Raw genomic sequence first — 72,089 nt, forward strand, 5'->3', positions numbered from 1 at the left:
TGCACTACTCGGTGCTCGGCCACAGCATACAAGAAGCCTTGTCTGTTTTTCTGCCAAAAGTGTTGTGCAAAGTGCTTGTGTGTGCCTCCTGGAACATATGGAAACAAGCAAGTTTGCCCTTGCTACAACAACTGGAAGACCAAGAGAGGAGGACCAAAATGCCCCTAATTAAAATGATACCTACTCCAATTTCTGCATTATATTGATAATAGTTATAGCCAAGTTTTCTTAATATGTAATCACCTTCGAAACCAATGATCAAAAGGTCAAGGTTTGGGGGTTCAACTTATGTAGCTATGCTATAATTTTAGTATCTTATATTTGGATAATGCAATCAAGGAATAACAATAAATGCAGACGTGGATTAGATCATTTGGTCAGTGCAATGAGCGTTCCTCTCGAGTTTAAGCCCCATTACCTATAGATTATGTTAATTTAAAATAATTCAGAGTATTACTTTCAATTAGAAAAAGGGATTATGAATAGATAAGCTAACCTATTGTAGACGCATCCAGACTGAAAGCAATTATTTCAATCTATTGTACACACACAGGGACACAACAACCAACCACGTTACACTAAACTTTCTCTATCTTGAGGTGGCCATGATAATATAAAACTTTTCTCGGCTGCCCTCTCAATATTCTTCTCTTTTTTTTTACACAAACGATATATTGTTTCCATATGTTCGAGGGACACTGTTTCCCTCCTTACTTAGAAAGAGGCATTCCTACTTCTTACAAATCAAAGTTTGACACATATACAAAAATATTTTATCAAAAACACAAAAAGAAGAATCTTAACTAACATGTCAAACTATGATTAGCAAGAAAGTAGGAGTCCCTAGTTTCAGAAAAGGAGGCAAGTATTTTCCATGTTGGAGAGGCACACACAAGCACTTGGCACAACACTACTATTAGCAGAAAAACAAACAAGATGACAAGTGTGAGGTCAGACTTCTTCCCCAGTGAACAAAATGACAAGTTGTTTGTGATGGCTTCATGCCAAGATGAGCTCGAGGGGAAGTTACCAAAATCCAGAAAGCTCTAGGCACGAGTGGGAGGTTAGGGGTGGGTTTTTGTTTTTGTCTAGCAAGTGACATTTTGATAGAAAATTGGATGAAATTTTAAAACATTGATGGTAAGGTTGAAATTCATTATTTATAAAGAGTCTGAGTGCTAAATTAATTATATTTAAAAAAAGGAATATGTTAGGCGTATTATATTTATATATAGCTTTGTGTATCATCTCTTTAATAGAGGTGCACCCTATTGTATTCGTGGGCTCTGCCTCTATATAAAATGTAATACACAATGTGGTATATAAATGTAGTAAGTCTAATATTACCCAAAAAATAATTGAGGGTGATTTATGCTTTTCTTAAATAAATAAATAAATCTTAAATAAATAAATAAAAAGCCTGGTGACAGAATTATTTATTTATTTGTTTAGTTTTTGGTACAAGGTTGGGCCTAAAAATGAAAGCCTGTCCCTCCAAATATAATGCTGTACCAAACCAAACGGCCCACACCACAAAGGTGGGAAGGTGGGAAGGTGGGAAGGTGGGTTTCCGAGAAGAAGACGTAGGTCCCACTTATTCAACTTTAATCTTATATTGACCAAACACTAGACGATATCTTTATGTCCTATGGCGATTCAACCTTTCTTTTTCTCTCTTTCGTTCTCACTTTCGTCTTTTTTTTTTGTCAATTTATTTCTTAAGTTGCATACCTTTTTTCAATTCAAGTCACATCCTCCATTGCATTATTGATATTAATTGGCATATGCTTTCCACGACAGATTGATATGGACAGACACGTAGGTTTACATTTCATATATCCGACATGTATATTGAACCTTTTGTACTCCGACTGCATGTAGGGTTTGTTTGTATGAAATGCCGTAAAAGAAAGAACTTAGATTTGATAATACATAAAACAGTAGATAGATTGTATGCACTTAAAATACATAGCACTGTATGTTATATTTTTCTAAATTAAGTGTGTGATCTTTCACACAACTTGAAATATATAAAAGATATATACCTGGTGCCATCCTACTTGAGTACGCGATTTCTGAATTCATTCAATCATAGCAGCAGCAACTCTGACAAAAGACACGAATGGCTCAAGACTTCTGCTCTCTCATAAATTGTTTCGGCTCTCTCTTTATGATAAGATTAGGGTTAGAGAACATGCCTGACGAGAGCAGGGTCTTAAGCTTATATAGAGTTAGGTTAAATCGTCTCTACTCATCACTGAGGGCTGACTTGACTAACACTCTAAGCTCATCAAGCAACAGTTCGCGTAAAAGAAAATAAACAAGATCCCTTTAATTGGCTTCAAAACTTTCCTTATTCCACAAACTTTTGAGCCCCAAGGTATAACCTAATTTAAACTCCATTCAAACCTGATATAACTTAATTAGCATCTACTGCACCAATCTAAATAGGAATTAAGCAATTTAATTATATAATATTCTTTTGTTACAAAGAACGCCATACGAAAAAGGAGATTGGAACTATATCCTTAACTGTAAAGCTACGTATCCTCACTCTCGCTGGAGCTATAAATTCCCTCAAGGATACACGGTTTAGGACATCGTGACTTCGGCCATTTTTTCTTTCCCATGTGCATGCATCAGTCATGAGTTGTCACTAAACTCAATTTCTCTTTATTTGAGGACACAATGAATGAAAGTACACAAGACAAGAGTCTGCTGCCTTTTGAATTAATGTAAATTTGGTATTTTCTCCAAATCCAATTCCGTGAATGTGATTTTGGGCAATTGCATTTGTCTTCTTGTTTATATATTCAACCATGTTGCTTTTGACCCGCTTTTCCATTGTGTGTGTCTACTAGGCATATATTTTTTTTTATAACAAAAGATAAGATAGTTACAGAAAGTATAGTTCACAAGCATTGATTTGTACTGCATTAGGTGAATGTTTTTGTTGCTTTGCTTGTATGATTGCCCCAAAATAAAAGGCAGAAGGATCAAGTTGCAGTATGTACTAGTCTTGTCAACTTTTGCCTCAGAATTTAAGTCCTATAAATATAAGCACTCACTCCATTACACTCTCAGCATCTCAGAGTTCACTACAATGGAGCACTTTCGTTTCATTTTCCTTTCTTCTTTCCTCTATGTAAGTTTTCAATAAGGTCCACAAACAAAATCTTAATTAGTAATTAGTCTCGTGTGTGTTTCTGTGTGTACTTAACCTAAGTTAACGGTTGATGCAGGTCATATTGCTGGTTGGAGTCTTTGCTTCTGAAGATGTATCCTGGGAGACTTACTGGCAGTCAGCTTTGCCAAAAACTCCAATACCCCAAGCTGTGCAGGAACTTTTACACCCAGGTTAGCTTCAAATACACCCGAAAAAAAAAAAAAAAAAAAAAACCATTCTTTTTTGTAGCTATATATTTTCATCACAGTTGGTAAGGATGTAATTTATGGCACAAGTTTGAGCTTTGTAGTTTCATTATTCCAGGCTAGGCTCATTGGTAAACTTTAGCATAGCAAACAAGCAATAAACCAGATCCCCTGTCCTGTGTGTGGACGCTTTCTTTTTGTTTTTGGGTTTTTAACATATGCTCCTGTATTAAGGAAATCAACCAGAAGTTCTACTGGCTACAAAATTTATGTACTTCCAGTAGCTTTGAGCAAGCTTTTCTACTAATTGTACCATGAAGTTTACAAGCAAGACTTAAAGCAATCAAACAACAGACAGAAGAATCAACTTAAAATTATGTGTACAACTTTTGTAGCTGCATATTTAAACTTTTTTAAATGTTTCTTGTTGCTTATACAGAGAACTGGCCTGGGACAGAAGGCAAACGCACATACACTGGGATCAGCAAGGATGCTTTGAACATCAATACCATTCAATCCGGGTCTGCATTTCCCACTGCAGGTCCAGAAAGCTATGCCAAAGCCGCCACAGGAAAAATCCCCGTTGAGCAAGATGTTACTACTTTCTTCTTCGAAAAAGATCTGCATCTGGGGAAGAAAATGACCTTACACTTCCCCAAAACCACAAACAATGCTAAATTTTTGCCACGTCTAGTTGCAAGGGCCCAACCCTTTTCAAGCAGCAAGTTACCCGAGATTCTAAACCGCTTTTCGCTGAAACCTGAATCAGCAGAAGCAGAGATAGTGAAGCAAACAATCGAAGAATGCGAGGAACCAAGCATCGAAGGGGAAGACAAGTACTGCGCGACGTCCTTAGAATCTTTAGTCGATTTCAGTGTTTCGAAGCTCGGGAAATATGCTGAGGTGTTCTCAACAAAAGTGGACGGAGAAAACAAGCAGGAATATAGGATTGCGAGGAGAGTGGAGAAAATTGGAGAGAGGTCGGTGGTCTGCCATAAGCAGAAGTATGTGTATGCTGTGTTTTACTGCCATGAAATCCGTTCAACAAGGGCTTACAAGGTTTCTTTGGTGGGAGCTGATGGAACAAAAGCAGAAGCGGTTGCTGTTTGCCACAGCGATACAAGAAAATGGAACATTAAGCTTTTGGCTTTCCAGCTTCTCAAAGTTAAGCCAGGAACTGTCCCTATCTGCCATTTCTTGCCTAGTGGGAACCTTCTTTGGGTTCCAAACTAGAAAAGATTAGAACCTCATCTTGTGAAAACAATCATGTTTGTGGCAGAAACAAATGTGAGGGAATTATATATATATATATATGTATGAATGTGTGTGTATTTGTGTGTACTTAACCTAAGTTAACGGTTGATGTAGCTAATTATGCTTGGACAATGTGTCATGTTGTTGGGCCATTAGAAATTTCAGAAATTTCGTTGGCTCACAAACATGTGAATAAATGGTCCATGTCTGCCTGCCTACAATAGTGTTAGCTATGTATAAGCAGAAGAAAATATGGCGTCAATCACATTTCATATCTCTCTCTCTCTCTCTCTCTCTGTTAGTTTTTTTTTGTTAGCAAATCTCCGACTGGACGAAATTTTTTACTAAAATCACAACACTTGAGATAAAAATTTCCATGCCAAGATAGACTCTTTCAACTCAAATATTCTAGACATACACTCACCTATTTTTCAACTTCGTCTAAACAAAACCCAAAATTTGAATAGGATGTCATGTAGGATAAAAGTTGTCCTAATATTATCAAATATTTACATTCTTTGCCATCACACCTCAAATGTCAACGTTTTTTCCCTTCCAAATTTTACGGGTTTTAGTCTTTAATCGTGTTGCATTCTCATACAAAGGTCATTTATAATTGGTTGGGGAAGAAAACGAAGGGTGGAGTATGTGTTTTCTTGTTAGATTAGAGAAGTCTCCAGTCGGGGAATGCATGAGATATTTACCTAAGATGTACGTCTCTATCTAGAAAAGTAAATGTCGGTTTTAATTTATTAACGTTGTTTGGGTTCGGCTCTATTAATCGGGTTTACTTGGTTGGGGTTGAACTGGATCAAGTTGGATATCATAAACAAGTTACATAAGCCCAAATAGGTATAGCTATTATCCCAAAAATTAAGTGAGCTTGCGTTTACCTCAAAAGAATAGTAAATTTATGCTTTTTATGTAGGAGCAACTTAGTACTTTAAAGTTTAATTACAAAAATACATTAGGATGAATATAGTGAGAATGGGTTAGGGCTCGTCAATGGGCCGGGCCAGATTAGTCTAGCTCAAATTTAATGGGTTTGGGTCGAGTCGGGCTGGGTTTTAAAGAGGAGAGAGAAAATATCGGGTCGGGCCGAGCCTCTTTTTTTAGAAAATTCAAAGCCCAAGCCCCACTCATGGGCCGAGCTAGAGAAAACCTATCGGGCCGGACCTAAACGGGACTACTTCATTAAAAAAAATCATAAACTTAATATAAGGGCATTTTAGTCCAAATTGGAGATTAAACTCACTTAATTCCAATATTTTCACATCAAACCAAATTCATAAAACACCAAATAAAATCACACAACTTAATAAGATTTTCCATAAAAATAATAAAACCAAGTATTATTTTTGAGGTTATTACATACACTACTACATTTTACACTTTGCGCGACGAAGAAAAAAACGTCGCGCAAAGTCTCATTTAGTCGCCCCAATTACAGCGCGACAACAAAGTCGTCGCGCACATTCCGTCGCGCGAAGATCGTGAAGAAAGCCTTTGCGCGACGAGGTATAACCCTTCGTCGCGCAAAAGTGTGTGACGGGTAAACCATCGTTGCACCAACGGTGTGGAGACGAAACAACTTTTCGTCGCAAAAGTATTTGCGCGACGATCAAGTATGCGGCGCCGGTATATTTGCGCGACGACGGGAATTGCGCGACGAAATATTATTCGTCGCGCAAAATATGTTCGGGAGACGTATATGTTCGTCGCAGAACAATTCGCGCGATGAGAAAGTTTTCGTCGCACATATAATTGCGCGACGAACAATTAGGTCGTCGCGCAAAACTTTTGCGCGACGAAATGTTTCGTCGCGCAAAACGTGTTTGCGAGACGTATGTGTTCGTCGCGCATGAATTAAAACTGATAAAAAAATTTGATTTTTTAATTTTTTTACCTGTTGGTTTGCGCGACGAAATATTTTCCGTCGCGCAAAAATATTATTACAATTTTTTTTTAAATATTTTTTATTTTAAATAAAATTAGTTTCTTTTTATTGATTAAACAATGAAAATAAAATAAATTAGAATAAAATAAAATTGCAATAAAAATAAATTAGAATAAAATTTTGTTCTAAAATAAAATAAATGTATTACAAATAAAATAAATACACTAATCAAATAATGAATCAAAATCAACCGAGTCGTCCAGTATGCGGCTCGGAGGGCGGGGCGTTCACCGGGGCAGTGGTCTGGTGGGGATGCCCGGGATGGACGGGCTCAGAAGTAGGCGCATCAAAACGCGGGACTGGAATGCCGGACTGTGCGAGGGACTGCAGAATGACCGACATCTGGCTCTGAAGAGTGGCCACCTGTGCTGTCAAAGCAGTGACCTGACTGCTTGACTGCGCCGATGAACGAGGTCGAGGTTCCCTCCGCCGGGCATTCCCCATCCCTCGACAATATGTCCCCGGCCTCCTCCCGAGAGTCTGATCCAACGTCTCCGTCAAGATCTGAAATCCAGCATCCTGTGGAGGAGCCACAGACTCGATCGGAGTCTCGGGAGGAAGCTGGGAGGCGGACTCCTGAAGAACAAGCTGGCTCCTCTCCACCATCGTCGTCTGTTGAACATAACATAAAATATAAATTAAAACATGCATATAAATTGAATGCGTAACATAAGAATTAAAATTAAATAATACTTACATGAAGGGACTCGGCCAACTCATTCCCGGGTCGAACATAAACGTCACCAAAGACGTCGATCTCTGGGAACTTGGACCCCTCCTAAATTGAACAAGAAAAGAAAAATATTAGTATGGAAAAAATAACTTAATAAAAATGACATTAAAAATGAAATAAAAATTTTGTGATTATTACCCGACGCCGTGCATCCATCCTATACGAAAAGGGTCTGGAGCCGGAATGGTGGAGAAGGGTCTTCTTCTTCCTATTACCCTTATTCACTTGGGCTTTATTCTGTTATACAAAAAATGAAACGTATTAGTTAAAATATAAAAAATTAAATAATAATGAAATAAAAAAATAAAATAAACATTAATAAGTAATAAGTAATAATTAAACAAATATAATTAAAAATATACCGCAAATTCGGACGCTTGAAAATGAGCGCAGAGCCACTCCCAACTATCCTCCCGCCCCTCAAGCTCCTTCGGGCAACCCTCCTGAAGAGCGACTTGCGGATCATCATAGGCCTGAAAATGGTGGTGCAAGTCGCTCTTCCACTGCTTGTACCTCTCAGCGAAGAGTCTGTTGACGTACGTCAACGACTCTTCGTCGAGATCCTCCAAGTTATAGTTCGTCTGCAATCAATTAATTAGATACGTTAAGTAATAGAAATATACACAATTTTAAAGAAAAATAATGAAAATGTAAGGTACATACCGACAACTGGCCGCGAACCTCCGCCTGGATCTCGTCAGGCATGACCCTCCAAGACTTCCATTGCATCGGGCAATGGGTCCGCACGACGTGGCCAATGTCGTGGGCCAAGGAGCTATGCAACTCCGCCGTCGGTGCAGCTCGATGGCGCTCGTCGTATCCGATGCTGATACGACTGTTGGTCACCCGGGTGACCTTCGCCGTCTTCAGCTGACGACACGGTCCTCGGGTGTTCCTCTTCGCTGCAAAGAAAAAAGGTATTAATGTTAAATAAAAAAACATTGTCAAATTTCAATATAAAATTAACAATACAAAAGTGTAGTTATACCTGGCTGTGATCCCGAGGCACCAGTACCGTCGGTCGATGTCGTGTCGAAGGTGTCGGTGGGCCGGTGCCGCCGCCTAGCACTAGCTGGCTGCGCCACGGATGACGCAGATGACACAGGCGCCTGGGGCGACCCGGGCGCCCCGGGACCAACCACCACGTGGTCCAGCAAAGCAGGAGCAGTGGCAGCAGATGCCGACTGAGCCGGGGGATCCGAACTCGGTGCAGTCGTCATCGACCTACCACGTCTAATCAAGTCTGACATCTGCACATATAATTTCATTCAGAATTTAAACTAATTAAATAAAAGCATAGCCTGACCTAGGGTTTGGAATTTCGGAGTATCCGGGACTCCGATCAACGATCGGTCGAATCCTAAACGATCCTAGAAACACAAAGGTACAACTACGTGAGTTTCAGTTCGATCCAACGGTCCGAACATATCAAACGTCGAAATCGCACAATAGGCGAAATCCGATCAAGACTCAAACGGTAACCAAATTCAAATCCGAGCAAACCTACGCGCTCGGGACAAACAGGGGATTGCTCTGGAACACAATGCCCCACTGCCACAGCAGCCCACGCGCCACCACACGCGCCGGCAGCGCGTGGGTGTCCTAAGCGATAAAAGTCGCCGGAAAAATCTAAAAACTAACGGCCAAGGTTCCTACCCTAGGTTGAAAACATTAATTGGAGCCACTTTTGTTCTCGGACCTACCCCGAAAAATGGCCGGAAGTGGCCGGATTTGAAATTCCCAAACCGGCCAAAACCTAGGGTTTTAATTCCTATTTCCTATAGCGAAAATTCAAGAAATCCTAACCAACCATCAGCTAGAGCACAAAAAATAGTCGAGAAATCATACCTCAGGCGTCGGAAATGGTGGCCGGAGGAGAGAGAAAACGGCCGGCGACGAATCGGGAAAAATCGCCTATGTGCGACGGCAGGCTCGACGGCGACGGCAGGGGCGGCTACGGAACGAGCGGAGGTGGCTGAGGTGACGGCGGAGACAGAGGGCTGAGGTGACGGCGGAGAGAGAGGGAGGAACGGAGAAAAACCAGAAAATGGGGAAGAAGGAGGCATCGGGCCGTTTCTGCAAATTTGTACGACTTTGCGCGACGAAGAACATCTTCCGTCGCGCAAAATGCAATTAATGAATCTTGCGCGACGAAATATCCGTGGCGCAAGTTCTCCCAGCACGACAAATTTTGCATTGGGATTAGGTCTGTCACTTTTGCGCGACGAAAACGACATAGTTCGTCGCGCAAAAGGCTGTCGTGCCGCCAAAATTTTTGGGATTTAGGGTTTAGCGGGAGGCTGGAACTCAAGAGTTTGAGGCTTTTGCGCGACGAACAAAGATAACGTCGCGCAATATGTGCATTGCGCGACGAAAACGACATAATTCGTCGCGCAAAAGGCTGTCGTTCCGCCAAATTTTTGGGATTTAGGGTTTAGCGGGAACTCAAGAGTTTGAGGCTTTTGCGCGACGAACAAAGCTAACGTCGCGCAATATGTACATTGCGCGACGAAAACACATAGTGCGTCGCGCAAAAGGCTGTCGTTCCGCCAAATTTTTGGGATTTAGGGTTTAGCGGGAGGCTAGAACTCAAGCGTTTGAGGCTTTTGCGCGACGAATTGAAATAAACGTCGCGCAATGGGAAACATGGTTCACTTTGCGCGACGCATTACTCTCTTCGTCGCGCAAGTTCAAGATTGTGATTGAAATTTTTACTAAGTGTTCAAAGGGGATGGATGTGTGAAGACGGTCGCCCTGATTGCGCGACGAACATACTATGTGTGCGTCGCGCAATCTATTTCACTCTTTGCGCGACGGTTATATATGTGCGTCGCGCAAAACCTACACCCTAAACCCTTGTAAACCCTAACCCCTAAACCCTAAACCCTAAAATAGTTTCAATGATCCAACCGGCAAACTTATTTTTTGATACTTGGAGATCATATACGCCAAAAATCAAAAAGACCAAACATTCAGATATCAGGGAACGGGACTAAATATTTCGACGGTTATAAATGAAAAGTCATGATTTAACGGTTATTTTAACTCCGATTTTGATCATTTTTTACAGCAACATTTGTTGACCCTATATGAATACAATGACTGAATTTGATCTTCAATTTCATATTTTTACACTAGGGGATACCACATAAACGTTTAAGTTACATTTTGCAAATGTATGAACAAATTTTTCGGTTTTTGGTGAATATATGATTTTGATAGCACACGCATTCTACGAAACAAGTTTTAGTCATCCAGCCGTCAAATTTGTTTTTTTAGACTTCGAGATCATAGACAGCAAAAATCGGACAAAAAAAATATTCAGAGATTAAGTAACGGGGCAAAACTTTTTGACGGTTGTAAATAAAAAGTGATGATTGAACGGTTATTTTAACTCCGATGTTGATGATTTTTTGCAACTACAGTCCTACAGACCATATGAATACAATGAACTACTTCGATCGCCAATTTTAAATATATATGTGTGTATATATAATATTATAACGTTACCTAATTTCATTTTGCGCGACGAATGGCTTCTGGTCGTCGCGCAAAAATGTCATACGCGACGCATATATATGCGTCGCGGAAACTATGGGCGACGACGTGTATTCGTCGCGCAAACGTTACGCGACGCATATGTATGCGTCGCATATGGTATTTTTGCGCGACGATGAGGAGCCCTTCGTCGCGCAAGTATTTGGCGCCATAGATCCTCATTTAATTCAAATTGTGTATGCTTTGTATTTTTTGGAAAGGTTTTGTATTCATCATTTTTGATGCTTTGTATTTTTTGGAAAGGCTTTGTATTTCTTCATCAAAACCAAACTAAATTGATAATTAAGGTTTGACTAGATTGATGCCACTAATCATGAACCAAAGTGAAGAAAAATAAGTTGCACACAGATACTATTGGAGAAATAACTTATATTTTTTGTTTAAACATTAAGAAATAACTATATCTCAAAATAACAAAATAATAATTGAAGAGTTAAAGACATGAATAAATAAATAAATAAAAACCAATCCACAAGCACGGGGTCGTAATAAGTACTGACTAAAGTATTGACATTCCAATGAAGTTTGTGATTAAATATGGAGAATGAATACACAACTACATATGGACAACTACATATATTCAAAGATTTGTATTACACGAAATGAATACACTAACATAATAAATTTACAAATAAATTCATTATTCATCATCTGAACTATAATAACTTTCGTTATCGTCGCTATCATCACTCTCGGTCTCCCAATCTTCTTCCTCCTCCTCATCTATAACTGCATCATCGGCGTTGCTAGGGCCCACTGCAACATCGTATCGGGGAAGATCACCGAGGTCAATTGTAATTGACTGAATCGGTATTTCGACTGAAGCCACTCCTTCTATTTGAAACGGTTCTTGTATAACATTTGTATCTCGAAGTGTTTCCGCATCATTTTCCATTGAAGATTCTAAACGTTGGTCAGCCACATTGTCGACGTCGTTGTCACTTGGGTCTAGTTCTGGTATATCATACACGTTCCTATGATCCATCTTCTGCACAACTTTCCACCCGTTCCCGGCTTTAGGGTCATCTAGATACACAATTTGGGACGCCATATTTGCCAAAATGTACGGGTCGTCATCATACCAAGTTCTGTTAATGTTCACAGACAGTACTCCATGGTCGATTTTAACACTTCCCGCCCTATTTGGGTTGGTATCGAACCATCGACACTTAAACATGATGACTTGGTATCGATCTTTGTAAAGCAATTGCACGACAGTTGTCAGTTTGCCATAGAAATTAATGTTCGTACTTTCGCCTCCACCTGGGACATGGACACCGCTGTTTTGCGTACACAACTTGTCATCTCGTGCGGCCCCCAAAAATTTGACGCCGTTAACATTACAACCCGAGAACAATTCAGCGCGAATTGGGCCGAACGCCAAGTTATATAACTCATCACTGTAAGTGGGGGAATTCGATGATTTCAATTTATTCACCTAATAGTATACAAAACCAATTACATGTTAGTCTGACAAAATTAAATACTACAGTTTATATTTGTCAATGAGAAAACACTTATAACTTACAGAATCCAAAAACCATTGTGGAAATAATTCACGGTGTTTTCGGGCAACCAAATGTGATGGATGTTCTCGCTTCATCATCTGTTCATGCTCATCTAAGTAGGCCATTATCTCATCACAATTGTTCAGTACGAACCAATGCGCTACCTCCATGTCATTTCTAGAAAACGACTCTCCTCGTCCAGGATCTCCAAATGGTCGTGCGCTTTGGGCAAAAACAGAAAGTTTTTCATTTCTCATACCTCCGTCATTATTGCGTTGAGGACGATTGAAAACCGTCTCCACATCTTTTAAATACATTCCACAGAAAGTAAGCGACTCATATTGAACCCAAGCCTCTATAATTGATCCTTCGGGCTTTGCCCTGTTGCGTACACTTTTTTTCAGCTCTCCGAGAAGCCTGCCAAAATAAAACGATATGATACAAATTAGCAAACTGTCGATAATGATGCATACACAAATGATAAAGATTATATACCTTTCTATTGGATACATCCATCGATAGTTGACAGGACCAGCAAGCAATGCCTCTTCTGGCAAGTGAACCATCACGTGCATCATACTTGTAAAGAAAGCTGGAGGAAATATCATCTCAAACTTGCATAGGACTTGGACAATGTCATGGCGCAACTGAAACATGTCTGTCCTTCGCAATGTTTTTGCCGTCAGTTGGGAAAAAAATCTGGATAACAACATGATTGGCTTCACCACATCTTCCGGCAGTAGGTGTCGAATACCCACAGGAAGTAGGCGTTGCATGAACACATGGCAGTCATGGCTCTTAAGTCCAGTAAATTTACCCCCATCGACATTCACGCAACGTGCGATATTAGAAGCATACCCATCGGGAAATTTGACAGACGATACAAACTTTAGAAACTCCTTTTTGTCATTCGGTTTCATAGAAAAGAATGCAAGATCCCTTCTAGCTTTATCACTGTCCCTATTCATCCATGAACCCCTTCGTATGCCCATTCTTTCCAAATCAAGACGAGCTTTGATCGTGTCCTTCGTCTTCCCCTCGATATCTAGAATCGTGCCCACCAATGTGTCGAATACATTTTTCTCAACATGCATCACATCTAGATTGTGCCTCAATTTCAGTTTCGACCAATATGGGAGCTCAAAAAACATAGGCTTATGCGTCCAGTTCAAATGTGTAGAAGGTCTGGTCCGACTAACTGTTTTCCCGAACGGAGCAAAATCCAAACGGTTCAGCTGTTCCAAGATCTCATCACCGGACCATTCTCTAGGTCTGAGGCGACGCTCTGTGTTCCCGTCGAACTCTTTATCTTTTTCTCGCCACTCGTGGTCCCATGGCAACCATCTCCGATGACCAAGGTAACAAACTTTTCCCGCGTGCCAACCAGAAGTTACATCTTCCTTGCATACAGGACATGCCATATAACCCTTTGTGCTCCACCCAGAAACCATTGCATATGCTGGAAAATCATTCACAGTCCACATAACTGCTGCTCGCAAAGTGAACATCCTCCCAGTTGATTTATCGTACGTGCGAACACCGTTTGTCCATAAATCCTTCAGCTCATCAACCAGAGGCCTTAAGTACACATCAATTGACCTGCCAGGATCCTCAGTTATCAAAACAGTCATCATCATGTATTCTTTTTTCATGCATTTCCAAGGCGGCAAATTATATGGGAATGCGAAAATCGGCCAAGTGCTGTGGTGTTGGTTTAGAACCCCATACGGATTGAATCCGTCAGTGGCAAGTCCCAATCTTACATTTCGGGGATCAGCAGCAAACTCGGGGAACGTTCGATCGAACTCTTTCCATGCCTCCCCATCTGCAGGATGCCGCATCACATCATCGTCTACCCGTTTTTCCTTATGCCATCTCATGTCTGTAGCAGTATGCGTCGACATATACAATCGCTGCAACCTAGGTTTAAGGGGCAGATAACGCATGACTTTTTGTGGTATCTTAGTCGTTCTATTCTGGGATGTCATTTTGAACCTCGACTCATTGCATATAGGGCATGTATCCAACGTTTCATGCTCTTTGTAGAATAACATGCAATTGTTTTTGCAAGCGTGGATTTTTTCATAACCCAATCCAAGACCGTGCAACACCTTCTGTGCATGTTTATGGTCTTTCGGCAAACAATTGTCCGTCGGAAGCATTCTCTTGAAAACCCCCAAAAAGTAATCGAAACACAAGTTCGACATACGATACTTTATTTTTCCGTGCATTAGCTCCACAATGGCAGTGAGAACGGAAAAGCTCTCGCACCCCGGGTATAACTCTTGGTTGGCATTTTTTAACAGTTTTTCATACTGTTCAAACTCCGCACTGTCTATTGGTGTAGGCACGTCATCTTCCCCTTCCTGATTGATGTTGGTCGATGCGAATGGAAAAGCATCCTGTATAATACCCATGACTTGATCATTAGGATCCACATTAGGTTCAACATTGTCCCCTCTTGGGGCATTTGAAGACGAAGCATGCTCTACTTGTTCGCCGTGAAGGTTCCAAATGCAATATGTTTCAATCATTCCATTCCTTACTAAATGAAATCCAACATTTTCAATTGTCTCCCACAACGTGTTGTTACACCTCCTACAAGGACAACGGATTCTAGTTGCACCCGGGTTGTGTCTACGTGCAAACTCAATAAAATCCTCGATTCCATCCAAGTATTCGTCTGCGCATCTATTCGGGTTCTGTATCCACCTTCTGTCCATAATTCCTGAAACCACAATCACGACACAACAATCACAACAATCACAACAACTTCATACGAAGTTATAATGTCACCTTATGCCTCCGGTAAGGGCCCTATCCCATTCGGGAATGCATAGTCCTGTCACGTAACCTACGGCTACATGAGATTAGATTTCGACGTGGATTAATTTTGGCAGCATCTCGACACAGTTCTTGAAGTGGGCATAGGTATAAATACCTACGTACCACCCGAAGAACGTACCGAGATGACACCGAAATCTCCACAATCGAAACCTAATCCTGTAGCCGAAGATTATGTGACAACACTATGCATTACCAAACTGTCCAAATAATGGGACAATTCAAGAATTAATTGGACCGCAGTCATGCATTACGCATCCATGCACGAAATCCAACTAATCTCGAACGGGAAACTACGTGTTACTAAACATAAAAATAAAAGTACGAAGTTAATTTCAATTAACTTCGTACATCACAACACATTGTGCTATGTCACGCACAATTTCACAACATTATACACATATGACTTCACAAAAAAATTACAAACATAACAAACAAACTTTTACAATAACATACCTTCTCAATCGTTCTCCACCAATCACCAATCACAAATATCCCTAACGATAACAAAATTAATAGCGTTACTACGAATTTACATCAATACATTTAAACTAACGACAAAAAATACATACCCAATGAACGTACTGAATTCACAGCAGAGCAACGGCAGAGAGAATGAGAGAGAGGCAAAATGCAGTGGGAGAGTGAGAGAGAGGCAGAATGCAGAAACTGCATTCTGCCTCTGCAATGGCAGATATTAAAATGAAGAAGAAGGACTTTGCGCGACGAACAATCCAATTCGTCGCGCAAAATGCCGTCGCAAAAAATCACTTTTCCGTCGCACAAAACAACATTTCCGTCGCGCAATTACCTGCCGACATCTGGTTTTTTGCGCGACGAACTAAATTATCCGTCGCACAAACATTCGTCGCGCAAATAAGATTATTCGTCGCGCAAATTATTCATTTCGTCGCGCAAGAAAGCACCGGCATCACACTTTACGCGACGAAGGTGGTTCCGTCGCGCAAAAAAGTTTTATCCACCCTGCATTTTGCCGCCAAAAATAAGTAAACCCTCGTTTTTTTTACGCGACGCTACATATTTCCGTCGCGCTAAGTTGTCTTTTGCGACGGAAACGTTCGTCGCGCAAAGTTTTTTACAGCAAAAAAAATTAGCCAATTTTCTGTCCATCTTTACGCGACGAAATATATGTATTGTCGCGCAATATTGTCATGCGCGACGTTTGTCGTCGTCGCGCAAGATTCTGGCGCCAAAAAAAAAAACCGGGGTTTTTTCCCAGACCTTTGCTCGACGAAACTAGTTTTGGTCGCGCATAGATTGTTTGCGCGACGAAGAGTTTTCGTCGCGCTAGTGTTCTGCTGTTTGCGCTACTGTATTTTTTTTTCGTCGCAATAGTGATTTTTGCGCGACGAAAATATGTTCGTCGCGCAAATGTCCGTCGCGCAAACAGTAAATCGTAGTAGTGATAATTAGATCGTAATACGTTTTAAAAAATAATAAGTATCAAAAAAATATTTTTTTTAAAAGGATAGTATGAATAAATATGCAAATATTTGGTGATGTGTTCAAGAAAAGCATGATTATATTTGGTAGTACAATTATGTTTCGTGATATGATTATATTTGGTGATGTGATATGTTGTTCATCTTTTATATATATATATATATATATAATTGTTGAATTAATAATTGACACAAATTAATATGCTAATCATCCAATTATAAACTAGGAATGAGTAAAGAAAAGTAAATGAAATGAAACAAATTATATATGTAATTTAAGTGATATAATCCTAAACCTAAACTCTTATTTATACATAATTATATATGTATGCGGGCTTAAGAGGCCGGGCTTTTGTGGGCGGACCGGGCCAAGCTTTCTTGGGCTTAATCGGGCCTGGCTGTACTTCAGACACTCAAGCCCAAGCCTAGCCCAGCCCAAGACAGGCCGGACCATCTCAAAGCCTATAACGGGCAGGGTCGGACTTTTTTCGATGGGCCGGGCGGGCCCCCATTAGCCCATGAGCTCGCGGGCCAAATGATGAGGCCTAGAATGGGTCGAATAGGTCAAATTGTGCAAACCAAATAAGTAAAATCAAGGAATGAGTGATTTCGACGTGAATTGAATCTAAACTCGATCTTGCCCACTCATAAAATCTAGGCATATTTATGTATATACCCTATGTGCTCTCAAACTTGTCTCAGATTGCCACATGTGTTTGCAAACATCTCAAAATACCCCCCAACCTTTTAAAAACAGTCTCACGTTACCCGTTTTGTCAGTTTTATAAACATTCCGTTACGTGCGTTGGGCCCCACTTCATTTTAATCTTTAACCTCTTCGAATATGGGTTTTTCAGTTCCAAGAAAGGGGGAAATTGGAGAAGAGGGCTTAGGATTTGTGAAAATTTGAGGTTGGCTTCGATTTTGGGAGAATCTGGAGAAGAAATCTTGGCATTCTTGGCATTCTATTCTAATTGAGAGAAAGTAAGAGGGTTAAATGAGGTTAGAACGGAGATGAAGGAGGAGCTGGGATAAGCATAGAAGGTCTGAGTCAAAAAGGAGATTATAGAATTTTGAGATAGAGTTGAGTGCCTTGAAAATATCTTCTTCTTTTTTTTTTCTTTTTTTTAGGTGGCCTTTGGTTTTTCTCTATGATTGAGAGAAAGTAAGGGGGTTAAATGGGGTTAGAACGGAGATGAAGGAGGAGCTGGGATAAGCACAGAAGGTCTAAGTCAAAAAGGAGATTATAGAATTTTGAGATAGAGTTGAGTGCCTTGAAAATATCTCCTTTTTTTTTCTTTTTTCTTTTTTCTTTTTAGGTTTGGTGTGAAAAATGAATAGGCAACAATACCAATTGTTACTTATTTTAATTAGATTCCTTGGTTTTATTAAAACACAAGGAAACCAATTCCTTGCCTTATATATGTGACACGTTGTTGCGCTTTCTCTCTAAGTCCTCTCCTTATAATTTAAACAACGAAAAACAATTGTTGCCCATAGCTATATGCAAGCACACATGTAGTCGTTGCCTATTACATTTTCATTCTGGCGGTAAATTTTCCCCTCCATGAAATTGGCAACAAAATGAAATTAATAAGCGAGGATCTAGGTTTCCCTCTTTCACAAATGTCAGACTGCGCAAGGACTTTCAAAAGTTGTTGCCTATTGTTGTTATAGGAAGGAGATTTTAGTCGTTGCCTAATGTTTCGTTGCCGAATCCATGTTTTCTTGTAGTATTTTTTGTTGTTTTGCCAGAGTTGGAAAGGGGGAGGGGAGAACTTACACACACGGGTACCACGGGAGTTTGAACTCAGGACCACTTGGGAAGACACAGAAGGTCTGGGCCAGTCCAACTAACATCCCATTAGTTGATGTTGGGTTGGTTTAGTGTCAATGAATCTTGTCATGAGAAGAAGTCACTTAATTATAGATTGCCTCTCACAAAACCACAAAAACTCCAAAAATTTATTTCAATCAAGCTATCAAAATATAAACTGCAAAATTCATCATTATTTACCTCAATTTGTCTTTGCCTAAAATGAGAATGAATGGTCTAGGGATTTTCTTCACGAGCCGCCATTGGCTCTTAGTCATATTGAATGGTTTAGAGTGTTACCTTGGCCATACCTTAATTCTAGTAATGAATTTATTCTTATGTGAATTTAATTTAGCATTGGGATTTTATTTAATTTACCAATTTATAGCAGCATTGTTTGCAATGTGCTCAACCTTTCCTTGATGGGTGAAGGCTTTTTTCTCCCTTACCTAGGAAACTTGCTTTTGCGTGTTCAAATTTCAAAAATTTATCGGGTGCAACCAACCCATGCATCTTGTAAACTTTATGTTCAATTTTAGGAAACTTCCTTGATGGCTCACAGAGATCTTTTTGTTTTGTTTTGAAAATGGCAGTGATAGATAAAGAAGATGATATCATTGGCTAGGCATCTGAAAGTGAAAGATAAACCGTGTGGGCCATCTGGGAAGAGCTTTTCCACCACACTGCATTTTCCAAGAAGCTCTTCTTTTCTCTTTATTCCATTATTGCCTTTACTAAAACCTCTTCTCCACTAATAACACTATAGCATCTTCTTCTCATTATTTTCAGTTTGGGCGGGATGGAAATCAGATAATTAAAGAAAGAAAGCAAAGGATCCGTCTTGGAAAGTTCCTTTCTTTTTCTATGTAAACTCCTTTGTTTTCTCAATAACCAAACATAGGTATTTATGTCTCAAAGAAAAGCACTTGTTTATTAGCTCTGAAAATTGAGAGAGCAACAACTGGTTTATTGGTTTGCAAATACTCATGGAGATCAATCTTCTTCTTAGTCATGGAGATCAATCTTCTTCTTAGCCATCTTTAACACCTTAGTGACGGATCGAGGAATCTTACCTTATATAGTGTAAAAGGTAGTGAATGTGGCGACAGGATTTTGGCGATGACCGAGAGATGGGGGTTAAGGGTTTTGGGGGGAGATTGAGGGGTTTAAGGTTGAGGAGAAATAGAAATGGGGTTTGGAGTAGATGGATTTCGTGATTTTATCTGATAATCCAATTATGTTCCGAATTTGTTAGTGGAACAAATCTGAATGTGGCTACATCCGATCTGATAATAATCCGATCTGTTTTGATATAATATAGTATTTATTTAATTTTTGTAATCAAATATATTGATAGATTAATTTGCTTACTTTTTTATATTTTAAATCCAATGTTTTAATAGCCCAATTGATATTCAAATCCCTAAACCCAACTTTACCCCTAAGTCTAAAGCCCAACTTCGCAGCCCGAATAAAAACCCTACCTCTCTTCCCCTAAATCCTATCATTCTCCTCTCACTTCGGCCGCCTCCATCTAAACTTCTCTCTCTCTCAACGTTCCTCTTCTTCATGGCTAGCTCTTTCTTCTCTGTCTATCTTTTTCTTGACAGAGTTTGAAATGAAAAGTAAGAGTGAAGGAACACAAGAAGCGTGCTCTTCTTCTTCTTCTTCCTCAGGTGCGCAGCGCTTCTTGAGTTTCAGGGATGAGGTCGTACAACTATAATGTCTATGACGAGCCCATAAAGGTAGTGGTCACTCAAAACTTGATCATAACCATATCCATAGCTAGCCAGCCAAGCTAGCCTATCAGTTTTTTTTTTTTTTTGGGTTGCATATATTTCTTGATTGGTATCTTTAATTTTTAATTGAATTTTTAATTAGCTAGTCTCTTTTCTTAGGCTACTTCAGAATCAGCAGAGTGGATATTTTTAGCCACTAATCTTGGCCTAGAGATGTTGTCAGCTGCTTGTGATCAGGTTCCTCCCCAAGAAAACCCCATTATGCACTATCTGGTATGCTGTTGGCTATTGCAGCTGTGCTCATTTCCATCTGGGAGCTTACAGCATACCAAATAGTGCATAGTGGGGTTTTTTTTGGAACTCTTCCTGACATTTATGGACTAGTTGCTGGCATCTCACATTGCATTTGCTGTATAGTTCAGTATGTTTACTGCCTTCGGCATGGTAATAATCCTTTCAAAGCATCCCTTTTGCCTGCCATATTTCTTCTCTGTTTAGGTGGTTCAAAACTAAGTAATAACCGAAGGAACGCCAATACCACTGATAACATCTTGAGAAAGCCTTTGGATGGTAATTCCTCTACCTCTATCTCTACAATTACTAGCACTTCACGTTCAAGCCCGCTATTTCAGGCTCAACGGGGTCTTCTTCGATCCAGGTGGAAAGCCCCTCGGATGCGCTGGACTACCACTCTACACACTCGCTTTGTTCATGCTGTTAACCTTTTGGGTGGCCATGAAAGTGAGAACTAGTCCTTGCTTTCTTCTTTAATTATCCTTTGTTTATACGTTGTCTTCAACAACTTACAGGTAAAAACAAAAAGAAAATGGAAAAGAAGAGGACTTGTTATGATTTTTTCTCCTGTTAAATCCTTTTCTTTTTCTGTTAAATTAATAATGTTGTGGGTTTATACATTAGGGGCTACACCAGAGTCAGTTCTTGAGCTTATGGATGTCAAAATCTCACCTTGGCCATGTCAGATCTCATTTACAGGTGAGCTAATCATTTAACACTAGCTAGTTTTCTTAACCATCATCATTTCTTTAATTAAATGTGTGTTCTTCTTGTACCTTTGACTATATGCATTATAGCTAGCACGCATGTTTGGCTTTTCTTCTGGCTCCCATCTTTCCTTTTCATCTTAATGTGGCTGTTGAAGTTGAGACACTAATATTACGTACCAAAGAAGCTTAAGTAAAGATGCAGTGTACGAAATTTGCAATTTCAGGGGTCTTAGTGAAATTCTCCCTAGAATATTGCACATCATTCATATAAAATGTTTGAGCTATTTAGTTATATGCCAATTCTTAGCACGAGTGATATAGATAAATCCTATATCATTTAATTTTTATTAACAAACCCAAAAAAACCCATAAAATGGCAAATGGCCCTATTGAAGTGGTTTGTGAATGAGGCTTTCCTCCTTTGAAGGTCAAGGTTTGAGTCTCTTCATGCACACTGAATTTCGTAACTTTTTTACTGAATTTCGTAACTTTTTTAGGTTGAGGGCAACATGGTTACCGGTGAGGGGGTGGTGGTGGGAGGCTGGGAGGTGCTGGCTGACGATGGGCACGTCGGTGGTGGCTGGGATGAGGTGATGGCTGAGCAGCAGCAGCTGAGTGTAGCAACTGCTGATGCATTGGGCAGTGGCGGCTGGCTTGAAGGCGGATTGACGGAGGTGGACATGTGGCTTGACTTCGAAGTAGTGGCATTGTGTGTAATTTTGATATTTTTTAATTACATTATTGTAAAATTAAGTACCACTTTTTGGTTATTGGCTTTATGCTAATTAGGTAAAATTGAAGAAATCAGAAGAAAAACAAGATTCGGAGCTTTGATTTTCTCTGTTAGGATTTGCTTGACTTTCACTTCCCACACACCACGTCATTTAAATTTCAATCCAAAAGATTTAAAGTTGATGCATCAAATAAATAAAATAGATTTCCTAATTAAAACATCAAATTTGTGTAAATATTGTCAGAGATTAGAACTACATTTGTCACAGTGGCATATAACAAATAAATTGACATGGAACGTAACGAATTTAATATTTTCGAAGGAGTTCAAAATAGAAACATTTAAAAGATTGAGACTAAGCTAAAATAGGATTCATAGTAACTCCGTTAGGAGTAAGAACACTTAGAAAGGAATGAAACCTAACAGCACAGAAACAAAGCACATAATTTACCTACCCCAAGATGTGAAACTTCTAAATATGCCCATCATGAAAATTCTAAAATTAAAAGGAAAAAAAAAGTGAACGAAGTATATACCCAATAGTTGAAGGTGAATGACTGTTTCTTTAATATGCTGAGAGACTGAACGTATACAATAAGTTTTTTGAGGTCGGTTCTTTTAATAGCGGCCTTGGAAATTTGACAATCCGAAAACCAGTTTCTCACTCTCAAATGGAAGACAAACATAGGTTAGAGATTTACATAACCGCACAACCAACAAATTGCAAAATTTGATCCTCTCCATGACTTCTCTTCTATTAATTTAGCAAACATTTTCGAGTACAAGCTTTTCAATGGAGTATTTTATGAGAGCTATGTCTCCAAACATACACTTACAAGATGCAATGCGAATTGAAGATTGAAAAAAACTGAAAATTCCATATCAAAGCAGCCAACCAGCCAAGTTCTAAAAACCACTTATTGAAAACATTACAAAGTTCAAAAATAGGAAGAAGGGCTACATCTATTGGCAGATAACCTTTAGCCGACTACCACCTCTACTACCTCCTGATTAGCTGCGTTGACAACAGCCTCAGTCTGCTCAACTGGCACCATTTACTTTGCAGCCCCAACTGCCTGCTCCTCCGCATCTGCCTTGACCTCATTAGCTGCGCCATCCTTGGCATCATCTTCCTCTACTGCAACTTCATCAACCATATGCTCCTCAACTACTTCTACATCTACAACATTGATCTGCTCACTTTGAGCAAATGGCAAGTCAAGATAGAGCTGCTCAGCATCTTTATCTTCGATGGGGCGACAAGGAGAAGCACCATTCCTGCAGTCTAAGTATCCCAGCTTGTACGCGTTAGCAGTAATCTCATACTTGGACGCTTTCGTGGCTTCATCATGGGTGTCAAACTTAACAAGTAGCTTTTCCCGATTTTGGGCCAAGGCATTTTCTTGCTTATCTAAGGAAAGGCTCGACAACGTGCCAAGGTTGCCAACGTGAAATACGTGGTCAACTAGCTTGACAGAAAGTTCGTTGCGAGCAACTGAAAGACTCTTTGCTCGAGCAGATGACTCTTTAGCTCTCTTGGCCATAACTTGCAACATTAAGTCAGCTTCGCACTTGACTGTTCGTGGCTTCACAGACGAGTTGTGATTGATGGACAAAGGTACAGTCCTCTCAGTTTGATCCTTGGATTGGCGCAGACGCCCCAAACCCTATTTCTTAGCAGCCTCCTTATAGGCAGATGAAGAAGGAGCAACTCCCATAGGGCAAAGACTTGAGCAGAATATCCCAGACCTCCTGTATGCCATTGACCTTCTTGCTGTTCTCACTGATGAGGTGCTTGATCCCAGCAGATGAAGAAGGAGCAACTCCTACAGGGACCTTCTCAGCAAACAAGACCCCCTTTGAGGAAGACTTGCTCGTGATAGAAGGAGGTCTTCGCTTCTTTTGCCATAGAGGCGCATCCCTTAGCAAGAAGTTCATGAACCTGTCGCTTCAACTCTACATGCTTTGTGGGATTCATTCAATAGTGAGGTAAATTGGGCATTGTTGACCTAGGAAAAAGATCAATAGCATGTTGGATGTCTTAGAGAGGAGGAAGTTCATTTGGGAAATCATCAGGGAATACGTCTTGATACTTTTCTAAGATTGGTCTCACCGCGGAAAGCACTTCCATATTAGCGAAACACCCTGATTCCCTTACGGCTAGAACATATATGGGGCATCTTCTACTTCTTTCATAAATTATTTTACAGTTATGATGTGCAAAGCTTTCGATTTGCTTGCTTGGCCCTTCTCCTTCTTATTTGGTGTAGATTTATTCACAAGCTTGGGTTGAAGTGGCTTCAATGTGACTTTCTTTCCTTTATGGATGAATGAACATATGTTTTCTTGACCTAAGATGGTCATGTTCTGATCGTATATCCATGGCCTTTCCAAGAGAATGTGACCCACGTCCATAGCCACCACATCACATCAAATATGATCCTTGTAAGATGAAAATTGAGTAGGAACTTGACACTATTGGGTAACATGGATGAAAGAAGTATTGTTGATCCATGCTACTCTGTATGGTTCAGGATGTTTTTCGGTCAATAAGCCAAGTTGTTAAATAGTTAGCATTGATACAACATTGATACAACTACCATTATCTATGATCACAGGACTTGATGTAAGTGTGGAAAATGGAAGTTTTATGCCAATCCTCAGTTTCCTTCCTAGGTTGAGCCAAAATACACCTTGCTACTACTAATGTTGGATTGACGGACTTCAAGGTCGTTTCCACTATCTTTATCAGGTTACTAGGGCTCATAAACATCTTCCTCAAAATTGCCTTGATCGTCAGTTTGTTCGTCAATGATTAGACTTCTTGTTATTTCCGTCATTAGGCATTGGGCAACAAAGTGTCCAAAACCTTGCATTTATAACATCTTTGTGTTCCACCACTACGTGTATCCACTAGTGCTCTTTTTCCTTTGTCAACTTTAACTAAATTTGTTGTTGTAAAACCCTTAGAAGTTGTATTAGGCTTTGTCCCATATGTACCAGCACGAAAATTAGATTTATAAGGATAAATTCACTTGACTACGTTGGAGGACTTTAAATACTTTTCTAATTCTTGTACCATCTGAAAAACCCGCTCTAAAGTATTCACAGTATGAGGAATTAATTCCTTTTGAAGCTCTGGACGAAGTCCTGATCTTAACCAAGAAAGACTCATCCTTCGATCTTCCCTTATGTCACATCGGAACATTAATTCCTCAAATTTTGCAATATATTCAACAACTGGCACGTTGTCTTGACAAAGAGTTTGCCATTCATCCAACAAACTTTGTTGATAGGATAATGGTAGATATTCAACCTTTCTTTCATCTCACCCAATGGATAATTGGTTTTTCACTAGCTCTCTCTAGCTATTCTTAAACATTGGTCCAAAACAATCCAGCTTGACCACCAATTTTATCTTAGCAAATCTCACCTTTCAAGCTTCAGACATGTCATGCCACTCAAAATAGCAATCCATGGAAGCTAACCAGTCGATGAGTTCTTTAGGATTTAGCTCACCATCAAAATAAGGAGCATCAACTTTCACTAATTTCATCACCCTTTCATCAGGGTCTTGCTCATCGCCACGATGAAAATTGTGTCTTTCCGCGTCTCGATCATTCCTGCTATCATGATGTCTCTCACCGTCTCGATCATTCCTTCTATCACGATGTTGTCAATCATGATTCCTCTCTTCTCTATTCACACTTGCTTTGTCATGTTGATTAGCTGCTTCTAAGTCTGCAAGGCGATGTTCCATGAGTCTGAGTCTGACAAGACTCGCCCCGAATTCCTCAGAGTTCGTGACGAACCCTGTGACTTTTCCGACATCAAACCGATGCTGGGCCTACTTACTAACAACATCCTCTTTTTCGAAAACAATGGAAAAGAGGGTCGAGACTTTGTACTGAAATTTCGGCAAAGTCTTCCATGAAAAACGAACTTTTTCCAAAATTTCAACCTGTCAAAACACAGTAATAATTAAATTCTCAACCAGCAGCACGCACAATACAAAGGCACACAATTTACAGAATAGGCCTTTGGCCTTACATCCAACCCTACGTGTGGATAACAGAGCAATTTTAAGGAATTGCAATTTACAACAGAAAACAAACGTTAAACTGAAATAAAAACAATTAGAAATTGCCTTACAAAAGTTTAGGGCGTGAAAATACGAATCTTGGCTCGGTTGCTCGGCTCAAATCAAAGCTACTACCTGGGAGGCGCAAAATAGAAAATTGTGAGTGGCCAAAAACAAAGTTTTATCATAATTGAAAACAACATACTAACCTTACCTTTTGAAAAACGATGCTAAAAACATGCAATTGAAACCATTCATATGTAATCAATTGAAAACTGAGGTACTCCCAAAATCCCTATATAGTATAATACTACCCAAGTTCAATTCTTTTGACTCTAACCAAACCCCTTCCCTAGATATAGGCTTACAAGACGTAATATGTATGGAAAGCTTTTAAAATAATTAAGCGTATACATATATATAAATATATACAAAATACCGTAAAAACTCTCATGAATGTATAGGTATGCACCGCAAAGTTCATAAGTACAAATATAATATCTATATATGACAACCTCACACCATCACAAGTACCGAGGAAAAACAATCCAACACGGGGATCGTTTGACTAGCCGAAGGGGTTTCAACTTTCTACCCCGCGTCTAAGGATGAGCTATCCAACCGGGGGACTACTACTCTACAGCACACATGTAGGAAAATCCAACGCCACGTATAGCCAAGCCAAACCATGTCCTACGCGTGCAGGCTGCTTGTCAAGGCTTACAGCACACCATACCAAAGGTGTTCGGATCTTTACTACATGCCAGAAAATTCAACGCCACATGTGATAAAGTACTGACAACAAAATGAGCCCACATGCTGGAAAATCCAATGCCCTGTGTGGGTAAAGTAACTAGGGGATGGTACATATCATGGTGGGAATACGAAACTCACATAACAAACAACAAGGTACTGAACTCTCATAAACCACTTCTCAAAAGCATATAAACCATACTCAAAATAATCTTAAACTTCAAATATAAAAAATAACCGCTAATTCCATAATTAAAACAATATATAAACTCCATAGTCAAAATAATCCAATTTATATGCATGGTAATCTAATCTTTGAAAATAATGCCCATTCAAAACAAAGTCCACTCACAGATACTCCCAAGCTGCTCTACCCTAAGAGGGTCCTGCCTATTAAGCTCATGGGGCTTGAGTACCTATTTTGAAGAACACGAGGACCAAGTTAATAAAACACCTCAAACGAGAACTTTAAAACAAACTTCTAACTTTCCCAGGACTCAAAGTATGTGTACGATAGACGGGGAGTTTCTAAGGTCCAACTACATTTTCGAAAGGTGGAATAGGCTCGGAAGACTCCAGGTCAACCGAGTGATCAAACTTCCCAAATTTGGTCAGCCTAGCCCTCGGGGCCCAACACCTTCGATTTCCAATCCGAAAGTTCTTACGAGTTCAACAAAGTCTGCTAAACACATTCTGCAAGTTTGGTCTCGATCAAGCTGTCGAATCGCTCTAAATCACATGATCGGACAGTCACCGGTTGACCTAACCTCAAAATCATTGATTTTGAGTATTTGGGACTCTGATTCTCGATCCGTGAGTTCCTACACGATTCTAGAGCTATAGTGAACAACATGCTTGGAATTGAAACCGATCCAACGGTCCGAACATATCGAACCAGGATAACACCTAATAGGCGTAAATCCGTTCGACTGTTATACGGTAACCAAATTCAAATCCCAGCATACCGTCACGCTCAGGAGGACATGGGGATCAAAACAGAACACAATGGGCTGCCACCCCATGGCCTACGCGCAACCACAAGCTCCGGCAGCGCATGGGTGGCTTGAGAAATTTTCAACGAAAATTTCTCAAATCACCCAACAGTACCTACACCAACACATTCAGACTAACAGGGGGAGCATCCACGAGCGAAAAGTGGTCAGAGCTAGCCAGAACGAAGCCAAAACCATACGAGTTTGACCGGAACTTCCCGGCCTCGAAACGGCAGTGGCAGCCATCAACGGTGTCGCGCAAGCTAGAGGAAAACATGAGGGAGGAGAGAGCTATCAGATCCAAGCATTGGCATGACCTGAGGTGGCCGAAAAATTCACCGGTGTCGACAACAGTTTTTGCCGTTTCTTCCAGTCAACACCGTTGCCAAATGCAAGGTTTTTTTTGGAGAAAAGGGTGGGCTGGGTAGAAGAGAGAGAGGAAGATTTTGGAAGTTGTTTCGTTGGAAACATTGGCCGGTCGGGGGAGGAGAGAGAAGGGAGAGAGTGAAATGCGTGGGGTAGAGAAAACAGATCAAGTTTTTAAAAATCCAACTTTAAAAAAATTACGATTATGCCACTGTGCTTCTGTTGACTACAACTTCTTGATTTAAACTCTGATTTGGGCCCACTACTTGTCTACGAACTTGTACCGATGAGCTCTTCACAACAATGCCACTCAGATCCCAAAAATCATACGGATCGAAAAGTGACTAACGTGACCCTACCCCAAGGGCAAAATTGTAATTTCAGAATTAAATAAATTGAATGAACAATTAATTTGGGTCGGGGGCATTAGGGAATTAGTTTTCGGATCTAGTATTCGAATCTACCACTTGCTTTGATAGGTTTTCAATCATTTGAACAAGACGTTCAAAGTCCGTCTTTGGCTCGTTTGTCTTTCCAGGTTTAGTCGGAGCCATCACTTGACACACAGCGTGAAGAACAACTCAAAAATTTGAACCCAAGGAAAACAAAAACTAGGTTTTGATGCCAAATTTGATGGAGGATATGGGTGAATTGAGTATTTGGGTAATTTTGTGAAAGTGAAAACAATGAAAAAACAGAAAATAGATGGTAAAAGACGCCTTGGCTTCACACCAAGGAACCAATCTAAATAAACTAGGAAACTTAAATCAAATTCTGCTAAAATTTGAAAACTAAAAAACTTAGTGAAATCTGGTAAATCTAGAAATCCTAATGAAATATGAAATCTAGAAAAACTAATTTTCCTAATAAAATCTGAAGACTAAGATTTCACCCAAACCATATCAATAATATTGGATTGACTAATCGTTTCTTCCTTCTTTGATAAACCTTAAGGGCCCGTTTGGTTCATGGGAAAGGAATCTTGGGGATGGGAAAGCAATTTCTTTCCCATGTTTGGTAAGTCAGGCATGGAAAATCGTTGTCTGGGACATGGGAAAGTAGGAGGGAAAGTGATGCCATCATTCCTTCTTGGGTTTTACTTTCCCTTCCCATGGGAAAGTAAGGCCATCATTAACTACATTTTTTTTCTAACTAATTTGTCTTTACTAATAATTTATAACTACAGTTTATCCAACAGCAGAAATGTTCTATTTCCCCTTAGGTATTCTTTTTTGTCTTTTTTAGTTCATATTTCTTAAAACCCTCCCAGCAGCAATGTTCTATTTCCCTAGATATTTCTCATAACTCTGTCTAACAAGGAAGGCAAAACTTCAACCTCACCCAGGTTTTCACATTCTCATCCTCAGAGCAACTTCAAATAAGGTGGGTATTATACTTCTATTCATCACCCAATATTTTTCATGTTTATTTTTCTTCTTCCTTTTTTTCCCCACTTGAGCACCCAAAATTTCATTATATGAATTGACTTGAGCTTTGGGTTTAATAGTTGGATAATTTGATGTCTTTCTACTTTTTCTTTTTCTTTTTCTGGGTTTAACATGTATTTTGCTCTAATACACCGTTTGAAATTGATAGAGGAATATATTTTTTTTTACTTTGGTGTCTGTGGGATGGTGGATTATGATGCCAATTACCCAAATCACACTAATAAACTTTGCTTAATTTTGGATTGAGGTTTTTACGTTAGTTTTGGTATTTAGGTTTCTTATTGATTGTTTTCTTGCTATAATTGATTATGGTATTAATTGGTTATGTTATTAATTATATATTATGCAGTTATGGTGCGTATAAAATTGTCAAAGAGGAAAAGGACTCTTCTAATGTTGGACTCTATTAGGTGTTTGTCTAATATCATGATCATATTCTACATTATAATGCATATCATTACGAAAAGGCATTATAGAAAGTACCTCTTGAGATCAAGACCTAGAAATAATGATTTTTAGAGAATTGGAAATATGAATCGCATGATATATGAGACTGATAGAAGATGTGTAGACGAACTCCGCATGGATTTACATACATTCTCCAAGTTATGCTCTATGCTAAGAGCCACAGGTAGACTCCATGATACAAGGAATGTTTCTGTAGATGAAATGGTAGCTGTCTTTTTGAATGTATTGGCGCATCACAAGAAGAATAGAGTCATACAAAATGATTTTTACCGTTCTGGGGAAACCATTAGTAGATATTTTAATGCAGTTTTAGGGGCAGTTTTATGTCTACAAAATGAGTTGTTAAAACACCAAAACCGATGCATGAGAACTCTACAAATGAGAGGTGGAAATGGTTTAAGGTAAATCATGAATATGCCAAAAGTCTTTATTCTTATATGAAAAATAAGAAATAAATTTTGCTTATAAATTGTTTAATCTGTTTAATCTTCTAGAATTGTCTTGGAGAAAACTAGATGGGACATATATTAGATTACATGTCCCAGAAGCTGACAAGCCTAGGTACCGAACTAGGAAGAATGAGATTGCTACAAATGTCTTGGGAGTATGCTCCCAAGATATGCAATTCATATATGTATTACCTGGTTGGGAGGGTTTTGCTGCAGATTCTCGAATACTTCGTGATGCAATTAGTAGAAGACATGGGTTAAGGGTCTCTCGTGGTAAGAGATGATTGAGTGAATTAATTAAATTATTAAAGTTCTTGGTATTTAATATTTTTCTATATTTTTATCCACAATAATAGTTACAATTATAATTTTATTTAATAGGAAATTATTACCTTGTTGATGCTGGATATCCAAATGGAGAAGGATTTCTTGCCCCGTACATAGGGCCGTGGTATCATTTAAATGATTGGAGAGATGGATATCAACCTACCACTCCTAAAGAATTTTTTAACATGAAGCATTCTTCGGCTAGGAATGTAAAAGATAGGTGTTTTGGATTACTTAAGTCACATTGGCAATACTGAGGAGTCCTTCATTTTTCCCAGTGAAGACACAATGCCGGATTTTTATAGCTTGTTGTCTTCTTCACAACCTTATAAGAAGAAAAATGACTATTGATCCCGAAGAAAATGAGTTATACAAAAATATCTACAACCAAGAAGAAGATGATGTTATCACTAGCATTGACTCATCGGAAGAATGGGCTGTTTGGAGGGCAAACTTAGCCGATCATATGTTCAATGAATGGAGAGAAAATAGGAACCCAAGATGAGCAATTGAAATGGAGAAGAACCTTTTTCTAGGTTGATTTTGGAATGGGGATAAGGGCCTTAGGTTGGCTGAATGTTATATTTTGAAAATTAGATTTTGATGGATATGTGTAGATATTAAACTTTGGAATGTTGTTGATGTTGTATTTTTTTTTTTTTTTGGATGTTATAATTCAAGGTTTATACCTTAAAGTGATTTCTCAAGTGAATGGTGTTAAGTAATTACAAGATTATGTGTAAGATGTGAATTGTGTGATGTGCTTGCAAGCTGTGTGATCATGTATTTGTCATACTGATTTGCCAATGTTCATTCTAGTTTTTTTCTTTTTCTTTTTTGGCTAGTTCAGTTATTGCACCCTTACCACCTTCTTTTCATCTAACTCTGCTTCGAGTACACTTTTTGCTTGATAGAATAAACATACTTCTATATCAATGATCTCTTCTAGAAGCTTCTATAAAACTTGTTTACAACATAAGACTTTGTTTGTTAGTTGTACGTTAATTTTACATGTTTATGTTCAAATTTTTCTTGTGTATATAGGATGGATTTGGGTATGAACTCAACACCTACTACTGCTAGAAGGAATAGAAAGGATAAGCACATTTGGACCCCTATCGAAGATGCATTTCTAGTTGAGGCTTTAAATGAATTATGTGTTGGTGGCTGTTGGAAGGTTGACAATGGGTTTAGATCTGGATATTTGGGACAATTAGAAAAGGCTATGGAACAAAAGTTACCTGGATGTGGATTAAAAGTAGTTCCTCACATTGATTCTTGTGTGAAGACATTGAAGAAACAAACACTAGCCATCTCTGACATGCTCACCAACTCAAGTGGTTTTGCATGGAATGATGAAGAAAAAATGGTGGTATGCGAGAAACAAGTCTTTGATGATTGGGTTAAGGTAAGCCAAATTGTATTCAGAATTGTCATCGTCAATTATTATTATTATATATATATTGGCATCTAATTTCATGGGAAAAAAAAAAGGTCCATAATTCTGCAAAAGGATTAAGAAACAAACCATTTCCTCATCATGATACTCTAGTGGAAGCTTTTGGGAAAGATCGAGCAAATGGCAAAGGAGCTGAAGGTCCTGCTGAAGTGATTGAAGATCTTACTGATAATAATAATTTTAACTTTGAAGGAGATGGCCTAGATGACATCAATTTTTCTTCCCCTACTACCCAAACTCCTATATGCCCTCCTTCGACTCGTCCCAATAAACGGGGCACGAAAAGACAGTTTTGATTCTCAGTAGGCACAGAGACTGTCATTTCTCCTGCACTTGCATTCTCCCACTTCCATGAGCCATTCTCATCAAACTGCACATCTCTGGATAGAATAACCTTTCTACTGCTTGGATCAAATAGCTTGTACCCCTTTTCATAGAGTCCATAACTCACAAAGATACACTTGTGGCTATTTTCTTCAAGTTTATGCCTTAATGCTGAAGGGATGAGCACATGACAAGGAGATCCAAAAATCTTTAAGTGTGCAGTTCCTGGTTTTCTGCCAGTATAAGCTTCAAATGCTGTTACCTTCTTGAGAGACTTGGTGGGACATCTGTTCAGTAGATAGACTGCAGTATTTACAGCTTCTGCCCAAAATTCATAAGAAATACCCTTCTCATGCAGCATAGATTTTGCCATTTCCACTACTGTCCTGTTCTTTCTCTCAGCTACTCCATTTTGCTGAGGAGAGTATGCTATAGTTAACTGCCTTTGAATTCCAAATTCATCACAAAACTTGTTAAATTCACTGGATAAAAACTCTCCACCCCTGTCAGTCCTCAAGCCTTTTATCTTATATCCACTTTGTAGCTCAGTCATAGCCTTGAACTTTCTAAAACATTCAAATGCACTTGACTTGTTTCTGATGAAATACACCCATGACATTCTAGTGCAATCATCTGTAAATAGCAAGAAATATCTATTTCTAGAAATGGATTTAGTCTTCATTGGTCCACAGATATCTGTGTGAACCAATTCCAAAGGACTTGTAGCTCTCCAAGTGGACTCCAAAGGGAAAGAATCTCTGTGTTGCTTTCTTAGCATGCAGCCTTCACATACTACTGAAATTTGCTCCAAATGAGGTAAGCCATGAACCATGCCTTGATTCTTAAGCAATTTTATGCTTTTTTCGTTTAAGTGCCCCAATCTCTTATGCCATGTCTGCAAGCAGTGTGTAACACTGGCCTTTAAGGCCAAATCACTTGCAGGCATTATTGTAAGTGGAAAACATCTGTTATTGGTCATTTGAACCCTCACAATCAGATTTCTCAGTGATTGATCATCATAAATATTCACCATATTCCCTCCAAACACAAGATAGTACCCATGCTCCATCATTTGCCCAACACTAAGTAGATTTTCTTCAAAACCAGGTACAAGCATTACTTCTTGAATGTGCTTCTTACCCAACTTGGTTTTTATCACAAGAGTCCCTGTTCTTGCAACTGGAACAACTTCTTCAGTTCCCATATTCACTTTAGAGGTCAAGTTCCTTTGAATATTGACTAAAAGTCCCTCATCTCCTGTCATGTGGTTACTACAACCACTGTCAATGTACCATGAATGATTCACTTTCACATCTGTAGCAGCATTGCACACATAGAACAAAGTACCAGTTTCTTCAACTTGATTTGCATAGTTCACCTTATGTACATTTTTATTCCCATTGCAATCTCTAATCATATGCCCAAATTTCCCACATCCATGGCATTTAGGTTTCCCTTCAAACCAACACTTGTCATAATGCAGCTTATCATAGTGTTTACAAGCTGTTTTATTTTCATCATTAGACTTCCAGTTTTTCTGAGATTTTTGATCTCTAGGAAAACTTCCACTCTTAGAATTCTTTTCCTCAATATTCAGACTAGTAAAGGCCCTTTCTATAGAATTCTCTGTATGACGATCCAATCTGAGCTCAAAGCTCTTCAAAGAGACAACCATCTCTTGAACTTCCAGAGTTTCTAGATCCTTAGAGTGTTCAATCAAAGAGCAAATAGAGTCATATGATTTCGGCAGACTAAACAACAATTTCTGCACAACTCTCTCTCTAGGTAATTCCTCACCATAACTCTTCATTTGATTCATCATATCAAACAATCTAACAAGATATACAGATAGAGATTCACTATCCTTCATACGAGTATATTCAAGCTTTGACTTAGATTACAGTTTTGATTCTCAGTAGGCACAAGGACTGTCATTTCTCCTGCACTTGCATTCTCCCACTTCCATGAGCCATTCTCTTCAAACTGCATATCTCTGGATAGAATAACCTTTCTAGTGCTTGGATCAAATAGCCTGTACCCCTTTTCACAGAGTCCATAATCCACAAAGATACACTTGTGGCTATTTTCTTCAAGTTTATGCCTTAACGCTGAAGGGATGAAGGAATCACACTACAAAATGAACCAAGTCCAAGCTTGGATACACCAACTCAAATGGATGAAGGTATTACTCTGTAAGATGAAGGAATAAGTGAAGGTTCTCAAGATATTGATCACACACCAAAGAAATAGAGAAATGTTAACGAAATTATGGCTCAATGCAATATGTGCATTGTAGAACCTGAAAGTTTTGAAGAAGCTGATCTTGTGAGTCATGGAGAAATGCAATGAAGGCTGAGCTGGAAATGATTGAGAAAAATAATACATGGAAACTAGTGGACAGACCATTTGGCAAGCCAATTATTGGTGTCAAGTGGGTCTACAAAACTAAGCTAAATCTGGATGGATTTGTGCAGAAAAACAAGGCCAGACTTGTGGCAAAAGGCTACTCTCAGAAGCCTAGAATAGACTATAATGAGACGTTTGCCCCAGTAGCAAGATTGGATACTATTAGAACATTGATAGCACTTGCTACACAGAAGGAATGGAATCTATATCAACTGGATGTAAAATCTGCCTTTCTGAATGGAGTGTTAAAGGAAAAGGTATATGTGGAGCAGCCACAGGGTTTTGTGAAGGAAAATGAAGAAATCAGAGTGTATAAGTTGAACAAGGCCTTGTATGGACTAAAGCAAGCCCCAAGAGCCTGGTACGATGAGATAGACTCTTACTTCAACAAGGCAGGATTCAAGAAAAGGCCTAATGAAGCAACACTCTATGTCAAAACTAGTGAAGATTTAGGTATTCTTATTGTTTCACTCTATGTGGATGATATTGTCTATACTGGAAGTTGCCCAAAGTTACTTGAAGAGTTCAAAAATGATATGATGCAACATTATGAGATGACTGATCTTGAACTACTCTACCATTTTCTTGGCATAGGAGTAGTACAAACAGATAAACATATCTTTCTTCATCAGAAGAAATATGCATTGAAGGTGATTGAAAAGTTTGAGTTGAAGGACTACAAGTCTGTGGTAACTCCACTAGTTGCAAATGAAAGGTTGTGCAAGGAAGATGGCAGTGAGGCAGCAAATGAGAGTGAATATAGACAGATTGTAGGTAGTCTGCTCTATATGACAGCTACAAGACCAGACATAATGTTTGCCTCTAGCTTGCTTGCTAGATTCATGCATAATCCCACTAGAAAACACATGGGAACAGCCAAGAGGGTATTGAGATACATTCAGGGCACACTTGACTTTGGAATTGAATTTATAAAAAGGAAGTCAGCTACCTTGATAGGGTATTGTGACAGTGACTGGGCAGGAAGTGAAGATGATAGAAGAAGTACTTCAGGATATGCATTCTCACTAGGATCTGGTATGTTCTCATGGCATTAATTAAACAAAACATAGTAGCTTTGTCCACTGCAGAGGCAGAATTAGTGCTGCTGAAGCAACATCACAAGCTAAATGGCTAAGGTTCGTACTTGAAGATTTTGGAGAGGAGCAAGTGGAAGGTACACCAATTCTGTGTGATAACACCTTTGCCATAGCAATGGCAAAGAATCCAGTTTTTCACTAGAAAACCAGACATATTAGCCGAAAGTTTCATTTCATTCGAGAAGCTATTCAAGCAAAGGAGATTGAACTAATTTACTGCAAAACAGAAGATCAGATTGCAGACATACTAACCAAGGCTTTGTCCAAGGATCGTTTTGTGTATCTCAGAGATCTACTTGGTGTGAAATCAGCCAAAGGGTTAGAAGGGAGTGTTGATGTGTAACCCTTTGAGCTGAAATCCTTGGCGCCAAAGTTGTTTTGTTTGAATTTTATTTCTTTTTTATATGTTTAAACTTTGTTTGTAAAATGAGCCATTGGATCATAGTCCAAGTGGTCTCTTATCTAGCCTAGGATATAATCTGTCAGATTGTGACAAGTGTAATCATCTCATAGGATGATAGGATCAATGGTTAGGATTAAATCCCTGTGTAAATCAGTTAGAGAAGAATCCCTCTTCTCTCTCCTCTAACGGATATATTAGTATAGTGGAAATGGAAGCATATAGCTCCTTCAGCAATATAGCAACTCAATAATCTCTTCTTTTCTTTCCAAAATCTCAAATCTCCAGAAAACTAGAACACTAAAACTATGAACTCTAATAGGTCGCACACTATAGGAGATATGGCTAGCACACTTCGATCTTTTGTGGACATGACCAGACTCATTTGGAGACTATGAAATGTGTTCTAATGAATGAGAATGCAACATCAGAGCGAAGAGCCAAAATTGTTGATGGGCTTCAGAAAATTCAAGGTTTGAGTGATTTGGATGTCATTGATGCTGCTACTGCAATTATCAGTGATAACGCAAAAATTGACCTCTTGTTCACTTTACCAGATAATTTAAAGATACAATGGGTTAAGAAACTTCTTCACCAGTATTAGAAATGGTTTTCAGTTCTGCAATTTGAATGAATATCATGTTAAAAACTATCTTTTTGAAATGTTTTAGTGCAATATTTTGGAATGTAGGTGATGACTTAAGCTTGGCTGAGCTATATTGTATTTTGAATTTTTAGATGCATATGCAGATGCTTTTTAAGGAACTATTGATGATGTTGTAGCACTTGGTTTTCATTTAGAATCTTGTGATTGTGAGTGAGAAACTTCAATCGATCTGCTAGTTGTAGAGGCATTTTGATGAATAGTTTTATTAGTATGCTAGTTGCATATGGATTTTGAAAAACAATTTCATGAAATGCATATGCAGTTTCTCAAACTGCTTTGTGATTAATTCATATTTGCTGTTAAAATGCTGATGATGTTGTCATTGGTTTTGTTTTCTGAATTTTTTTTATTGTGATTAAATGGTCTGCTAGCTGCATATGTAGCTTGAGGAACTGTTTTATGTTAAAATCATGTATGAAGTCTTGTTTTATATGAAATCAATATGAGGATAATAAATATAAATTCTAGTTTTTAGAATGTTGAGGATGTTTCAGTTGGTTTTGTTTTCTGAATTGTGTGATTGTGATTCAATTTTCTGCTAGCTGTATATGCAATTTGAGATTAACTGCTTTATGTTTAATTCATATAAAGCCATGTTTTTAGAATGTTGATGATGTTTAGATGTTGAGATGTTGAAGTCAATTCTATTATTTTTTGTATTAATATATATATATTTTTTATGTATGCTGATTAGTCTTTTTTAAAGTATAATATATATATGTATATATATATATATATATATAAATTCATATGTACATGAATTGTTGTTGCTGCATATGAACTGCTTTTTGATAAGAATACACCCAATTCCAGCAAATTGTATTGATAAGCTGAAGAAGTTCTACGCTTGTTTTTTTTTTTTTTTTTTAAAAGCATAAAACTGACTAGTGACAAGAAAGAACTAATCCAACACCAAAGGCCAGAAACTGAAATTTTGCATATTCGGACTATCAATAGGACATTGGTGTAATGTTTAATAATTAAATTGGAAAGTTTAATAAAATTAATAGATTTTTCATATTTTTAATAAGGGTACAATTGGGAAACTAAATAAAATTTGTTTTTCATTTCTACTCAAAACAAACATGGGAAAAGAAATAAAGTGATATTTCCAGTTTACTTTCTCGATTTACCAAACATGAGAAAGGAATGACTATTTCTCATTCCTTGAGAAATCACATAGAAAAGGATTTCCCATTAAATTTATTCTGTAAATCAAACGGAGCCTAAAAAGTTGATCATAGATGTCCCCGTCAGAAAGCACCAAACAACCAAATATTCCTGCACATGCCAATTCCACCTTAATGCATTAAATAATGTCAATAAAAGCCATTGCAATTTCCACAGTTGCCTGACAAGCATACCTTATGAATATTTAATCAATGCAGTCAACAACAAGGTGGCTGCCACCAATTAAGCCATCCATAAAGCTGACTGATATTGTCAATCACAACAGCAGATAGAGAAGAATTATTGCTGCCAATCAACACCATTTACACCTTTTCACTCCACTAACGAGGGATTACCAACAAATTTGACAAACCGAAAACATGTTTCTCACTCTCAAATGAGAAATAAACATAGGTTGGAGCTTTACATTATTTACAATGTGAATATCATATTAATGAATAATTTATCCAGTGATTTCAAAGATCTACCAAAAAAAAGTTGTAGGTAACAGCACAGAATCAAATGACGTAATTTACCTACCCTAAGAATGATACCCAACAGCATAGAAAGTCAGATTCGCAAAAAAAATAATTGTGAATTGGACATAACTATAATCCAAGAATATATTAAAAAAAAGGGTTGCAGGTAAATTATTGGTATGAAGCGTTTTATCATTGGTCTGAAGCATTTACATCAAAAACAATATATTAGGCGTAATTTTTTGTTCAGGCATGAAAATACAATTGGTTTGAAATATGCTTGACTAGCTTCAGCATTTGATTAGCCTTACTCCTAAATTGGTGCTAAGCATCAAATGACTACACATGAAAAAAAAAGAAGCAAACAGAATAACTCCTTTAGTAGTAACAACACATATAAAAGAATGATACCCAACAGCTCATAATCGAAGCATGTAATTTACCTATCCCGCAAGCATGACCCCATCATGTACTCACCCATACCCATTTGTAGAAACTACTAGGACCTTATCTACTTACATCTCCTCTATGCATGGAAAAACAACATCAAAATTCACTCGTGCGCTCATAGCTCATATTGGAATTTCGTCAAACACTTGATGTGCGCAACTTAAAATAGACCCAACTTTTTGCTGGAAAAACAACCGACTATGCAAGATAGAAAACAACCGACTATTCAGCGTCTTTGTAGCAGTTTTATTTCTTGTTCTTGGCACTGGGTCCCTCGAGGGGCAAACCGAGCAGCGGATGCTGCAGCTCAGCGAGCTAGGCGGAGGATGTGCGATGAAGTTTGGGCTTCCAGCCCCCCATCCTCTCTGGTTTTTGTGTTGCAAGCTGATGGTCTTCCTTGCCCCCCGCGGTGCTAGGGAGTTTTGTGCTGGAGGCGGATGGGCTCCCCTTTTGGAGGCGTCATAGTTACTGGTCTCTAGCCTTGTTTCTTCTAGCAGTTGTGCGTTTTCTTGCTGTTGCTGTTGTTGTTTCCTTCTCTTTCTACCTTTGGTTTTTTGTCTGTTTCTCCCCTTGTTGTCTGTCTTTCGTGTTTGAATGAAAGTTTCTATTGACCAAAAAAAAAAAAAAATGCAAGATAGAAAACAACGTTAATGTGAAAATGAAAACATAACTGGAAAAAAAAAATTTGAAACTGATTGCTACACAAATTTATACCAATACAGATAATGAATGGTACTGATAAGAACGCATGATTTGGGGTAGATGAAAATGCATAATTTGGGATAGATAGATGAAAAGCTGATAAGAACGGAGACAATAACACATAAATTACATGTGTTATGCAGGCATACCAGTCAAAGTTTAAGACGTCGGCGCTGGAATCGTTCGCAGTTAGTGTCGTCTTCATTTTGTGACTAGTTTGAAAAATTGAATGTACCTATGGACCCTAATTTTGAATGGCAGAGACATTGGAGGCAATCTAACCTTAGCGAATATGTGGTTTTCAATGATGGACATGAAGCAAGGCTGAAATGGAGGTATACTATTTTGAAGAGAATGTAACAGTCGGACTGAGTGATCTTTTGTAATGATGTAAAAACATAAGAATATTATGACCTTTTATATCCTACGGGGCATTTAAGTGCGAAATTGGATTTAACACATAGATTTATAAAATGATAGGTATATATATAGGAAATAGAAAATGTAAGAACTTATATTGAACAAGCCCTTGATTCAATTCCAATTCCTTAGTTCCCGTCCTGTTAGGGAACTTACTTATTATGGTAGCCCTACTCTTTTAAAGACGTAATAAAAAGTCACAATAATTAGGTCTGTCTACCACTCTCGTAGAAATTGTTGTGAGGAGCTCTATTCAATAATAGTGTCGCCTTTCCTAACTAGTTTTTTTGGCGCACATTAATTAGACGGAGCAAATATTCCTTAGATTATTAATAGCTACTAGGTCGCAGAGATAGGAATAAAACATTTAAGGACCTAAAAACAGAGAGAGGATTCATAAGAGGGCCAACATAATGTACTCCCTGTTTTGGTGAAAGGTAACCGGAGAAATCAAAGTTATTGGAGGCAGAGTGAAGCATAATGGAGTTTAGGGAGGAAGGAGAAGGAGAGCCTGTGAGCCCCACTGGCCAATACTTCAACAGTTCTATCTTGTCTGTTGCAATTCTTGCAGTTTTGGAATTTGAGGTTCCATTCAATGATTCCCAAGCTCTCTCTTTGCTTCAAGATGTCTTTCTCCCTATCAACCCTCGCTTCTCTTCTATCATGGTTTGTCCTCTCTCTCTCTCTCTCTCTCTCTCTCTAGATCTCTTCCTTTCTCTCTCTTGTCATTTCATTGGTTCCTATTTTGTTCATTAATTTTTCACTTCTCTTCTTGTTTTTATACTCTCGTTACCATGTGATATACTCATATACTCGCAGATAAGTGACAAGGCAGATCAAAAGAAACAATGGAAGAGGGTTGAAGTAAAGCTTGAAGACCATGTTCGTGTCCCCATTTTCCCTTCTAACATGTCACCAGAATCCTATGATGAGTATTTTGATAACTACATATCAAATATAGCAGCAGAAAGACTCCCACAAAACAGGCCATTATGGGAAATTCACATTCTCAAGTACCCAACAAGCCATGCAGCCGGTACCCTGATTTTCAAGCTTCACCATGCCCTAGGTGATGGCTACTCTCTAATGGGTGCTCTTCTTTCTTGTCTGCAAACTGCTCAAAACCCTTCTGTTCCTCTAACATTTCCTTCCCTGAAGAGCTCATCAGGACCAAAAACTACTCACATGACTAAAACTGTGTCTCAGTTTTTCTCTTCAGTTTTCCAAACTCTATCGGATTTCAGTTGGAGCATTTTGAAGAGCAGTTTCGTAGAAGATGATCGAACTCCGATTAGGTCTGGGGAAGATGGAGTTGAGTTTCGGCCAATAACACTATCAACCTTGACGTTCTCCATTGATGAAATCAAACTGATCAAGAACAAACTTCGAGTGGTAAGATTATGTACCAATTTTTATTTATTTATTATAATGATTTCTGTTTATATTAAACATACTACGACAAAAAAACTGCTATGAAGTATGAAATTATTTACCAGAAACAAGGATTACACAAATACGCAATACAAATAACTAAAAATTTCACAACTTACATGACATATATATCAAAAGAAGTTTCAAACTTTCATTATTATGAAAAGAAAAGAAGCTCTCCCCTTAGGTTGTGGCCATAACGCTCATTAGGCTTATGTGCGGCTTTTCGTCGATTTTATTTTGGATGTTTGGGGCGGTGTACTTTGTTGACCTTTTGTGGACATGGGTTGCCCTGTCAGAATTTTTCTAATGAAATTTGTTCTGTTCAAAATTGGATTATTATTTGCATTCAAAACATTTATTTCCACATTCAATTGAGCTTTCTAGTTGTGCCCTAGCATAAATTCAAAATTCCCGACACAATTATTAATAATAAACGTGTTGTGTCGTGTCGTGTCGAGTTGACCGGATATTTTTTCGTGCGGATTTCGCATCCTGTATTGAGTTGACACGCTAAATGGTAGCAACTAAAAGATATATAAAAAAAATGAGAAAAATAAAGAATAAAAAAAGGAAAGGGTTAGTGGGTTGGTAGGTCACACGGGTATTTTAGCTGGTTGGCGGGTTGACTAGCCATGACCTGTTTTGTTAAATTGGTTACATAGGTATTTTAGAGAGTTGGCCGTTTGACCCAAAACCCACCTGTCTATTAAACGAGTCATGACAGATTGACCTGAAAATGAGCTAAAAATTTAATCGTGCATGTTTTGAGTCGTGTATCATGTTGTGTTGAAAATTTCCACCCACCCCTTCGATGTCATTCAAGATCCTACTATTTGGGCCTAATAGGATTAGACATAATCCAATCCATGTGGTTTTTTTAGAACATCAAACATTTGCCTAGGTTTATAACAAGTCCTATACAAGCCCTTTCTTTTCTTAGTTTCTTTTTAGGGCTAATTACAGTTTAGTACCTTGTGGTTACACCCTTAAGACATCTTAATCCCTATTTTCTCAATTTTTACAATCACATATCTTTTAAATTTGTTGCAATGTGGTTCCTCCGTTAGGATTTTCGTCAGATCTCTTTGTTAGTTGCCTACTTTGCATTATGAGTCCCACATTTTCTCTTTTTTTAATTTTAAATGATTAAAATATGAATAAAATATTAAAAACCAAACAAATTTAGATAATTTAAATAATATAAAATTTAAATTTAAAATAAATAAATAAATAAAACTCTCTCTTTTTTTCTCCCCTCTACGCTCTCCCTCTCCCCCATTAATTTCTTCTCCCTCATTCCTTCACAACCCACCACCCTTCTCCCTACCCCGCATGGTTGGTGGTGCGGCGGCGCTCCAAGCCCACCATCACTGCCATATATATATATTTTTTTTTTGTGTTGTGATGGTGGGTGTGGCTGAGAATGGTGGTTAGGGAAGAGAAGGGGGGCTTGGGTTTGATGGGGAAGAAGGGAGAAGGGGGTTCAGAAAGAGAAAATAGAAAAGGTTTTTGTTTGTTTTCTAATCGTTTATTAATATTTTATTCAATGTGTTTATAAAAAAAATTATTTTATTCAATTTAAGAAAATAACGTGGGTCCTACGTGTGCCATGTCATCACTTAATAGATTTTCTAATAGCCAATCTAACGGCAAAGTCACGTTGCAAAAAATTTCTAAAAAAAAGGTATGTAATTGTTAAAATTGAGAATACAGGGACAAACAAGCATTAAAGTAGGGAAACTGAAATTAACCTTCTTTTTAATAGTGATTATATTATTTGAATGAAATTGGCATGAATAATTGCAGACGATAAATGATGTGATTGCTGGAATAATATTCTTGGGCACCAGAATATACATGCAAGAGGTTACCCAAAAATCAAGCAATGAACGTTGTACGGCATTGGTGCTGCTCAGAACCAGAAACATGGAGGGTTACTTGTCAACTAAAGAGATGATCGAACCCAATAATGCTAATATGTCATGGGGAAACCAATTTGCCTTTTTACACTTGCCAGTGCCCAAGTCAAGTGAAACTTTAAACCCACTCGACTTTGTTTGGGAAGCACAAAAGATGATCAAGAAAAAGAAAAGTTCTGCGGCTAGCTACCTCACTAGTTGGCTGTTGGACGTTTTGAAGAAATTTAGAGGCCCCGAGGTACGTAATTAACAAGGAAAATTGACATAAACATAATTTTTATTATTAACCACTTAAATTTAATAAACTGTAGGAATTTACCAACTTCTCCTTTTTTATAAGTATTAGTGTCAAATATCTAATATTGTTATGTTGCTAAAATCTCATTTTATACTAAAATGTAAGTATTCTCACAAGATATAGAATGTTTTGCAGGAAATATAATTTGGGCATGATGACCTCATAAGTCAAGTTTGTGTAATCCTTTCAAACACTTTAAATGTACTTATCAACAAACTAGTTCTTAGCAGGGCAACTTTGAAATTTTAGGGGCCATGTGCTAAATGAGCAGCGGGGTCTCTAAAACAAAGTTTTGAACAAAAATATTGAAAATTGGATCATACATATTGATAGAAAGTTTACAGCTAAAACTCACTAAAAGACAGTAATATACAAAATTATGGTCTAACATGAATCTTGCCAATGTTGGGTTGGTTTTTTGTTTTGTTTTGCTAAAGTTAGGAAGGGGGAGGGGGAGAACTCACACACATGGGTACCACGGGAATTTGAACCTAGAACCACTTGGGAGCACACAAAAGATCAAGACCAATCAAACTAACACCCTATTGGCCAATGTTGGGTTGATTTAGTGTCAATGAATCTTGCCATGAGAAGAAATCACTTAATTATAGATTGCCTCTCACAAAACCACAAAAAGTCCAAAAATTTAATTCAACCAAGCTATCAAAATATAAACTACAAAATTCATCATTATTTACCTCAATTTGTCTTGGCCTAATGAGAATGAATGTGTGGGGATTTTCTTCAAGAGCCGCCATTGGCGCTTAGTAAATTGGTATCTATCTTTTTAATGTGGAAAGAAATCCTAATTTCTAAATTCAAATCTAACCCGTTAATATACTAAAAATCTGGTTAGTCTTTCGTAGAACTTTAGAATATTCCTTTCGAAAAAGAAAAACTTTAGAGTGTTTTATAAAGTGTTGTGTTTGTAGGGAGCAGCTAGATACATTCATGGCACGCTCAAGAACTCGAGCATGACAATCTCGAATATGATTGGGCCAGTTGAAAAAATGGCTTTGGACAATCAGCCCGTTGGTGGCTTATACTTTATGGTGGTTGGTCCACCTCAGGTACCTTATTTTTATTTCATTGAGACCTCAGGTACTTAATTATGCAGTTACTTTATTTCTTATATATATATATGTATGTATGTATGTATGTATGTATGTATGTATATAATAAGATAATGAGATGGTGTTTCATACATGCAGTGTCTTACTGTGACTGCACTTAGTTATATGGGAAAGCTGAGGGTTGCCTTCGGAGCTGAAAAAGGCTTCATAGATTCCCAGAAATTGAAGGCGTCCATGCAAAATGCCTTTGGGATAATACTCGAAGCCTCCAACCCAATTCCTCCTGCAAAGGCAGCATAGAAAACCAAAGAAAAAGCCACTTGTTTCAACAATTAAAAAATAAGGCTTGTCCAATATAGATCCCTATATTTTCTATTTCCTAGACATATAATCATCACTTTATAAATTTATATGTAAAACCCAATTTCAAATTTAAATGACCATTAGGATATAAGAGGTCATAGTATTCCAATGTTTTAACATCGTTGCCACCAGACTTCATATTTTATTTATAATTTATTTCATGCATTTCATTAACTGCCATAATTATAATTAATACTCCTTATTAATAGCATATCAATCACCCCATTTCTTTTGGTTGTCATTCCCTCTCACATATCACCCCCTAAAATTGCAAACCCAAAAAAAAAAATATATGTAAATTACATATCCAATAATGTACCTATGAAAAATATAAATATGAATATATACATATAAAAATATAAATATATTATTTAAATAAAATATAGGTATATTATTTACCAAAAAATTAAATAAAAAAAACTAAGTCACTTACTTTGTAATTGAAATTTCCATACATTTTTCATAAATTAAAAATAGGTATATAATAATGTATAGAAAATATAGGTACATTATTTACCCATTGTTAAATTATTTTACAATATACCTATAAATGTGTACAGGTACATTATTTGGGGAGGAAAAATAGGTTCATCTAAAAAAATATGTACATTGTTTTACTAGGTATATTATTGGAGAGAGAAAATACGTTCATTTAAAAAACATTATTTTACAGAAAACAAATAATAGGTACTTTATTGAGAAAAAGGAGTATATTATGTAGAGAAAAAAATAGGTACATTATTTAGAGAAAAAATAGGTTCATTTAAAAAAAATGTATTTCATAAAACAAACAATAAATAGATTATCAAAACATTTTTCAACATAAATAGAATGTACACTATTATTCATAAAACTATAATAAAATAGATTACTAGTAGTATAATTCATAAAAGGAAAACAAAAAAATAAATAAATAAACGAAAACATTAATCACATGTAGATTACTAATACATTAATGTTAAATTTAATATTTAATTTCAAATAAGTTTCTAAATTAATTCCTACATCCATTACAACCATTTGAAGATCTTACCAATTAATTCAACGTGTGTCATTAGTTACACCCCCACATAACATGTTAACTTGTAAAAAGGGGTAGTTTTGGAATCCAAAAAATAGAATAAATTAGATTTTAAGCTAGATTAGGTAACTTACTTGGATCCTAGTCATCAAGTTTTATTTGAAAAAAATTGAGTATTTTAAATAAAAAAATAAAGGAAAGGGTTGTAGGTGATTAAAAATGAATTTTATGGGTCTAAACTCAATTTACTTCAAAAAGTATGAGGGTGAACGAATCTTGATCCCCAATTTCTGCGGGAGCTAGAGATCTTGGTTAGGGTTTTTTCACCCTTTTTATATTTGAGCTTGTTGTAAGCTAAGTAAAATTCCTCATTGACTTCTTTGTTGGAAAATTTGGTTGAAGATGCTACTTTCCTACAAAACATCATATGAAATAATTATTAGAAAATTATAATTTACATTGATAGAGTAGATTAAATAAAACCAATGAAATTATAGCAAAATACTTATCTTTTGGGATGTAGTGTGGTCACTATTCTTAAGAGCAGATTTCGCTTATCGGAGAAAATGTCTCGATGTAGCAAGGTTGTATAGCGGCCTACCCTCCAGGATACAACAACATACACTCACTACCAAAAAAAAAAATAGAGGTAATAGGCACCAAATGTCACCAAATTATGATGACTACTGTTGCCACTTTTTTTTTGTAGTGACTCGCAATACTTAGATCAAATGAACAAGTCAAATCTTTCCTTTGATAAAAGAAAATAAATTGGAACACAAACACAAGAATGTGGAGGACAAAATAATGAAGAAATGTGCCAACGTTGCTGCAACGTTTTTCTCATACTCCAAAATAAGGCTTTTTATAGTCGGTTGCTTCTCAAAGGCATTAAACCAATTGTAATAAAACACATTAAAACTTCTGCCTATTTTTCAAAAATTAATAGCTATAAAATTCTAACAGTAGTTGGCAAAACCAATATAGCAAATGCAAAATAGAAATTGGTCAACCAAAATAGGCTCAAATAATTTTTTGACTCAAATCTTTTATATATATTATTAAATGTGATAGTAATTTTATTGATAACACAGAAAATAAATACAGAGTAGCCGCAATGCCAAATATGAGTACAACATCTTCAGTAACCAAATATAAAAATAAATTTTGATCTGGAGAGAACTACGCATCCCAAAAAAACCTAAAATCTCTAATTCGGCAGACAAAAGAACCTATACTCAGACCTACAATACAGATCCACCGCGCAATGACAGTAACGACAAATCCGCATCGAAAAGTCGAACATTAAATACAAACATCAACAAACTCCTATTGAGTTTCTAAGAATTATTAGTTCAAAATAAACACAAAAATAAGGACACCGCACCACATCCTCTCCAGCAAACCAAAGAGACTCGTAGCACCAATATGGCTAAACCTTTTATTTTGCACAGGCAAAACTCAATCCCACACAAAATGGCAACAATCACTTTTCCAACTCCAAACACTGAACTGGAGCAAAATCCAGGTGAGTGAACCAAAAGCTGCAACAAAATCATGGTGTCTATAGTGGGTTGCAGTACTTGCTTCAAAAATACAACGAAAACCAAAGAAAAAGTTGGGTTGACAACACCATACTACAGCCACCCGAGCGACAACAAGACACATCCAAGCATAACAAAAGTCACCAAGGACCTACAATAGCAAACACACAAACAAACAAAAAAAGACAAGATCTAGATAAATCTAGGCAAGATGACCCAAAATTTGAACGAATTTGGGGAGAGAATAGGAGAGGGGAAGAAAACTAAGAAAGGAGAAAGGGAGATGACGAGAGAAAGATAGAAGATGGCGAAGCCACCCATGTCATGACCTGATTCGAAAATAAGGAATATTCCCGAATCATAGTGTGAGTCATACCATAGTCATAAGAATAAAATCCTACAACCATGATATGATGAGATAGAGCCATAGATAATACAAGTGTACTTAACAATACAGAATCATAGTCGCAGTAACTCATAGTTAAATACATACTAGGATCTTAATCAAACAGTTGACTACTTACAAACATTAATTACACAAATTAACAACAAAAGCCTAGCAGCTTAGTTGAAACTTGCTTCCTCAAACTTCGTCTTGAATCCTGTACAATCTATTAGGGTATGAGTATTCTAATGCCCCGTAGAGTACCGTCAACCCCTCAAGGTCAGCTATCACAGTTAATCAAAGTGTCAGGCATCAAACAACACAAGATATATAAATTATCTATTCATACCAAATAAATAAATTTATATATGCGCTGATGCCATGAACTCACTCCCTTCTAGTCCCACTAATTCATATCTTTAGGTAACAAGCATGCATGTCTCATACCATGCGTTTTACTACTATGGCTCCGAATACCCTAAAATATGAACTAGCTCCCATCCATCCCTTCACACATTTCTCTTTTGTTCACTAATTTCTCAACTTTCACTTTTCATTAGAGGCCATATTCTCATCACCTCAATATATTCAAGCTCTGCTCTCGTCACCTGAATATATTCTAGATATATCTAAGGTCTTCTCCCACCCCTTAGATATACCTCAAACAACACACACACCCCAAACACCACTATATTTATTATGCATATGTAATGCAGTGCAAACATCATTTATCTCTGCTAAATAATAATACAGATAATAACAATAATATATTATATTCACCCGACATCAAATAATATCCACGAAGAAACATCAATAATAATATTCACATAACATCAAATAATATTCACTAAGCAAAGCAACAATAAAATTCATATTTATAATACTATATATAAGTACCAAGATTAAAAATGACTAGCCTAATCATCGGGAAATCAAGAAACCCTACCCCATGTCCAGCTAGCTAAAGTACCAAATTTACCCTTCGGAAGTTCTCGGAGTTGTCGAATCTACACTTTTGATCCAATTCCTGAATAAATTCAAATGCAAATTATTATTGAGCAGTCTTCACTCTATTTCGCCTAAGACCAGTAAACCTCACCCTCAACCTTATGTATTTCAAGGTATGAACTCACTATTTACTCATTTCTATGACCAAAGTGTGTTGTCTGCAGAAACTTTTAGGGTATGTTTTGTACAAAACATTTAATGACGTTAATATTTTGATATTCAAAAGAAGTATGGCAAAATACTTTTAATTAACGTTACCTATATAGGAGTAAATGTGGGGTCACATTTGTGAGAATTACATGGCTACATTCTCTAAAGCTCCTATGAAACCGGGATCTGTTCAAGACCAAAATTAACACAACCACATGAATTTAAGTGTGTATAGATTTAATGCATGTGTGGCGTATTGTCTCAGTTTACTACAAAATGATGAACAATTCAAGGTTATGAATTCCACTAATTCATTAAGTAGATTTGATACATCTACACTAGGGAAAGTTCAAGTCCAAAAGACACTTATATCCTGATGTGTGTTTTATCTAAAGTAAATTTAGGTTTTACCCATAAAAAAACTTTCACTTTTGAAAAAAGCCAAAGCTTTTTCAAAAAAGACAGAAAAACCTCTCAACTTTCAAACCAAAGACATGCAAATGTAAAGGATTCCTTAGGAAATCAAAAAATAAATAAGGGCAATTTTGTCCATTTTGGCTTCTTTTAAAATTTTTCTCTCTCCTTTGGGCTTTTCCAAAGTCTCCTTTTATCTAATTTCCTCTCCAGTTTTTTGAGTTTGCATATATTTTTTTAAAATAAATTTGCGTTTCAAATGTGGTGTATTGTTAGAAGTTTGAAAGCAAATGTCCCACATCGGAGGAAACAAAAGGTTTTACATGCTTTATAAGCATGAAACCTTAATACCAATTAAATATGATTGGTGGGCTGATGGGCTTCGTAGTGAAGGCTATACATGGTTGGCTTATTTGATTAATAATCTATATATATAAAGCAAAAGGCAGAGAATGGTGAAACATTCAAAATACCAGAAAATGCCCTTGGTTAATGCAAACATTAAGAATTGAAATTATTAATTAAATGAGGATAATATGGTAAATTCACAATTATTCGTATTAAAAAAATTAAAATTAAAAGAAAATTCAGATAATGGGTCCTATTTTTATGGAACACAAATATCCATTATCTTTTTTAATTCTAAAATAAATTTAATTTTTTTAAAAAAAAACCTCTCGCATGCGCGGAAGCGCGTGCAAAGAGGCTAGTCTATATATATAAAGCAAAAGGCAGAGAATGGTGAAATATTCAAAATACCAGAAAATGCCCTTGGTTAATGCAAACATTAAGAATTGAAATTATTAATTAAATGAGGATAATATGGTAAATTCATAATTTTTCGTATTAAAAAAATTAAAATTAAAAGAAAATTCAGATAATGTTCCACAAATATCCATGATCTTTTTAATTCTAAAATAAATTTAAATTTTTTTTAAAAAAAACCTCTCACATGCGCGGAAGCGCGTGCAGAGAGGCTAGTATTTAATTAATCAAGACTTGGGTCTTAGGCCTTGGGCATCTTAGGGTCTCTTAAAAATAAAAGAGAGACACCCAGTCCGAAAATAAAATAAAATTGTTCTTATCTTTTTGCCTATTGAACTTCAAGCACTGAGGAGAGACGAAATTCTGTCTTTAAGACATTGCAAATATGCAAGCCTCTATCTTCAATAAAAGTCAATATTTTGTACTTAATTTCAACTTACACATTTATACAATTTTGTATTTTGATACTGTCTACATATTATAATCGTGTATTAATATAATGATCCTATAAGCTATTTATTGATTTTTCCTAACAGATCTGGCATCCAAATGCGCAGAATATGTTATAGAAAATTGGGGCCAGAGGTTGATCCATCACCGGCATGCTGCGCCGTGGTGAAGAAAGCGAATGTGAAATGCCTGTGCAAGCTTGTGGCAAAGGAGATAGAAGATCTGATTGACATGGAGAAGGTGGGCTTTGTGGCTCGCTCCTGTGGCAAGAAAGTAGCACCAGGAACCAAATGTGGAAGCAAGTTCACCCTTCTTTCTTTAATTTGTTTTAAAATATTTGTTGTGTCCATTAATTTATACTTCTACAAAGATTTAATAACGTTTTTTTAAAAATGTATTTGGGCCAGGTTATATCGTTCCCAAAGCATGAAGACTGGAGAGCCTGTGCATGAGAGAGGCATGCTGTTGGTTAGTGCAACTTGTCTATTACTAATAGCTAGATTTTCTATAGTGCAAACTACCTCAATGCTTCTGCCTGCCTCCCATAATTTTTTTTTTTATTTTTTTAAACAGAGAATTCCAGAAATGGGTTTTCGCCATTCTCATTTAGCATATAAAAAAAATTGTGGAAGTTCTCTTTCTTTTTTCCGTTTAGTAGATTTTACAGTACGTATGTATTACTGACTTGTAAAATATATATATATTAGCCCTTTGGCACATGCTCACGCATGTGCCAATTGATTTTCTTTTTTCTTTTTTATTTTATTTTTAGAATTAAGAAAAGATAACATGGATAGTTATCTATATATATAAAGCAAAAGGCAGAGAATGGTGAAACATTCAAAATACCAGAAAATGCCCTTTGTTAATTCAAACATATTTAAGAATTGAAATTATTAATTAAATGAGGATAATATCGTAAATTCACATTTTTTAATGTTAAAAAAATTAAAATTAAAAACAAAATAAGATAATAGGTCCTACTTTTATGGAACATAACTACCCTGTTATTTTTTCTTAATTCTTAAAAAAAAAAAAAAAAAAACAAATTGGCACATGCGTGAGCATGTGTCAAGGAGCTAGTGTTCCATGAAAGTAGAACATATTATCTGATTTTGTTTTTATTTTTAATTTTTTTAATATGAAAATATGTGAAATTACCATATTATCCTTATTTAATTAATAATTTCAATTTTTAATATTTGAATTAACTAAGGGCATTTTCTAGTATTTTGAATGTTTCATCATTCTCTGCCTTTTGCTTTATCTATACTAGCCTCTCCGCGCTTCGCGCATGCAAGAGGGTTTAAAAAAAAGAATTTAAATTTATTTTAGAATTAAAAAAGATAATGGGTAGTTGTGTTCCATAAAAATAGGATCCATTATTTGATTTTTCTTTTCATTTTAATTTTTTTCATATGAAAAAGTGTGAATTTACCATATTATCCTCATTTAATTAACAATTCCAATTCTTAATGTATGCATTAACCAAGGGCATTTTTTGATATTTTGAATGTTTCATCATTCGCTGCCTTTTGCTTTATATATATGATTAAAAAAATTAAAATTAAAAATAAAATCAGATAATAAGTCCTACTTTTATAGAACATAATTACCCATGTTATCTTTTCCTAATACTTAAAATAAAAAATAAAATAATAAACCAATTGGCAAATGCGTGAGCGTGTGCCAAGAGGCTAATATATATAGATGAAATAAAAATTATAAATACACACAAAAAAAATGTACGTATTTACAATACTTACGACTTGTTACATTGGTTTTAATTTTACTGGTACTAACTGCTTGAGTGTTGAGAGCCCGGTATATCCTTGCCTACTGAAAGTTGTCATAAGGATGATGTTGATGAATCATTCAAATTGCAGCAACGTAGTGTTGGCCTGGTTGTAACATGAATTGAGTTTATATTAATGAAATATTGTGTTCTCTTCTGAAAAAATCAATTGCCAATAGATGTAGTCTCAACACCTGCACATCTAAATTAGCTTTGTTGTCGAACCAATTACAAGATTAACGCGAGCATTAAGCAGAAAATATTTATTAAAAAAAATTTGAAAAAAATATTGAATGTGTTTATTGACTCAACATTTGTGAAGGATGTAGTAATAATTGATTATTTGTTAGTACAAATAACTATATCTATTGGTATCGTGAATAAACAAGTGGAAGTACTTTTTTTGTGCGGAATTTACACTCAATTGAATATATAGTAGATTATGTGATTTTGATTCAGGAGAAAGACTTGCATGAAACGAGAATGTCATTATATTTCTATCACAATCAATTACATTACGACATGCATAATAACACTTGCATATAACAGAGCATTATTGTCTGAAAATAGCGTTGCAACTAAATTTTTCTCCTAATTTAAAGATAATTATTTTATATGACTTCTTCTTTTCTGGCTGTCCTGTGTAATCTCTCCATCCAATTGATGACCATCAACCTAACTACACTGTACTGCCGTACAATGTGGGATCAAATGTCATCTTTTTTTATAGTGAACCCTGCTCCAGGGACCTACCTAATTCACCTACGTCATTTAATAAAGGGAGGTTTGGTGGCCAATAGCAATAGGGTTGTGGAAATTTGGTTCTTCTATTTAATACAATAATACTTATAAAAAAGCCTTCACATGGAAGATGGATCAATAAAACTGAGCTATTTCAAACATTATTTTTTCCATTTCCATAATGTATATCAATGTTAAAATATACAATTTTAGTTGCAGTCAAGGACTATTTGATCTTGTGCAATTTAATCTTCATAGGGCATGTTTGGTATAGCTCACTAAATGGGACTGTGCTATATTGGACCTGAAGCCCATGTTTGGTTAGCAAGAGGACTAACTTAAATGGGATAGTAGAGCCCAACAGTAAAAAAAACGCCTCACTCGTTCTCCTTATACAGAGAAGCTCAAAATGGGTTCGCAAAATAAGCCTTCGCTATATTGAACACGCCTCTCTCCAGTTCGCGACTCCTTCTCTACGACTCCGTCTTTGCGACTGCACCTCTCCTTCGTTCAACATCGACTCATCTTCTTCGAATCTTGACGCAGTAAGTTTTTCTGGTCTTTCCCTTTGGATACTCTCTTATTCCTTCTTCCATCTCTTTGATTTTTGCAAATCTCCTCAACAATTTTGACTGTGCTCTGAGAATCTCTCCTTCCTTTTCTCTGTTATTTTCTTCTTCTCTTCTCTAATTTTCGTAGAATCTGTAGTGACATATATATACATGATGTTAATTGGCAATTAATTTACAATTGGGTATTCAAAAAACCTAGAAATCAGAAGTAGAGTAGACTTTTGGCATGAATCTTGACCCAGGCAGTGAAAGTTTGGGTATACCTGTTTGTGCGGTTTTGCTTTGGTTATTGTCAAAGCTCTGGTTGTTGTCAAAGTCTGGGTATAGCTCTGGTTATTGTCAAAGCTTTGGTTATTGTTATCATAAACTCTCTCTCTTCACAAATCATGCGATCATAACAGAATTAATGGTTTGAAATTGTTCTGAATGATCTGGAATAGTATGTTTCTTTTAAGCCCTCTCGTGTCAAGCATATGGATTTTTGTCATTCATCTTGTTTTCTCATGGTAGAGCACAAAGTTGCATTTAGTTTCCTACAAACAGCCAGAGCTATACCCAGACTTTGACAACAACCATATGCTTGACACCAGAGCTTTGGTCACAGGAGTCTCAAGGTCTCCAAGTCTGGTGTCAAGAAGAGGAATAGGCAGGTTGTCAAGACCTCTGGTAGGAACAAGTTTTTTTTTTCTTCTTCCAATGTATTAATTTTTGAGAACCGATGATTGCTTATGTACTTAACGTAGCTCTAACTGCAAACTGGATTTCCATCGCTTGTTAATCTAATTTTCAGTTCCAAAAGAGAAAAAGAAAGTTATTGAATATGTAGTTTAAAGATGTTTTAATTTTAAACAGAAGTAAGAATGAACCCATCTACTTCAATTGAAGTGGAACAAAACTTATGTGTGATATATCTGTCTTATGTTTTAAAGTCATTATGTTGCAGGGAGCTGCTTCATTATGAGCTTGTTTACAATTATTCAGGATCCAAGCATGTAATTTTCCACCTATTAACTAATATGTTTTGTGGCCTGTTGCTTATTTTTCTCGTGCTACAAATATGTAACTCTTAGCTTTGAACGTGACTAGATCACAGAATCGTTGAAAAGATGTGGCATCTCTGAAAGCTCAACTTATGTGCTTGCCACTTATTTTAATTCTTCTTCTGATGAGGTAAGATCACTTTGAAAGTTGTAGTAGATTAAGCATTGCATTGCTTCAGGATATTAGAAAATGTTAGCCATTTTGACTTTAATAATTTTTGTTGAATACTAGATTGAACAAAAAGCAGTAGAGAAACTATAAACAAAGAGCAGTAGAGAAACTATCAATGGAAAAGAGATTGACTTGGAGGAGTTGGGAGGTAGATTAGACCAAGCCCAAATACAAAAGGTACACTCTTGACCACTGTTCTAACGGCAATTAGTTTTGTTCTGATTTTGTCTAGTTAGTGATCATCGGCTCTCGTAATTTTCAGCACTATAAGATAACTAGCATGGAATTAGGGATATCTTCTGTTGCTGATGCCATTACTTGATGGATTGCCTATCGTGATGCCTTGTGAGAAGAATGAGGTTCATGTTCTGGGAATTTAGAGCTTCATTTGAAGGTGGCCAAGGAAACAGAAAACCTGTAGCTTACTATTCTTGTTTTAGCAATTTCAATTGTCCAGTGTTATGTGTAAGTATACTTGTAGGCAAAGGTGAAATTTGGAAAACGTGATTATGCTACCTATACCCAGCAATGAACCAATGACAAAATTTGCTTGAAATTGTGGTGCTAGTTTAGTTGTGAGATTGCTTGTATGAGAAAAATTCAATTGTTGATCATTATTGGTTTCTTGGATTGTTGTAGACTTACATATCTATTAGTTGGGAAGATGCGTCATCTTTCTACTATGTTCATTTGGTGTTTTTAGTTTTACTTTTCCAAGTTCAGAGAGATATGATTTTCCATTTTATATTTATCTCTAGAGGACTTTGGAAACTTTTGCCCTTTTAATGAGAAAGCGAAGCTCCCTGTTTATTTTTTATCACCAAATTTTGCCGAGGATTGATTTGGTAATACTATGCTCTAATATGTAGTTTTCATAAATGTCTTAGTCATAGAGTTTCGGATGCAACTCTTGTTTAAATCCTAATTCTAGTTTACCAAGTTAAATGCAAGATATAAAGAATGTTTGCCTATATTTTTGTCACAGTTTTCTGAGTCATCTATTTTATCCTCAGCCAACATATTTTGGTATAATAACATAATATCACATGGTAAAGATTCAATTAATTAAATTCTTTATGTTTGCATACAAATAAAGATTAAATCATGCATAAAATCGGTGGAATTTATAATTTTAACAACAAATAAAAAGCCTTTGGTTTGGAGGAAAGAAATGTACATGTCAATTTGGTAATTATAATAACAAAAAAAATTACATTAATTATTTAAAAATTATTAATTTTAAAAATTAAAATAATTATTTTTTAGTCCGACACAACACCAAACATAGGTCTTCACTATTTTTACAATCCAGTTTCTTAGTCCAACGCAGCACCAAACATAGGTCAGTACTTAATCCAGCTTAGGCCAATCCGATCTAATCCGAGACAATCCCAGGATTTAGTCCAGTCCATGACAGTCCGCCGCGCCAAACGACCCCATAAGGTTCTGAATTCAAAAATAAAATAAAAAGAAAAACTTTGGCATTGCACAATGCACTTGCCTCTCTAGCATTTATGTATCACATGTTGTGTAAGGAGCAATTATCCTTTGTCAGGATTCATGTTGTTTCCTCTCACATTTACCCATCACATGTTGTGTGATGTGGTGATTGTGAACCGACGGAGTTCGATAGTTTTCATGACATGTTTATTTATTGCGAATGTGTGTTGGAATTATTCTTTTTATCTTTATATTGGGATTAATTTAATTTCTTATTTCCTATACTTTGTCTAAAACATAAAAAAATCGATATTTATGTGAGTTTCATATTAAAACTCGTAATTAAATAATGTAGTCTCTCTACCATGGCTCTTGTATAAAGTGTTGTGTGATGAGCTCTATTCAATAATAAATGAGTGTCGACTTTCCTACTAGCTTTTGCACACATTAATTAGAATCTGCAAATACTCAGATTATTAATATCGACTCTCTGGTTTGGTGAAAGGTAACTGGAGAAATCAAAGTCCATTGGAGGCAAAGTGAAGCATAATGGAGTTTAGGGAGGAAGGAGAAGTAGAGCCAGTGAGCCCCACTGGTCAATACTTCAACAGTTCTATCTTGTCTGTTGCAATTCTTGCTGTTTTGGAATTTGAGCTTCCAATCAATGATTCCCAAGCTCTCTCTTTGCTTCAAGATGTCTTCCTCCCCATCAACCCTCGCTTCTCTTCTATCATGGTTTGTCTTCTCTTCTTTTTACTCGTTAACATTTGATTTACTCGAATACTGGCAATCAGATAATATGAGAGTGTGAAAACCGCCAGCTTACTGCGAAAAAAACAAAGAAAGACTAAAGATTTGATATCAATTATCTGAAATTATTAAACAGGTAAGTGACAATGTAGATCAAAAGAAACAATGGAAGAGGGTTGAAGTGAAGCTTGAAGACCATGTTCATGTCCCCATTTTCCCTTCTAAAATGTCACCAGAATCCTATGATGAGTATTTTGATGACTACATATCAAATATAGCAGCAGAAAAATTCCCACAAAACAGGCCATTATGGGAAATTCACATTCTCAAGTACCCAACAAGCCACGCAGCTGGTACCCTGATTTTCAAGCTTCACCATGCCCTAGGTGATGGCTACTCTCTAATGGGTGCTCTTCTTTCTTGTCTGCAAAGTGCTCAAAACCCTTCTGTTCCTCTAACATTTCCTTCCCTGAAGAGCTCAGGACCACAAACCACTCACAAGACTAAAATTGTGTCTCAGTTTTTCTCTTCAGTTTTCCAAACTGTATCGGATTTCAGTTGGAGCATTTTGAAGAGCAATTTCGTAGAAGATGATCGAACTCCGATTAGGTCTGGGGAAGATGGAGTTGAGTTTCGGCCAATAACACTATCAACCTTGACGTTCTCCATTGATGAAATCAAACTGATCAAGAACAAACTTGGAGTGGTAAGATTATGTACCGTTTTTCTTTTCTTTTAATGATTTCTGTTTTTATTGAACATTAACATATCTACGACAAAAAAGTAATTCGACAAAAGTTGTTTGGGAGATTCACTATTATACTCAATATAAGAACCCAAATTATAAAATAACCCTATATGAAATGGACTTTAGAAACACACCCAAAGCTCGTTTACAACACAACAAAAAGGCTTTTTACTTCTTTTAAATTACAAAACTGCTATTGATTTCTTAAAACAAACTCAACCCCAAAACCTCGTAAAAAAACTCAAAATACTCAATAGGGCATCAAAGTAATTTAAAAATCAAAATTAAATTCAATAGGACTAGCTTTCTTTTTTAAGTTTTTTTAGGGTTTGTTTATAAAAATTAAATAATGTAGAATTTATTTATAATTTTAGTGCTAAGAATGAATATTTGACTAAATATCTCAAGATGTTTCCAACCTAATTAGCGGCAAAGCATTAGATAATGTTGTTCCAGTGGTAGTAATGTTAAAAGTACCCAAAAAAATAAAGTAGTAAACATAAAATGTTAAAGACAGACAAATAAATTGCTGCAGTATAAAGTCAGAAAAGTTGGTGCATTCATTAAATTTTGGAGAGTTGGCACTGCAAAAAATGTTGGTGCATTCATTAAATTTTGGAGAGTACCTTCAGATCATAAAACTTCGAGAAGTGCCCAAGCCTTTGGTGAGTTCAAGTCCCCGTCGTACCGTGTGCGTGAGTTTTTCCTTTTCCATTTTCTAATTTTGACAAAAACTATGTACTAATAGTTAATGTTGACATTGATTTGTCAATGTAGTAGGCAGCTACCGGGAAATACACAAATACGCAATACAATACTAGTAATACAAATAAATAAAAGTTCATAAGTTACATGATCTAATGCTCATTCGGCTTATGTGTTATATTAGTGTTAAAATCATGCTTAATTTTAGTGATGTGGACTGTCTGTTTGTTCAATTTTAGTCTACATTTGTTCCCCTTTTGTGCTTTGGTTGTTTTGTAGACGTGTTGATAGTGATTTATATTATTTGAATGAAATTGGCATGAACAATTGCAGACGACAAATGATGTGATTTCCGGAATCATCTTCTTGGGCACCAGAATATACATGCAAGAGGTTACCCAAAAATCAAGCAATGAACGTTGTACGGCATTGGTGCTACTCAACACCAGAAACATCGAGGGTTACATGCCAATCAAGGAGATGATCGAACCCAATCATGATGAGATGTCATGGGGAAACCAATTTGGCTTCTTACACGTGTCAGTGCCCAAGTCGACTGAAATCTCAAACCCACTCGACTTTGTTTGGGAAGCACAAAAAATAATCAAGAAAAAGAGAAGTTCTGCCGCTGGCTACCTCACTAGCTGGCTGTTGGACGTTTTAAAGAAATTTAGAGGCCCTGAGGTACGTAATGAACAATTTATTATATACATGCTCTTTTCCATGTCCTAATTACCATCTTCTCAATTTCCTTTATTTATTTATTTATAAGTATTAGTGTTAGATATCTAATATGTTACGTTGCTCAAATCTCATTTCATGCTAAAATGTAAGTATAATATAGAATGTTTTGTAGGAAATATAATTTCTGCATGAAGACCTCATAAGTCAAGTTTGCGTAATCCGTTCAAAACACTTTAAATGTACTTATTAACAAACTAGCTTTTAATAAACTATCATTGTAACGTGGAAGAGATCCTAAATTTGAATCTCCGTGGCCCGTTAATATACCAAAAATCTATTAGTCTCTCTTAGAACTTCAGAATATTCCTTTTGAAAAATAAAAAGAAAAGAAAAGAAACTTTAGAGTGTTTTATAAGGTGTTGAGTTTGCAGGGAGCAGCTAGATACATCCATGGCACACTCAAGAACTCGAGCATGACAATCTCAAATATGATTGGGCCAGTTGAACAAATGGCTTTGGCCAATCAGCCCATTTGTGGCTTCTACTATATGGTGGTTGGTCCACCTCAGGTACTTAATTATGCAGTTACTTTTTATTTTTCGAAATATAATTATGCAGTTACTTTAGTTCTTATAATTTATTTGTGGAAAACAAATATATTTAATACCTTAGATATGAGCATCCACCACCAAATAAAATTAGAATGATATGAAAAGACATTAGGGGTAGGTATAGTCTGATTTTTTGGTCGAATTGAACCTAAATCAAAACTTACACATGGTCTGATTTGGTTCAATTTTTTTTTATAGAAAATGTAGAAGAACCTAATTAAACCAGACCTATGTGGTTTCGATTCAGTTCGGCCCAATTTTTGGTTTGAAAAGACAAAAATACAAAAATGTGAAGAAGAGAGAAATAGGATGTATAGAAAAATATGTACAATGGATAAAATAAGGGAGAAAAAGGTGAAGAGATAAATAGGAAGAGAAATAGAAAGAGGAAAAAAAAAAAAGGTGGAAAAGGGAGAAAGACGGAAGTGCAACAAAAACGGATATGGTTCACTGAAAAGAAAAAGAAATTGGGCTAAAGTAGTTAATTATATGGGTATAAATTGGAGCTAAGACATTTGGGTATTAATTGAACTAAAATATATAGATATTACTTGGAGTTATTAATGTTATTTAAATATTGATTAGGCTTACTAATAATTTTGGATATAAATGAATAAGTAAACTTGACATAACCAGTCTGATTCGGTTTATACCGATTTTTTGAAAACAAGAACCGGGACTAGAATTGATCCAAAGCGGTCTGGTTTGGTTTTTGAACCTAGGCTGGTTCAAATGCTCACCCCTTTACAATTCACAAGCCTCTTTTTATTTTTATTTTCTTCTTTTGATAGATTATATATATGTTTAATATTGCAATTTTGAGATAGGCCAATTCAAACTACCCCTAGATATTCGGAGTCATTCTTATTGTGGACCCTTGAGTTTCAATTTCATTAATTTACGCTCATTGCCTTTTTTTTTTTTTTTTTAAAGGAGGTTCTGATTATAAATATTAAAATTATGTAGCTTTTTTTTCCCATTAATATATATATGATGAGATGATGTTTTATTTGATGGTGTTTTATCCATGCAGTGTCTTACTATAACGGCCCTTAGTTATATGGGAAAGCTGAGGGTTGCATTCGGAGCTGAAAAAGGCTTCATAGATTCCCACAAATTGAAGGCATCCATGCAAAATGCCTTTGGGGTAATACTCAAAGCCTCTTACCAAATTCCTCCTGCAAAGGCAGCGTAGAAAACCAAAGAAAAAGTCACTTGTTCAGACAGTTACAAAATATGGATGAAAATAATCAGATAAAATTATAATAACTAGCGTTTTCACACGCGCTTCTCATGCGTAACAAATTATTATTATTTTATTTATTTATCACACGCACTTTGTGCGACTCAAAAGTTTTCTTTTACAAGTGCTCTTGTTGCAAAATCAATATGGTGTTTATTCTTAAAAGGTTTTAACAAGTTTTTACAATGTTTATTTCCTATCTTTGTACATTGATGCCGTTATTACTGCATATGGGAGAGGTTGTTTCTATTATGCATATGTGTTGATGTAAAATTTGGTAATGTAAATATTCTCAATCACGACAGGCTCTTTCCAATTGGTCCACGCTTGCTAGAGCCCAAATATTTTGAAGTAGCACATTTTTCTTCAAATTTCCATATGAGGCAATACTTTTTGGAGATATTTAGTCATATATCCATTCTTAACACTAAAACTATATATAAATCGTACATCATTTAATTTCTATAAACAAACTAAAAAAAATCCAAAAAATGACAATTGATCCTATTGAATTTAATTTTGATTATTAAATTACTTTGATACCCTATTAAGTGTTTTGAGCTTTTTAATGAGGTTTTGGGATTTAGTTTGTTTTAAGAAATCAATAATAATTTTGTAATTCAAAAGAAGTTAAAAGCCCTTTTGTTATGTTGTAAATGGGCTTTGAGTGTATTTCTAAAGTCCATTTCATATATGGTTTTTTTTATAATTTGGGCTCCTATATTGAGTATAATAGTGAATCTCCCTAAATTTTAACCAAGCAAAAGATAAGGCACTACATCCAACAATCCTTCGTAATTACATCATGTGCTCTCTCTCTCCCCCACAACAAAGCATAATCTAAGTAGTCGGAGACCAATGCTCTACATGTTTTCGGCACAAATATGTGTAATGCAACTTACTCCACAGAACATAACTGTATGCGTAATTCAAATTGGTTCGCACAAACTGTGGCAATCAACCATTTGGTCTAGTGACATTTAGTCTTCACTTAATTGAATGGAACCTTGAATTCAAATCTCATCCTCGAGAGTTGGTTGTGTTCTTTGAAAAGGAGACAAAAAAATAAAATAAAATAAAATAAAAAATTCACTGTCATCTTGCGTATGACTTAAAAATCAACGCCAGAAAGTTGCTTATGCAGAATTGATAAAGTTGCAGGCACCAAATGGATACACACCAATTGCTTTTGAGGCTCCCCTGGAGAACAATTACATTAACAATGCTACATGATATAGCCGAAACCACAATAACTGTATCAATAAAATGTTAAAAGGCATTCAGTCTAAGACCACGCTACTTGAAATTGCAGGCACCACTTTGACACACACAGAGATAATTCGATACGAGGAAGCTAAACATGAGCTTATACAAACACTTTTCAAATAACTTAAGTACTTTTATTAGACAGAAGAGAGAAAAAAGTAAATCATAACACAACAAACTCCATTAGCAACTTAGGCATATAAACACAAAGACCAAAGGTCAGTATTAGTTCAATTAGATTTTAAATGAAAAAAAGAAGATTAAACAAATGAAATGTAAACACATAAACAAGAGGGCCAGCATTCTTTTCCTTTCTTTTGGGTAAGAAGAGGGCCTTTGTATCACTCCTAGCAGTATTCACTTGCAGATGAACAAAATTCTTCGTAATTAGACGAGAAACTCAAACACCATGAGATCCATAACAATGTTCCATATTCTACTTCCTGCACCTCCAAGCTGAGACAGAAAATAGGGGTCGATCCTGCCAGGAAATCAACACACAACCATTCTCTTCCCTCATTCTATACCCATCGCAACCGTAGCCCTGCAACAACCTCTTTGCCTGCAGCATTCCATAATAGCTCAAAGGTACATTTCCAAACCCAGCTAAATCAAGCCTTTGAATCCACTTCTCAAGCTTTTCGTGTCTTTCCTTCCTCTCACATCCCTCACAAGCTATAATGTTTTTTATTTCCTCCCCAAAGAGCATCTTCTCCACCTTCAGTCTCTCTATTGAATTTCTCGACATTGTAGACTCCAAGCAATCAAACAATGCAGCATATGAGTACAGAGCTTCCAATAGCCTCTCCATTAGAGTGGAGCCATTATGGTTAGAATCTTGTTCGGCTATTACCATGACCTTTGGTGTCAAGCTCCAAAATGCATTAAGAAAGCTATCCAACTTCATCGAAGCAGTCAAAGATAGTGGCGATGACGAGGTTGAGTCAGGACTCGCACCATACCCGTTGCCCATCTCTTTCTCTAGCAACTCACCCAGGGTGCCTTGGTTCATTTGCAATACTCTTGGTAAGGGAATTCCACTTGAACTCTTTGACGCTAATGGGGATTTCTTTTTCAAGAGTTCATCATCAGACGCCAAAAGGGAGTGCAACTGAAGAACTGAGCTGATAGCTAGAGCCTCACCAGTTTTGATGCGAAGTTTTTCCATATCAAGATTTTCCAATTTGCTGACTATGGGACAGAACTGAAATGGGATATCCAGTTTTTCTGCTTCCTCAGTCAACCTATGAGCCATTTGATCTAGCACCTCTTTCTGTTGATGAACACCAGTAATTCTCAAATGAGGTGGACCTTCAGGCCTTGCACTTAAAACTTGAAGAAGAGCAATCCATTGTGCAGGTTCAGCTGCATTGAGATCAATTACATGGACCATCTTTTCCCCTTCCATGGCTTCAGTAATAGCTTGGTTTGCAAGCACAAAAGCCACCTTTAGGAATGGCAACATCTCAAAAAACACTTTCCGAACTAGAAATTCTTCAGAAACCAAGGATATTTTAGTGGAATTAAGGGCCCTGTGAAGACCAGGCCAAGCTTTGAGGATTCGATCAGCAAGAGCCTCTGTGAAGTATGCAGCAATCCGCTGCATGGTATCACCATCAGCAGAGGCGAGTTGGGAAATTTGCTCAAGGGCAACATTTGCATTTTCAAGGCTTCCCGTGGCAACATGATTTGCACAAGTGAGCAACAAGTGGATCAAATACAAACCCCGCTCCTCGGATTTTAGCTCTTTAAGCCATGGGTGTGGTGATCCTAAACTAGGCGAAAGTGACATCATGGAAAAGAATTGGAGAGGAGATGAAGTTGCAGATGATGACCCTTCGTCTTGGAACATTGGTGTCATATAACAAACAAGAAGGATTTGGTAATTGGGGAACAAAATTAGATGATTGTCAACAGAAAGAGAAAGATCAATATCACTTCACAATGGAACTGGTAAGTGCTAAGACAAGTCCAAGACTTCTAAGGAAATATTCTACTGCTCATGCAAGAACCATATTTGCATGAATACACAATTTCAGAAAAATGCTTACTCTCAACGAGGCATTCACAATAGGTAATAAAAGTAATTTAGAACCAGAGCACTTTTCTATCAAAGCACCCAAAAGGCTAAGAATTTATAGAATGTATCACAAATTCACAATAAATACGCAAATAACAGACCAAACTATCGGAAAGGGTTTCGAATTTATCCGTAAGAGGGAATCCGAAGAAAATTATCAGCAATTTATTCTGAACCAAAAGCTAGACAAGCTAACCTGGCTGAGAAATCTTTGATCAAGTGAGATAAAATTCACAAAAGAAGTCACCTAAGGGCTGGGCTAAGCAGTTACAAAGAGAACAGAGAAAACCAACAAAAGCAGCTGAACAAACTAGTACCAGAACTAACCAAGCGAAGGAAGATGAGCCAAATCCTTAATGGGTTTTGTAATTGATCAAAAACCCATGAAGAATCCCATGAGAATTCAAAGGAGATCCTCTTCAATCCCTCGTTATGCACAGAGCTGATGCGGGCTTCTTCTGGGTTTCCTCTGTTTTTATCAGAGAGTTAGTTAGCTCAATTGATCTTAATTAAAAGCTGTGAGCTTTGGAGGACAGGACTTCATGGCAACGTTGTCGACAATGCGTGGGAGAGTGCTTTTGTCGTTATTGTTTTGTTGTCCTGCAGTCCAAAGTGGAACATGGAATTGGTGAGAAGATGAGCTTTCTGTTGCAGTTTTCTTAATTTCCCTTATCATCTCTCTCTAAAACCTGTCTTATTTTCTCTCTCACCCTCACTTTCTCTCTTCAAAGCCTCCCCCACTTTATTTGTTTTTTGTCTTTACCTAAGGTGGATAAGGAATCAAAGCTGGCCCAAAGACTTGTTAATATTCCCAAAGGTTGCATGGATCCAAACATGCCCTAACAAAGACAAACAAGGCCCCAAGTTTTGTTTCCTAGTGGGGTAAGTGTGGGAATTGCAAGAAAACTCCCAATGTGCTTCCAAAACCCCACTTTGTTTTTTTCCCAAATGGCCATGACCATACACTTGGTATTACCTTCCTTTATATTAAGACAAAGAGACAAGGAGGTTAAGCAACAGTCCAAAAGTTCATGATAAGTTTTTCTCTACTTGTGGACTCCCGGGGTGGCACATCTGGATGACTCCTACACACTTGCAATTTATTTTGATCTTAACATTGTTAGGGATTGTAGTTCAAGTGATTAAGCGTTTATTTTTATACCTGAAGTTCTAGATTGTTCAATTCTCTCTCTCCTAATTTTGAGATCCCTACATTCCGAATATAAAAAATGACTTTTTAAGAAACAGAGAAGGGAAGATTAGAGAACCATATCATTGTATTGGAGATTGATAGCCAAAGCATCTGCAACCATATTTGCTTTCCGAAAAAACATGCTGAAATTTTTAGACCTGCGCTTGTGTACATAAGATCTTAATATCATTATTTCCTTACATTTCTCGATTATGTACGTATATATTGGTCACTTTTAATACAAGAACTTTTCGCATATTATTAAAGATACACGTATTGTGAAAAAATATTACAAATAAAAGTAAACATCATCATTTTTCGTTGTTTCCTTTTAATTTTTTGTTTTTTTACAAAATTTGCCAATGATACACGAAGGTATTTTAAACCAGTCCTTTATTTTACTAGTTATGTTGAAAAGTAAAAGTAGTCATGATTTAATATTTGAATTGAAACATGCCATGTCATGTGCTTGAGTTGTGCCAAGTACTCAAATACGCGTACATGACTCCAATCATGAAGTGCCATGTTGACAATGCACGTTAAAGAGCGTTTCATCAGCTTTTATGACTTTGTGTATAAGGACAAAGATGATGGGATATCATAGGTTTGGTGTATCAAAGATGTTGAAAAATACCAAGAAGAAAGTAGCAAGCATATATGTGAAAGGTAAAAGGCAAAAGGTAATTAGAGGTTGGTGATTCCTTTAATTGTTGTAATATTTTAAAGAACAAGGACAACATGCCTTCGCTTCTTTTGCTTTTTCTAAAGTTTCACATTTATTTTGTTCAAAGAACTAAGGCCTCGTTTGGATAGAGGATTGGATTTGACAATAAAAATAAATTTTCTACCAAAATAAGAATCACGTTATATTGAATGTATTTGAAATAACTAGATGTAATACATTTAAAATAAATTTAAAATGACTATATCAAATGACTCATTTGAAATCCATTTGTTTTCTTCCTTTTTTTTTTCTTGTTCAAATCCTGGTATACATGGATTGTAATAGTTTATACAAACAATTTTACCCTATCATGTTATCTAAATCTACAAATTTGGAATCCCTCCATCCAAATGGTGCCTAATCGTGTATTAATATTAATTCAAATCAATAGTTACTTACACGTAATTTTATTTTTTATCATCCTGGAATTTACTTTTTTTTTTTAAATTCAATTGATACTTTTGATTTTGTGTAGAGAAAATTCTAAATTTCAATTTAATACCCTAAACTCTCACCCTTAAGTCATATTTGTCCCTGCACTCTTAATTTTAACAATCATGTATCCTAATATTATTAATTTTTTGCCATCTGGTTTCGGCCGTAAAAATTTCCATTACTTACTTACGTGGCAAGTCTGTGTCCCACCTATTCGCTTCTTTCTATGTAGTTGAAGGGTATTTTTGAGCAATTAGTGTATTTCTACCCGAACTTGCAATAGTTTTGGAGCGAAAGACACCAATTGCTTGAAAATACCCTTCAATTGTCATCAAAATAAATGAATAGGTGGGACCCAATGATCCAGGTGGATCTTTTCAAGATAATTAAACAGTAAATATTATTTAAATTAAATAATTTATCAACTATTCGACTCGAATGGTTCAAGAAGAAATGGTTCTCAACCATCTAAAAATTAATGGTTTGAATTACCTAAGGAATTTAAACCATTTAACATTTGTGGTTTAAATTCATTTATTATTTGAAGTTTTCTATTCTAGGCATTCATGCTTGTATATAAACCATTGTAGTTGAATGAATTAAACAAGCAGAACTCAAAGTAGTTCCTTAGCTTCTTCCTTTTGTTTCTCTAATTGTCTTAAAATTCCTCTCGTTCCCTTATTCCTATAAACTAGATATTCATAGTTCTATTAACTAGAAGTTTTGGATCAAGTGGTATCAAAGCACCAGATCTGAGAGGGTGACGATGGTTTATGGTCTCAACTTGCAACCAACGCAAAGCTTCTAGAGAAGAACTTTTAGGTCCTTTGCTCATACATCGAAAGCCAAGGTCCAAGAGAGACATTATGACTGGAGAAAACAAACAGGATACATCTAGTGATGGCGATCGCATCACTAAGCTTGAGCAACAAGTTGATCCAACAAAAAAGGAAGCTGAATCAGGTGACAACAAAAATTCTATTGATACCTTAAAAATTGATTTTAAGGTTGACATCCCTATATATAAAGGAGATGTTGATCCAAAAAAGCTAGATAACTGGATTGACACATTAGAAACTTATTTCATAGTTTATAAGTATTCTAATGTGCAAAAAATAAAATTTACGAATTTGAAACTTTCAAGCCATGCCCTCACATGGTGGAAGTCCTATCAGAGACAGTATGATGTCTCAGAATTGACTTGGAAGAACTTCAAGATGCTTTTAAGAAAACAATTCAATCCAGTTGGCTATGAAGATGAAAGATGGCTGTGGAGACCCAAAAAATCCACGGTTGGGCCCGAATGAATTCATAACCCAAAATGATACATTATTTAGGAAAGGCTCAAGTTGGAGCATACAAAACCCACCACGCACAAGTCACGCTCCGTATGCCATGCCAAATAAATAAATTTGTCATACTAGGAATCAAGATTAAGATCATAAAAATAGGTAGCTCTACAAATCCATCAAGCATCGTAATTAAAAAACATGCCAAGCAACATGCCATGCCAAGCGAGAAATCGTTATGCCACACCCAACCACACTACAAGCCTAAAGTGGGCCCAAGCTACTCAAATGCCTGGACTTGCTTGAGTGGGTTGTGGTATGGATGGTAATAGGTTGTCATGAGGCTCATTGATGGGCCAAGAAATGGAGGTTCTGGGTTGCTTGGGAGCCTCGGAGCCCAACCCATTTCTTAGGCCCAAATATATGGGTGAGCACAAAAGGAAAAATAACCTAAATAACCCAACCAAAATAACCCAACCAAAAAGCCCAGTCAAAATGGCCCACTAAAACTAACCTCAATAGCCCAATATTTGATAAGGATGGCCCATTTGTTTGGTAGGTTGACTTCCTATCCTAGAAGACCCATACAATTAGAAGTAGCAAGCAGCTAAAACTCCATCTTTTGGTTGAAGGATAAAGCCATGAAGAAGTATGGAAGACCACGTGGATTGATGGGAAGGAAGAAACAAGTTTCAAAGCAAAAAAACATGCAAGGCAAGGGATATTAGCATATAAGCTGCCAGGAGGAGAAGCACCCTTCAAACCAGCATGTGCACCTATTTGCTTTCCTTCATCAGATTTGGCTAGGGAAGGAGGAAGGAAAGAAGAAGAAAAATAGCTAAGAATGGAGTCTTCCACTGAACAGCTGCGGGAAATGGGGGCATTGAGCTCCCAAAATTCCTGATTTTGTGCAAATAGACAGAGAAAATTTCACCAAGATAAGAAAAGTGAAGGGAGGAGATGAGAAAGGAAGGGAAAAGCTTGACCAAATTGGGTAGAAACCATTAGGGTTTCTTGGGAAAGGATAGTTTCCAACGGCTATAAAATGGGGCCTCTTCTACCCAACGAATCATCCACATCCAAAGAGCAAGCTTCCTCTCTTACTTGCAAAAACCCAACAATTTCGTGCACTGTTCACCCTTCTTCCCCATTTTTCCTCTTCTAGCAGATTGCTCTAACATTTAACAGAGTCACTGTCAAGCTGCCGGAAGAAGCACTTTAGCCACCCTCTTCTCTCTCTCCCTTCTCTCTTAGCCAAATCTACTTGCAAAACCTTTCCCCCTTTACCTGGACACCCCATCTTCCTCCCAAAAACACATAATTTTCTCTTTAGTGCTAAACTCATGCCAACTTTGCTTCTATGCCACGATCTCTTCATGCCAAGCTAAGAATTCATCTGTAAGCACTAAGAATCTACCTGTAAGCAGCCGTCATTTTCGTTGGTGAAGGTAACTAAGGTGTTTCCTAAGGCTTTACTACCCTTTCGAAATATTTTGGGGCCTAATCTTTGAACTCAGACACAGGGAATATTTTTCTTCAGTTTGCTCCTTACGGCAGCCCGGCCCATTTGTAGTTGCCAGAAGAAAAAGACCCCTACAATGGTATAAGTGGCAACACTTCATACAAAGATTTGGGCAGCCTGTACAAGAGTATACAACATAGTTCCATAACCAAGCTATGGTTTTGGACATTGACGTCAACAACCACGACGTTTTCATGAAGTATACCTGAGGTCTTGCCGACTACATCCGGAAAGAACTAAAATTGTTCAACGTAGATACTATTGAAGAAGCTACTGTGAAGGGCATCGCGGTAGTTGGCAGAAAAAGGGGAAGCAGAGCAAGGAAGGTGAGACACAGAAGGTCTACTGTGATCACTGTCAAACCAGCAGACATGCCAAAGACAAGTGCTGGATACTCCATCCTGAGTTGCAGCCAAAGCACGAGAAAAACAACCAAGGGAGAAATGACAGAAAAGCCACCATAACTGCACAACAGGCAGAAGAGCTTTCAGAGTTGAAGCAACCTAATGTTACACTTACCCTTATAACAAGACCAACAGATACTGAAGACACGTACAACCGTGAAGAGTTATTTCATGTGAATATTCAGGTGAAGCAAAGTGTTGTACAAGCTATCATTGACCCTAGAAGTTAGAAAAACCTGATTTCAGAGGCTTTAGTAAGAAAAATGGTTTAGACACCACACCACATCCTAAGTCGTACCCGCTAGGATGGATTCAAAAGGATGTTGACTTACAGATCATGAAGCAATGTACCTTCAAATTTTCTATCACCAATCGATATATCGATGAGGTGACATGTGAGGTGGTTCCTTTGGATGTTTGCCAAGTCATATTAGGTAGTCCATATTTATGGGACTGAGATGCCATTCACTATCGGACGCTTCGCAAGTATTGACTTGTGAAGGATAGGAAGGACTTCCACATCAACTCTTGCAAGCCTCAAGCTATAGATAAATTGCTTACAGATAATTTGCTGACAGCTAACCAAGCCAAGAGGTTAGTCAATTCATGTGGGCGATTCGCTTTATTGATGATTCGACCGCAAGATCAGAGTTCTGGAGCTATGACATTGTCTACTTTGTTTTTATCTCCTACGCAATGCTCAAACATAGGGAAATTGTAGGAGAAGTTCAAGGACTTATTTCAAGATGTGCATGGTTTGCCACCGAGGAGAGCTGTGGAGCATGATATCCAGTTGGTAGGAGATTCACCTCTTCCAAACTTGGGTGTGTATCGTACTTCTTTGATGGAATCTGACGAGAATAAGAAGCAAATTCAAGGATTTCTTGAACAAGAAGTCATCAAACCTAGCTGCTCACCATGTGGTTCGCCAGTGTTACTTGTGCCTAAGAAAGACGGAGGCTGGTGTATGTATGTAGATTATAGGGCATTCAACAAAATAACCATAAAGAATCGGTATTCATTGCCGAGGACTGATGACTTGCTAGATCAACTACATGGTGCACGCTACTTCACTAAGCTTGATCTCAAATCTGGCTATCACCAAGTCCGCATCCATGAAGAAGATACTTGGAAGATTGCATTCAAAACAAAGTAGGGATTGTTTGAGTGGTTAGTCATGCCATTTGGGATATGTAATGCTCCAGCTACCTTCATGCGATTGATGAATGAGGTACTCCGCCCTTTCATTGACGACTTCGTCATTGTATACTTAGATGACATTCTCATATTTAATGTCACATGGGAGGACCATCTTCATCATATTGCTCAAGTTTTGGAGGTTCTACGAATAAATCAGTTACAGTTAAACAGTAAGAAGTGTGAATTTGGGAAACAACACTTTGTATACCTGGG

At 36.9% G+C, this 72,089-nt stretch overlaps 6 protein-coding genes across 8 annotated transcripts in view; 5 read left to right on the forward strand and 1 right to left on the reverse strand.

Moving 5' to 3' along the window:
* The window catches only part of LOC18780226 (protein GAST1), a 1,596-nt gene extending 1,211 nt beyond the window's left edge, over positions 1-385 (forward strand). The window contains exon 4 of the mRNA XM_020561312.1: positions 1-385. This exon is cut by the window's left edge and continues 14 nt beyond it. Within this exon, the coding sequence (XP_020416901.1) occupies positions 1-168 (168 nt within the window). The 3' untranslated portion in view covers positions 169-385.
* On the forward strand, positions 3,012-4,907 carry LOC18779587 (BURP domain-containing protein 3). The gene is made up of 3 exons (XM_007211586.2): positions 3,012-3,145; positions 3,243-3,357; positions 3,812-4,907. The coding sequence occupies exons 1-3, from the start codon at positions 3,104-3,106 to the stop codon at positions 4,603-4,605; spliced, it is 951 nt and encodes a 316-aa protein (XP_007211648.1). The 5' UTR covers positions 3,012-3,103; the 3' UTR covers positions 4,606-4,907.
* On the forward strand, positions 19,274-22,094 carry LOC18780826. 3 transcript variants are annotated; one of them, XM_020562958.1, is made up of 5 exons: positions 19,286-20,250; positions 20,404-20,814; positions 20,903-20,985; positions 21,163-21,237; positions 21,746-22,094. In XM_020562958.1, the coding sequence occupies exons 2-5, from the start codon at positions 20,520-20,522 to the stop codon at positions 22,031-22,033; spliced, it is 741 nt and encodes a 246-aa protein (XP_020418547.1). In that variant the 5' UTR covers positions 19,286-20,250; positions 20,404-20,519; the 3' UTR covers positions 22,034-22,094. The 3 variants fall into 3 exon arrangements, 2 of the variants coding, with proteins under 2 accessions (XP_020418547.1, XP_020418546.1); XM_020562957.1 differs by having other exon boundaries at positions 19,286-20,814; XR_002271431.1 differs by having other exon boundaries at positions 19,274-21,053.
* LOC18780241 (O-acyltransferase WSD1) lies at positions 40,822-45,635 on the forward strand. Its single transcript, XM_007212661.2, has 5 exons — positions 40,822-41,105; positions 41,259-41,831; positions 43,680-44,030; positions 45,023-45,160; positions 45,302-45,635. Exons 1-5 carry the CDS (start codon positions 40,920-40,922, stop codon positions 45,461-45,463), a joined length of 1,410 nt encoding a protein of 469 aa, XP_007212723.1. The 5' UTR covers positions 40,822-40,919; the 3' UTR covers positions 45,464-45,635.
* Positions 57,420-62,103, forward strand: LOC18779449 (O-acyltransferase WSD1). Its single transcript, XM_007214036.2, has 5 exons — positions 57,420-57,758; positions 57,910-58,479; positions 59,560-59,910; positions 60,342-60,479; positions 61,555-62,103. The coding sequence occupies exons 1-5, from the start codon at positions 57,573-57,575 to the stop codon at positions 61,714-61,716; spliced, it is 1,407 nt and encodes a 468-aa protein (XP_007214098.1). The 5' UTR covers positions 57,420-57,572; the 3' UTR covers positions 61,717-62,103.
* Positions 63,131-65,816, reverse strand: LOC18780829 (scarecrow-like protein 3). Its single transcript, XM_007211341.2, has one exon. It carries the CDS (start codon positions 64,889-64,891, stop codon positions 63,467-63,469), a length of 1,425 nt encoding a protein of 474 aa, XP_007211403.2. The 5' UTR covers positions 64,892-65,816; the 3' UTR covers positions 63,131-63,466.

This window comes from Prunus persica, chromosome G4 (genome assembly GCF_000346465.2).
Source record: "Prunus persica cultivar Lovell chromosome G4, Prunus_persica_NCBIv2, whole genome shotgun sequence".
In the NCBI taxonomy this organism is placed as follows: Eukaryota; Viridiplantae; Streptophyta; class Magnoliopsida; order Rosales; family Rosaceae; genus Prunus; species Prunus persica.

Bases quoted from the DNA above. Each gene is read 5' to 3' on its own strand.
- LOC18780826 (XM_020562957.1), top strand. From the start codon at position 20,520: ATGCTGTTGGCTATTGCAGCTGTGCTCATTTCCATCTGGGAGCTTACA. The intron at 20,815-20,902 runs GTAATTCCTCTA...TCTTCGATCCAG, and splicing joins CTTGAGAAAGCCTTTGGATG to GTGGAAAGCCCCTCGGATGC. The intron at 20,986-21,162 runs GTGAGAACTAGT...TTTATACATTAG, and splicing joins CCTTTTGGGTGGCCATGAAA to GGGCTACACCAGAGTCAGTT.
- LOC18779587 (XM_007211586.2), top strand. From the start codon at position 3,104: ATGGAGCACTTTCGTTTCATTTTCCTTTCTTCTTTCCTCTAT. The intron at 3,146-3,242 runs GTAAGTTTTCAA...CGGTTGATGCAG, and splicing joins TCCTTTCTTCTTTCCTCTAT to GTCATATTGCTGGTTGGAGT. The intron at 3,358-3,811 runs GTTAGCTTCAAA...TTGCTTATACAG, and splicing joins GCAGGAACTTTTACACCCAG to AGAACTGGCCTGGGACAGAA.
- LOC18780241 (XM_007212661.2), top strand. From the start codon at position 40,920: ATGGAGTTTAGGGAGGAAGGAGAAGGAGAGCCTGTGAGCCCCACTGGC. The intron at 44,031-45,022 runs GTACGTAATTAA...TTGTGTTTGTAG, and splicing joins AGAAATTTAGAGGCCCCGAG to GGAGCAGCTAGATACATTCA. The intron at 45,161-45,301 runs GTACCTTATTTT...TCATACATGCAG, and splicing joins TGGTGGTTGGTCCACCTCAG to TGTCTTACTGTGACTGCACT.
- LOC18780829 (XM_007211341.2), bottom strand. From the start codon at position 64,891: ATGACACCAATGTTCCAAGACGAAGGGTCATCATCTGCAACTTCATCT.
- LOC18779449 (XM_007214036.2), top strand. From the start codon at position 57,573: ATGGAGTTTAGGGAGGAAGGAGAAGTAGAGCCAGTGAGCCCCACTGGT. The intron at 57,759-57,909 runs GTTTGTCTTCTC...ATTATTAAACAG, and splicing joins CTCGCTTCTCTTCTATCATG to GTAAGTGACAATGTAGATCA. The intron at 59,911-60,341 runs GTACGTAATGAA...TTGAGTTTGCAG, and splicing joins AGAAATTTAGAGGCCCTGAG to GGAGCAGCTAGATACATCCA.